The sequence below is a fragment of the Cupressus sempervirens genome, chromosome 7 (genome assembly GCF_028749045.1).
Source record: "Cupressus sempervirens isolate cs-2001-9-10 chromosome 7, ASM2874904v1, whole genome shotgun sequence".
NCBI lineage: Eukaryota > Viridiplantae > Streptophyta > Pinopsida > Cupressales > Cupressaceae > Cupressus > Cupressus sempervirens.
The window spans coordinates 262,532,885-262,604,973 of record NC_143124.1 but is presented as its reverse complement, the minus strand read 5'-3'; positions in this window follow the sequence as shown (position 1 = coordinate 262,604,973).

Sequence of the window (72,089 nt, the reverse complement as noted above, 5' to 3'; positions counted from 1 at the left end):
TCCTTAGGTACATGATGGTCATCATTCTTGAATAATCATCAACAAAAAGAATAAAATATTTTTCACCAGTATAGCTTTCAGTTTCAATAGGTCCACATAAGTTAGTATGCACAATTTCTAATAAATCTTCAGACTGATAATTTTTGCTTTTGAAACTAGACTTACCTATCTTTCCAATTTGACAATTCTTGCATAAACCGACCTCTGGTTTCTTTAAATCAGGAATGCCTCTCACTTTCTTGAATTTTCTTATCTTTACCAGATTGTCAAAATTCACATGACATAATCTTTTATGCCATAACCAACTCTCTTCTATTTGAACAATAAAATATGAATGTTCATCAAGTTCAAGATAGAACAAGTTACCTTTAGTTTGAATGCCAGATCCAATCAGCTTTCCTTTACCGTTTAGCAGTCTTGCTTTGCCTTGGATGAATTCTACTTTGAGTCCATTGTTGAGTAACTGTGCCACACTCAATAAATTGTGCTTTAGTCCTTCTACCCAATAAGCATTATCACATACAAGTTCCTGGGTTAGAGTGATTCTTCCTTTTCCTTTGATGCAACAAGGTTCATTGTTTCCAAATCTTACACTGCCACCATCATACTCTTCAAATTGATCAAACTTTGTTTTATCTCCAATCATATGATGTGAGCAGCCACTATCAATGATCCATGTATCATTCTTACTTATGTGAGAGATGAATGCCATTTCTTCATTGTCAGATTCATCTTTTACAGCAATGTAAACAATCTCATCCTCTTCTTCATCATTAGAATCATTAGAATCTTTAGCCATAAAACATGATTTCTTACTTTTATCCTTAAATAATTTGAAATCTTTCTTACTGTTTTATTTATTATCTTTCTTTTCATCTTTATATTTCTTGTTTGGACACCTTGCAGCAATATGACCAACTTCTTCACATGAAAAGCAGATTAGGGGTACTTTACCTCTGTATTTACCTCTTCCTCTTGAATATTTCTTTGCAAGTAGGGCTTCAATTACTTCAAGGTCACTGTTAGAGCTCTGATCTGATTGATCTCCACTCTCTGACTGAGATTCCTTCTTCTTTTTTCCTTTGTCCTTGAGTGAAAGCTTGGCTTCAAATGCAGACTCAATGTTCTTTGCAGCTGGAACATAATTATCAAAATTATCTAATTCAAATGCTGTCAATCTTCCAACTATGGCCTCTAGGTTTATCTTGTGATTGGCCTCACACCTTCTTTCTTGAATGGCTGATACCCTGATGGCATAAACTAGAAGTAGAGTTCTAAGAACTTTACTTATGACTTTCTCTTCACTGATACTTCCTCCAGAAGCTTTGATAGCACTGACACATGCTTTAATTCTTTCAACATATTTGGCAATATTTTCATCTTCTTTCATTTTCATCTGATCGAACTGTCCTCTCAGACTTTTAGCTTTGGCTCTTCTGACATTGTCATCTCCACCATAGATCTCTTTCAGTCTTTCCCACATTTCATAGGCAGTAGTGCAGTCCTTGACATCATCAAACTCTTCATAACTCAAGGCAGATGCATTATCAATCATCATAATGTTATGAGTCTTCTTTATAGCAATGTCATTGACTGTTAATGTACCTGATGGTTCTACATATTTCTCATCAAGATATTTCAGACCAGTGTCACCAATGGAAGCTAGATGAAGTCTCATTAATCCCTGCCATGCTGAGAAGTTGTTTCGGTTAAGCCTTGGGATTTCCCTCTTATAAGACATCTTGATCTTTGGCTTAGATCTTTGAAATCTTCTCCTGCAAGCACCAAAAGCTCTGATACCAATTGTTGGAAAATGAAGATGGGGTAACTGAGAGGGGAGGGGTGAATCAGTTACCAAAAAAACATTTTCAAAAGTCCCAAAGATGCCTTAAACTTAGTTGCTGCTGCTACTCAATAAACACAAAAATTACTGCTTAAAATTTGATAGATGTTTAGTTAATTTATGAAGCATTTACTGAAATAAGCGACTATGCAAAAGAAAGTAATCATTAACACAGTAGACACCAGATTTACGTGGAAACCCAATATGGGAAAAACTACCAGCAACTAGTCACCAATTTTCACTCTTCTGAAGTGAGCCCTGTTAGGAGCCAACCCTGTTAAAGGTTACAAAACACACTGTTAGGTGTGACCCTGTTAGAGGATTTAATCACCCTGTTAGGAGTGGCCTTGTAAGAGGTCTTTTGAAAAATTCAACTGAATTGCCACCCTGTTAAAGGATTTATGAAATGGCTGTTAAACCAACTCTGTTAGGAGATTTTGGAATCACTGTTACAATGGTTAGAGAGAAACAATGAATGATCTGAAAATACATGCAACTTATCTTGCTGAATACAGATCTCAGTTTAGTTCCACAAGATCCTTACTGATCAAATATATCTCTGCAACTCCAAGATTTCCCTCTGCTCAATTCTTCTTAAGCACACGCAAGTCTCTTCCTTGCACTTCCTTGCACTATCCGTACATACTTTCTATCCTCTCTTTTTTTTTCGCATCTTGAGCACCTCTTTATATATTATTCATAATACCAGGTCGGCCCAACCAACTTGTCAAAACAATTCCAAAGTCGGCTTGAACTAAAAAACAAAATTCTTCACTAGCCAACGCTGCTCGGTCAATACAGAACAAAAACTTCCTTCCTGTGTTAACCGGCAGAACTCAGTAAAAACTACAATTACCGGGAAATTCGGTAAACCTGCCACTTCCTTTGGAAACCGACTGGACTCGGTAAAAGCTGTCTTCGACTACCGAGTGAGCTCGGTGAAAACTCAGCTTTCCTTAGCTTACCATGCGAACTCGGTTAACACTAACTGTTCGCTACAAAATCCTTTGATACCCGAGTGATCTCGATAAGAACTAAACTTTCCTTAGCTTACCGAGTGAACTCGGTTAACACTAACTCACCGTGTGACATACAGGAACACTCGGTATACACTGCAAAAGGCTTTTACTGACCGACTGAGCTCGGTAGACTCTGTAAACTATTTTCCTGGTTGATAGAACTCGGTAGACTCTGTCTGATAACTGATATGACATTTGTGTAACATCAAAGACAATACACAATTATTTAATTGTATCCAACAAAACTTAAATAATTTCAACCAAATCAGAGTTGACATGAGAGATTGCTAAAGTAGGGTAGACATACAATAATTTGAAGGTGGAAGGAAGAATTATGTTTCTTTTTCTAAGGAAGGAGTTGCTATTCTTAAAGACTTGATTAGCTTGGTTAGACATAATGATCTGGCACTAAAACAAACAGAATCCAAAAAGTATACTAGAACAAGAAGAAATAGGTGAATGAATCATATGTTTCATTTTTTTGGGATTCTACTTCATTGTGTGTATTATTTTTTCATTATCTTATATTTTATCACTTTTGATAATTTGTCTTTTCTTTTAGTGTAAGTAATATAACCTTGGTAGTTTTCTAGTATTATAATTTTATTTTAGATATATAATAGTTTAAAATATTATAAGATCTATTTTTTATTTATATTTCTACATATATATTTCTACATATATGTTTCTACATGATTCCCTTCCATTTTTTTCTTGATTTTATTCATTTTTTGTTGAAGTTATCCTCTTACCTCACCTCTCTTATCATTACCTTGCATCTCTTACTACCTCTTTAAGTGCATCATGGTCTTGCACAATTCCAAATTTGTGTTGGCTCTCTATTATCATAATAGAAAAAGGCACATGATCTAATTTAAAGAACTATCCAACATTATGAATTAATATTTTACTTTTGAATGTTTAAAATTATAATATTATTTATATTATCATATTTATACTAATAAGTAAGAGATATTTCCCATAGCAAGTTAAATCATGGTATTTCTATCAAGATTCAACTGTGTAGTTTTTTAGTCAAACTCATTTATCCATGTTTCATGAGTAGTTGTTCATTTGGATCTAATGAATGTTAAGCATTCTATTTATTATTATGAGAGATGGGTTCATGTGAACAACTATTCATGAAATATGGTTCAATGAGTGTCACTCAAAAGCTACACAAAACTATCTCCTACATAAGGGACAACAGGTGAAATTTTTGTAAATAAGGTTGCAAGAAGAGTGGGTTTAACCATAGAAAAAACTTCATAGTTAAGTGCACTCAAGATGGAGTAGTAGGTGAATGGATAACCTCATGGAAAGTATGATTCTTTGATAACAATATCAAAATATTTATATTAATATATTCTTCAGTTATGGTACATTATTAAAATTTCATCTAAAATATTTTTAAAAATCATTTAAATTTATTTTCCAATAAATTTAACTAAAAATAATAATTAATATTACTTATATTTTGTATTACTATACCTTAAGTACTTTTTAAATTTATTGCTAATAAATATTAGATAATAAGTTTCTTTCCATGTTAAATTTGTTTTCTTTTATATAATATGATTCCTTTATTAGGGTCCTACATATCCTTTTAATAATATTTTTTAATATTCTCAAATCATCCAAGAAGACCATTCTAGCTTATAGGGTTATAAAGAAACTATGACCAACCAATTTAGCAGATCAACGTTGAAAGAAAATATGCTCAACAAACTCAAGAGTGAGACACATGGGGTAGGATTGATACAACCAAGCATGCAATTGACTCCTATTTGGAGAGGTTTGATATTAATAAGGCCAAGGGTAGTAACAATATCATTTGGTCATGGGATACATGATGACCTAAGATATTCTAGTTTAAAATTTGTACTTACCATATTTCTATTTTGATTGTACTTCTACAATTGCTACTAGTAGGGTTTAGTAGATTTCATTTTTTAGCACAATTGATTTACAATTATTAGCCCCTTCTCCCTATAGGTGGGGACTAAGGTTTTCACCATATTTCTCTAATTAAACATGCTTTGGGAGTTGGGAAATAGGAAAACTAATCTCACATGTACAATCCCATCCAATACATGTTGTTTATCATTTTTTATTCAACTTTAATTTTGCCCTCAAATTTGCAGTATCCTTATTGGTTGAATACATTTTTAGTGTAGTCTTTTATTTCATTTACCATAAAATTCTACCAAAAAATAGTCCTCAATGTAGCAACAAGTAGTGGCTAGGATTTGATGCATTCTCTACACAACTTCTTGGCCTCTAACATTCTTTATTTCCCTAGATCTAATGTTTTCTGAATTTGTCTATGTCTCCATTTCCATTTAGATGTCAAAATATTGTCTATACACTAAGGTGGAGAATTTATCACCAATTAATCTAGAATATCTACATCAATTTCTCATTTTTCTCATTGGTTGCTTCTTATTTTCCGCATGATATTTTTAATTTACTTTTTATAAAATTTGGGACAAAACGTGTTTATGGAAACAAAACTCATTTACGAAATTACAACAACCCTGGCACTCGTAGAAAATGGTCAAAGATCTATGCATAAAAGTGGAAAAATGTAATTCTCACATCAGGATGTTGACATGTTGAGTTTATTACTACAAAGTCCCATTCTAGTAAACCAACAAATCACTAGATGTATTCTTATTTAAGTTCTTGGCTAGTACCATCTTTGCATTATGATTCATGTAATGCTGATTTCTCTTTGTGTCATGTCCCAAAATTTTAATGTAATTTTTTAATTTAATTAATTAATTAACTAGTCCCATAATTTAAATAATATAATGACCTTTAATGAGTTACTTAAATTAATTAATATGTGGCCCAAGTTAATATATATATCTTTGGTTATGCTTGATTTAATATATCTTGGACCTATTTTTTATTTTAGTTTCTATTAGTAGGTATTGCCATCGGCTATATTTGTACACCCTCAGAAAGGTTTTTCCCCATGGGTACTTAAGCACGACTTGTAGGTAGTCATAGATAAGAATTCTAATTATTTATTTTGTAGTATGAATTCTATTGGGATTCTTTATTGTTTTTCATTTCTAAAGTGAAAGATCTTCCCTACTTGCCTTATTCAGTTTTGGTGGTATTCAACCCTCACCCTATTTTATTGCATGTAATACTTTTCTTGGGTATGGAAAGTTAGAGCACCATCTTTTGGCAATTATTAATTGAAGGTTGTTTATGTTTGAATCTCTATTCTTGTTTGGCATTGTCTAATGAATTTAGAATTAATAGTTTAAAGTGCAAATTTGAATTTTTTTTTTTTTGTACCTCCTCTATTTCTCACAACACTACACAATTATCATATGACCTCTAAGCTAAGTCATATCTTCTTCCAACCAACCATATGGCCTCCATATACCCAACTGTACAATCTCCACCTTCTCACCATATGTACCCCATAGTCCCTAATGTATAACAACACTACTAAGCATTAACCTAAAGCACTAGCAACCCATAGCACTGACCCAATGCACTAACCTAAAGCACTGATAAAAGTGCTAACATAAAGAACTAATTGAAAGAACTAGACACCTCAAGTACTAACCTGAAGCACTAACCTAAAGCACTAGCCTAAATCACTGACCTGAAGCACTAACCTGAAGCATTGGCCAAAATAATGACTTGAATCATTGACCCAAAGCACTGGCCTAAAGCACTAGATACCCAAAGAACTAAGGAAAACTATTTCAAGTGCTAACTTGAAGCACTAGCCACCTTAAGCATTGAGGGATACTACTTGGAGCACACAACCAAACTACCTGAAGCACATGACAAGACTACCTAGAGAATGCCATGGGACTACATAAGGAAACTCTAGAAAAGAGTCTTATAGTGGTATTAGAGAATAAAATTTTTGGGAACATCTCCAAAACTTTTACGAACATTACCAAACCATTTGGAAGAACCTTTGAAACTTTTAGGAACATTACCAAAACCATTCAGGAGCATCTCTAAAACTTTTGGGAACGTTACTAGAACCATTCAGAACATTAAAGTGGTATCAGAGTAGAAACCTTTTGAGAACATCTCTGAAACTTTTGGAAACATTACTGAAACTATTTAAGACAATCTCCAAAAATTTTGAGAATATTACCAAAACTATTCAGGAGCATCTCCAAATCTTTTATGAACATTACTAAAACCATTTCGAATGTTATAGTGGTATCAGAGCTGGTGATCTTGCTAGCCTCCTAGGATGATTGAAAGATTTTGGTACTTGGATCACACTATGGCCCCAAATAATGATGGAGAGTGGTGGTTGAAGACACTACAAAGGATTCGCAAAGAGTTGAGTGAGGGTGTGGATCTTCCATTAGATATATATTGCAAGTTTTATATATTGCAAGTTTTATTGTGTTAGGTGAACCAATTAACTTCAAAGTTTATACAAAGAATCCTCTCATCAATTAAGGATGCCTTATGTCAACTCGGGTTTTTGAGACACCATGACAAGGATAAAAGGTTGGCATCTGTAGCATGTCTCAATGAGGTCTTGAGAATTTTGGCTCCTAAAGCATAGTATGATGATAACATCATGATAGAGATATTGTAGCTAATAGTTGACAGCTTTCAGAGTCTTAATGACTTTAGTAGTGACCCTTTTGGTTCCTGATCTATAATATTGGAGAATCATGCAAATGTAAAATTAAGTGACATTATCTTAGATCTCAAATTGAAAAATTTGGTCCATGATATGTTTCATCACTTCTTGGTCACCATCGAGGAAGATCATGATACTAATATTTTAGTTGCTATGAAGAGTCTTCTAATTTTGTACATTGAAGAGATGGATGAAATATCCCAACTCATCACATCTATGTTATGGGTTATCTAGAATGTATTCCTTCTATAGTAGTATATAGGTTGGTTAGTAATATTTTCAAGCATTGTGAAGAAAAACTAATATCTCATTTGCACAAGTGGGAGAGAATCAATGACAATGATAAGGGTGATTCTTTACATGAGGAGAATGAATGAATGATTATAGGGTCACTCTAAGAGGATTTTCTAAATCCTTCTACTACACCAACATGGGGAGAACACCAAAAAAATGAAGAGGTTTCTTGCATGGATCTTGTGAAGGGATGGACAAATCAAGTTGTGCCCCTCACCAAAGTTGTGCCTGAGGTTGTGTCTATCACCAAGGCACACTAATACATTTGGTACCAAATGTATTAGTGGCACTATCCATTGAGGAAGTTCCATTAGTTTTCAAAGTTGTGTACATCATAGAAGTTGTGTCTATTGTTGAGGCTCTATGGATGTCACCAAAGCTATGTGCATCATCATGGTCTTGTCCATCATTGAGGGTGTATATCCATCACCATCATTGTATCTATCACCATAGTGTCCATCATTGTCATGTCCATCATCGACACCAACTCTATGTCTATCATCGAGGTTGTGCCTATCACCATTATTGTATCTATCACTTTCATGTTCATCACTAACATTGAGTTTGTGTCCATCATCAAGTTTGTATCTATCACCATCATGTCTATCACCATCATGTTCATCATTGACATGAAGTTCATGTCTTTCATCATGTTTGTTACTATCACCATTATCATATCTATTACTATCATATTTGTCACCAATGTTGAGTCCATGCTCATTGTTGAGTTTATGTTCATCAGTATTGTGTCCATCACTAGTGTCAAGTCTATGTCCATCATCAAGTTCATGTCTATCATCATCATTGTATTTTTCATGATTGTGTCCATCACCATCATGTCTATTACCAACATCAATTTCATGTACATTTTCATGTTTGTGTCTGTCATTGACACCAACTCCATCTTTGATTTAATGTCAGTCATCATCATATCGGTCACTAATGTTGAGTTCATGTTCATTGTCAAGTCTGTGTCTATTACTATCATGTCCATCACTGACACCAAGTTTGTATACCTCATCGAGTTTATATCCATCACTGACACTAAGTCCTTTTTTTTTCATCAAGTTTGTGTCCTTCATAGTCACTATGTCCATTGTTGTCACCATTTCCATATCCATCATTGTCATTGTGTTTGTTGTCATCACCACCACCTCATCTATTGCCATGTCTGAAACCATCATTGTTGTCATGTATGTCATCCTCACCGTGTCCATTGTCACCACTATTGTCATGTCTACTACCAAGTCCATCATTATGTTCATCACCATCATTACATCTATCAATTTTTTGTGTCTATCATTGATTTCAAGTTTGTATTTGTCATCAAGGGTGTATCCACCATTGTAGTTACATCCATCAATGATGTCATAGCTATCTTTGTCATCATTATGTGTCTGTCATTATGCCTACATTAGTCATAATAGCTATGTTTGTCACAATTGAGACATTTCTTGTTGTTGAGGATCTATCCATCATTGAGGATTCAATGAAGGCTTTGCATGTCATTGACATTCTATCTACAACTAAAATTTTGTTTGTCACTGAGGTACTCTTTGTTGAGTTTTTTTTGCCAAGGTTCCCTTTACTGAGGTAATCTTTGTTGAGAATCCCATCATTGTGGCACCCTTCACCAAAGCTCATGTCACTAAGGTTCTCATAGTCAGGCCCCCCTTTGTTTAAATTCTTAGTATTAAAGCTCTCTTCATCAAGGCTTCATCCATCAGGAATATAATAGTAATCATTGTGGTTGTGTCAGTGGGTAAGTTTGTACCAGCATTAGTGTCTATGTGCATGATCATACCCAAAGAGATTTTTGAACATAACGACATGAAATATTTCATAAATTTGTATTATTGTGATCTTGGTGAAGGATATGAAAATGTTTATATTAGAGTGGCACAATGTATACTTAATGACAGTGGGGTGCAAGGGAGGTTTTATAACAATTCACTCATTTCACCTACATGTTTGTTTTGGGATCTTGGAGACTTGAGATATAATAATATTTATATAAGAGTGGCATAGAAAAAGTTTCATTAGCAATGTGGTGTTGTAGAGGATTGATGTCATTTCACTTGTCTTGCTTGCATGTTTGATTAAGGACCCTGGAGTTGTTGGTGTTTCGTCAGATGACAAATTGCTTGAGGGTAAGCAATCTTTGGGTAGCGAGGATTTTTCATGTCCCAAAATTTTAATATAATTTTAAATTTAATTAATTAATTAACTGGTCCTAGAATTTAAATAATATAAGGACCATTAATTAGTTACTTTAATTAAATAATATGTGGCCCAAGTTAATATCAATATTTGTGGTTCTAAGTGGTTTAATATATCTTAGACCTATTTTCACTTTAGTTTCCATTGGTAAGTGTTGTCATCAACTATCTTTGTACACCCTTAGAAAGGATTTCTCCAATGGATAATTAAGCACGGCTTGTAGGTAGTCATAGATAAGCATTTTTATTATTTATTTTTTACTACAAATTCATGTTGGGATTCTCTATTGTTTGCCATTTTAGAAGTGAAAGATCTTCCCTAATTGGCTTATTTGGTTTTGGTGGGATTCAACCCTCACTCTATTCCATTGCATGTAATACTTCACTTGAGTTTGGCAAGTTGGAGCACCATCTTTTGGAAATTATTAATTGAAGGTTGTTTGTGTTCAAATCTCTATTCTTGTTTGGCATTGTCTGATAAATTTTGAATTAATAATTTAAAGTGCAAATTTGAAATCATTCTTTCCTATACCTCCTCCACTTCTTACAACACTCTAAGCAATTACCATGTGACCTCCAAGCTAAGTCATACCTCCTCCCAACCAACTGTAAGGCCCCCATATACCCAACCACACAACCTCCAACTTCTCACTGTATGGACCCCATAGTTCCTACCATATGGCTACACTACTAAGTACTAATCTAAAGCACTAACCACAAAAAGCACTGAATGAGCACTACTTGAAACACTAGCCACCTAGAGCACTAACCTTAAGCACTGACCTAAAGCATTGATAAAAGCACTAACCTAATAAAAGCACTAACTTGAAGCACTAAGTTGAAGAAATGACGTTAAGCACTAACCCAAAGCACTAACCTAAAGTACTGGCCATCCAAAGCACTGACCCATAGAACTAACCTAGAATACTAGCCTAAAGTACTGACCTGAAGCATTGAACTGAAGTACTAACCCAAAGCACTAACCTAAAGCACTGGCCACCCAGAGCATGAAGGTAGAACTATCTAAATCATTGACCTAAAGCATTGGACACCCAAAGTACTGAGGGATACTACTTAGAGCACAAAATTAGACTACCTGAAGCACTGGACAACACTACCTAGAGAATACTATTGGACTTCATAAGGAAACTCTAGAATACAACATTGCAATGGTATTAGAGAAGAAAACTTTCAAGAACATCTCAAAAACTTTCTGTAACATTACTAAAACTATTCAGGAGCATCTTCAAAAAAATTAGAAATATTACCAAAATTGTTTGGAACATTGCAGTGGTATCAGAGCATAAACCTTTTGTCAACATCTCTCAAACTTTTAGGAACATTACTGAAGCTATTTGGGAGTGTCTCTAAAACCTTCAAGAATATTACCAAAACATTTTAGGAGAATCTCTAAAACTTTTAGGAACATTATCAAAACCATTCAAAACATTACATTTTGCCTACTTTATTGTCCCACATAACATCTTTTAAAGCCTAAGTATTATAAGTTTAATGTTTTCCATATTTCTTGGCTATGTTATATATCTTTCCATGTTTTTGGTGGTGTTATTGTCCTTTATCTTTTTCATTGTATTTTCAAAGGCTACAGGAACACTATGCTTGTCATCAAAACAAAGCAAGGCATTTCCCTTGTCATTTGGCTACCAAGACATTAATTATGTGTTATTGCAAGATAGGTTTCTTGATGTCTATTTATTATACAATGTTTAACTTTACTTGATGATTACTGCCTCTATTGGGGTTGTAGATCAATGATTCAAAATAATATGCCAATTTATATTTTGTAGCAAGTGACACCTACTAAAAAGAGGTAGCAATAGACAATGAAATCAAGTGATAAGGGGAAACAATTGTAATTATCAACACTCAGTGGTACAACACCCAAATCTTAGATTTTTATGATGAATTGGATGATGAGTTAGTTAGTCTAGATGAGCTAATTACCTTTCTCATGTATGACTTGAACAAGTTGACACTTGAGAAGATGTAGGAATTAGAAAACTTATTAAGCCACAAGGAAAAGAAAGAACAACTTAGAAGATAGCATATAAGAAGAAACAGGTACTACACACTCTTAGAGATATTTTTGTGGATGCATTTGGCATAACTGACTTAGATGGTCAGCATCCAATTTTGGACCAGCTTGTTTATATAGTTGATAAATTATAGGCAAAGGATATAGAGACCAATGATAAGCTAATGCAGTGGTCTAAAAGAAGATTTGAACACAAAGTTTTGGTGAAAGTTTCTCATGAACTTGTAAATAGATAGGTAGACCTTTCCAAATTAGACATAGAGTTAGAAACAATTTTGAAGACCATTTGTTCATTATACAAGAAGCTGAGTGACGATGTGATTTTTACATTGGAAAATCAGCATTCCATTTATTTATTATATTATAAATGAGGGAAAGTGTTATTTCATTGTTCAAGAATTAAAGTTCAAGCTCACTCTCATATAATAAGTTAACAACTAGTCAAAAAAGGTTGGCCGAGCTCATGGCTAGGGATAGTGAGATGAAGAATAAGTTGATCTTAACTCAATTTTAATTACTACCCCATTTGGAACAATATAGAAAGAAGTGTGTTGCACAGAATATTTTATAGAAGGACACACATTTTACACATATTGAAAGACTAATTGATCTAACTTCTAAGCTAGAAATTTAGTTTCAAGTTTTGGAGAATAGAATGAAACAATGGAGTAAAAGTTATGTAGATATTTTGGCAAGCCATAAACAATTTTTTGATAAGCACCACCTAACCCCAGTAGTGTCAAGCCATCAGTGATAAAAACAAGGGGAAAATCAAAAGAAAAAGGGGGAAATGTATTGGAGAGATGAAAATAAGGGGAAAATAGAAATGGGAATAGAAGAAATAAAAGTAGAAGTCAAAGACATAAGATGTTATAGCATCTAGATTTTATAGATTTAGATTATAATCTCACGGGGAGTTTTTTTTAAGGCAATGATTATGCATGACAAAGCCTTATTGCCACTAATCTTAAAAGGAGATATAGTTGATCTCTAAATATATGTTTTCAATTAGTATTCAAAAACATAATCATTTACTTGGGAAGAATGAATAATAGTCACTGTGACCGAGTCATTTATTAAAAGCTAAGCATAATAAATAACTTGTTTATTTTGCATTACATGCTGAACAAGTTAGTGATTCTTGAGCACCCCAATTGAGATCGAGCATATATATAAGTTAAGTTATTTAGTGGAGACCAAGTAAATTGAAAACAAAGAAAATAGAGAAGCTTAGGTAGATAGAAGCCAAGTGTCAATATGAATGATAATAATGATCGAGTGTGAGTACAATAAAATGTTGAGAAGTTTAGTTTTGACATATGAGTTTGTGATTACACAAACAACTATGTAAATAATTTTGTTTGACTTCCATATATGATTCAATGTTTGTAGAGACATTTAAGATGAAGATTACACTTATGAAAATTTCAACTATTCCATCAATTTCCCTATGGTTTGAATGGATGTTTGCACCACACAATGTCACAACATATAGATGACAAATAAGAGATGAATTTTATTAGGGTACTTAGATGAAAGATGATAGATGAATTTTCTGTAATATTGTTCCTCCCTTGATTTCATACTCCTTCTTCCTACCCCATTATAGGTGGGGATATGAGCTAGCTCTAGCCAACAATCTAAAATATTCTTAGCAAACAATTTCATGTAAGAAAACATGATTCACACTAATTTTTTCAAAATAGTTCACTCCTTATATTTATAACATCAATTATGTATTGTTGGAAACAAATATCTATGTATCCAAATTTTGACAAATGATACCACCTTTTTTCAATTCTTAATGTATACCTGAGCTATTTCATGTTGTTGAGATTGTTGTAACTAGTAGGTAAGTCTCTAGAGAAATTTGAGCTCCTATTCTTATCTTGTATCATTTTCAAAATATGTGATCCTATGAATTTGAGCATATTTTTCATTTAACTATGTTGTATAATGTGTGGCCTTCACTTTGGATGCACTTTTATTCACATCTTTGACTCATTTCAACTTGATCCCTAAGTTTTCCTTGATCCAAATTCCTTTCTTAGATCATCCTTAAATCATTTGTATACGTGGAATCTTTCATTACTTTTGTTGTTGTAGAAGTGACCTCTTTGTGCATTTTTTCTAAATTTTAAATCAATATCCTCCTATACAAAATTCAGCATTGAGCATGTTGCCCTTTAATCTTAGGTGAATGAACATAGTTTTCTCTGAAGTGAAGAACTTACATACAAAAATCCATGACTTATTAGATACTTTATTATCTCAAAAACTGTAGTCTAAGGACTTATATTTAGGAAGTTATAGGCTAATTGTAGCAGGGATTTCAACCCTTGTAACATTTTAATTCTAAGTCAAGTAATTGAAATTTGATCAATACTTGAATAGCTCTTAGATCTGTAGATTTGGAATATTTCAATGCATTCCTCTAGTTATGAAATGCATAGATCATTAAACATCTTCATATCCTTTTTTAATGCATCAATATCAAACTTTGTTTGGCTTTGATGCATTGAAAAACACACATTATGCTCACAAGCTACACTGGCATTGACAAGGGCTACAACTAGTAGATCCAACAATAGTAGATGTAGAGCTCTATCTAGTAGATCTAGTTAGTGAATAGTTACATCAAAAGCATAACCAAATGCTCCAATCTATTAACTCTAATTTTCTTTCAACCATTCATGTTTCTTTCAACCATTCACACTATCTGACTAACCTACATCTCTAGCTGCCAATCCCACCAAAAAGGCATGAATCCCTTGTTTTTAAAATGAACTTGTGAACTATATTTAATAGAAGAAATATATAGTTCCTTCAAGTGGGCTTAGGTTCTTGTTTAAAGAGTGCAAGGTAGCTTATTTCTGAATATAAAATTGAATCAATACAGTAACAATGTACACTTTATGCACTGAAAAGATCTTGTAAACTAAAAATTAAGATGTATACCATTCATCTTAGATAAAGTTAGACTAGTAAAAATTAGTTTAGAAGAATGAACAATCATTAATTGGAAAGAACATTGCATTCAAACATTACATACTATTACTTAGCACGTTCATTAATGATTTGAAAAACATAGAATAAAATTATTATAAATAGACATCCACTAACTGATGAACATCCCATAAAAAAATATATATATCAAATCCATAGATCAACAATCACATTTTTCTATTTGGATAGTTGTGTCCTATACAAGGACTATGAACTTCATGATAGCTCATCCTAGGTGGTGCTACAAGACTATCATCCTCATTTGTTTGGTAACCTATATACCCTTTTACTCTCAAATCTACATATTCAATAGAATTTATTGGAGCAAGAGCTAACAATGGTGTTAGGACTTCTAGATTTAGTACATTTATTGGCCAAGCTTCACAAAGTAGAACAACACAAGAAAGGAGGGAGACAGAAACCATAAAAGCAATACTATGTTTCATCTTGAAAGATGAAATCTTAGAAACTAAAAGTAATCTTTATTAGCAACAATAGCAAGGTATCTCAAGTATTTTCATTCCTCTATACTTCTCTATACACTAGTGTAGTATTTATAGACTTACTAACCCCAATTTAGTGTAATGTTAAAAAGCTTTCAGCTGAGATACCATTCCCAATACTATTTTGAGATTTTATATTTAATTATAAGTGCTTAGATAAGAAAGAATACATACAATACTACATTATTCTTCGTGTTAATTTGTTTATTCTATGACTATAGATTCTGTGATACTTAGGACCTTCAAATTCCAACGGTTGAAGCTTTAGGCTCCTTAAATATATATTTCGAATCCCATATTCTTAACATATTAATTGAGACCTCACAATAGCCAAGAATGGAATATTCAACTGACAACACATCCATCCCACACTCAATTATTAGTATTTTAATTTTTAATTTTTGAAAAGTGAATACACCCTCCTTACTATTTGGTATTATATTTATTAAGCTAAATTATTAAATCCAAGCTTTCTCTAACAATTCCAAAAAGTAGAATAGTTGCTCTATACTTCGATACTGTGCTACCATATTTGCACAACAACATATCAAAACTATGCCAACTTCTTTTATTTTGAGTTATAAAAGTGCATCAATAGTTTTGTTTAATGTTGGAATGCAGATTCTTAGTTTCACTTTTTCTTTATGAAATTAATGCAATGAGTAAATTCTAGTTTAATATGTCCTCCTTATTATGTTCTTTTTTTGAGCAATTAGTTAGGTTAATATGTTCCAAATTCTATTTCATGTTGACATATAACTTGAGATTAATTTGATACTAATTGATTTACAAATTTAAAAATGTATTTGATTTATTTTAATAAGTTCCAATGTACCTTTTTCTTTCTTATGTCTATTTTTATTGAATTTTTTGGTTCTTTGTTATCTTTAAATTAATTTTCTTAAGATAAAGAATCTTTAAAAAAAAAATTCGCAAATGTGTCTATGGTGTGCCTTTGTTTGACTCACACCATGATCGAAACTTCAATAAAGATAATGTTGTAGACTGGCATAGGGATTATAGCTAGGAGGGTGTTGTTCCAACAACTATGGGATTTGTGTGCTACTCTTCCCAAAGAGTGTAGACCCAAAATAAAGAGGTATATTGTCATTCTACTCTAAGATAGAGCTTTCCATTCCCTAGCATGAGGTCTTATTAATCAAATTGGTGGATGGTACATGATACTTGCATCATTATTTTGGACCCATATTTTGGCCCTTACCTATCCAAAATGCAAAATGCTTTGGTTGGTAAGTTTGGAGGTTGCAAACTTGATATTGTCCTTGCTAGAAAGTGATTTTTTACCTCTTGGGCATTGAAAGGTTTAGTAGTTGTCTCTACTTTGTCACACCAATTCACCAATCCTATCATTTTGAGAGTTTTGTCATCCACCTTCTCATAATTTATTGTGCACCTATCCTTATGTTACTTGGTTTATAGTGTTTCATTGTACAACTATTATTCTGAGCCTCTTGCACTTGAAACTTGTTCTTAGTTGCTTAGGGAAGCCTATTCTTGGTCTTTGGTTTGTACCAATAAGTTAGAGGTTGTATTTAGCTAAAAAGAGCACTTGAATTCGTTGATTATACAATTGGTTAGTGGTTTTTTCACTTATTTATCTATCTTATCGTCTATGATCGAACTATGAATTTTTTTTTTGATGAATAGTCCACTCCCATGGTGCTGAGGACATAGTCTCAAGTCCTAGATAGGATGTCAATCCCAAAATCAAAACTAGTATCTATGTCTAGCAATTCCTAAAAGTAATCTAACTCAAAGGTTCTAAGATAAATCAACATCTAGACACAGAGGCGCAAAATGACACATAGGAAATCTACTATGTAAGCAGGAAAGTGTCATTGCACAAATCAATGCTAGAATTACCCTAATAGTCTAACTTGACCCCAGCCCCTAGTGACTCTATGTCACACTAGTATCCTTCCATACTGACAAGGCATACTAATGATGGATGCTTGCAACCAAGCATTCTCTTTGCTACCATCCTAGTTTATACTAGAACTCAAGGCATGGGTGAGAACATATAATGACCCTTATTAGGTTCATTTTACTTTCATTTAGTGTAGTATTTTCACTTATTAGACAACTTACAATGGGTTACCCTAGCATCCACTTTGTACCCTAGCCTCCATTGCAAGCCAATTCCCAACATTACATATAGATAACCTATACTGAGAAAATATAATCACAAATCAAAGAATCATAGTATTTCCCTCAGTCCTATACAAGTGACTGCAAAGCATCAAAAGATAAATCATCAATAACCCATCAATTCTTTACAACCAACAAGAAAGTGTCTCCAAAATACTGATCAAAGATTCAAAAAGGTTAAGTCAAGTAATTCATAACATTCATCTTGTTATCCCACAATATACTAACAACAATAACGAACAATATAACCAAACTCATTAGCGAGCATTCCAAACACATTACCATGGTTGAGTTTAAAAGATCAAGTTCAAATTACCATAAAACCAATAACACATAACTTCCAAGCTTTTGGTAGACATCCTATAACTGGTCAACACTCTAGTCAACCCAAAACCAAACCATAGACAACATACAAATAATAGTGTAGGTTTCATAGTTTGGTTTAATTTTAAAAATGCAGACTTGAGTTAATAGTATGGTTTTAGTTTCCATTTTAATGTATGTTTCAACTAGATAAAACACATAGTTTACCCTTACAAATTAACCCATTCTTACATTTGAATAAAATGCACAGTTGTACCTATTTGATTATATGTCAATTATTCCAAAATAATTTAAGGGTAATTATTTAATTAATTGATTAAAATAATAATCATTAATTTCTAAATAAAATAATTACAATTTTATTAAAATTAATATCATTAATTAAGAATAAAATAAATCAACAAGTTCATTAGATAACTTTCATTGTTAATTAAACTTAATTAAATTAATTAATAATTATATAAATTAACTATATTAATCATTTGTTAAATATTTATCAAAATTGTAAATGTTAATAAAATTTATTAATAAAATTATTAATAATGAATAATTTAAAATTTAATATTATTAATTATTAATGAAAAAACTTTACAAGACTTCAATTTTTTTTATAAAAAAATCGCACGCAAAAGACAGCATTTATTTTAAAAAGGTCTGTCGGCCTTTGACCTGAGGTGACAACTCTTACTACTATTGTAGGCAATAGTATTTACTACTGTTGCAACCAACAATATAGCATGTTGCCATAGCTTAGAGTTATGACAGAGGTCGGTGGGGCTTTGGCAGCCCTGCCTCCTCCCAATAATATTTTTTTATTTATAAATATAGACTTTTAAAACTTGGTTTTAGTAATACCCCCCTCCCACGTATACAAAAGAATCCCAAATGCATACCAAAAATTCCAAAGTACAATAATTAAGAATTCATCACAACGAATCTCAGGTAAACAATTCATAGTCATGAAGAAGATAGAAACATTTAAAAACATAGTTAACTAGGGGAACAAAACTCAAGATTCTACTTGGTTCTAATACTACATTTTGAAAACACCCAGAATATTGTGATAGAAATCTTTTCTCTCAAACCTTCTCTTTGAACAATTCCTAGATTCCCAAAAATGAACCTTCAATTGGTGATAAGGAGTTCTCTCCTAAATTCAGGGCACTAATTGTGCGATCACCTAAGAGGACTCCTTGCTCACAACTTTTTAACTCTCTATTATCTTTTTGAAACTTCATGCACTCTTATTGCAATATAAAATATCTTTATTTAAATTTACTTTCCTTCTCTTTTTAATTAATTTATTATATTTTAATCTCATGCATACTTTATGCAATTTTAAATATCTTTAAAAAATTATTTCTTTTCCACTCTTTAATTTATTTTCAAAGCATTAATTGATAAAATATTTATCAACTCAAGTAGTAATAATATTAAGCATTTATTTAAAAATGATCTTCTAAATATATTATTATTAAATTAAATTAATATTATTACACTCTAAAATAAAACTATAATTTCCTCTTTAAATTTAATTTTTTTATTCAATTAATTTCCTAATTAATTAAATATAATTAAATATTGAAAATTCCATAATAATTTCAATTAAATTAAATCATTAATTTAATCTTTTAATTTGACTTAATTAATAGAAAAGATCACCAAAGACCTATAAGACGAAATACAAAAACCCATCATAAAATATCACATACAAGATCAAACTAAATGGTTATAATCATGAACCTATGTCATACAATGAATTCAAAAGGTAAACATCTTAGATACTTGTGTCAATTTTTTTGGACAAATGGGTTTAAAGGTTTAGAATTTGGACTAAAGAATTTATCTCCCCTCTCTTACCATTGAGATAATGAGATAGAGTATGCTCATCCTGACAATTTAGAGAAGTCAATACCCAATCCCTAGAATCTACATAAAATCCATGTATTTACAAACACATATATACTAAACTAAATAGGCAATGACAAGAAGTAGTGCATCGTGTAGATACTGACTAGCAAATGACTATGACTCCCTTCCTTAACCACATCATAAATGTCAAACATAAAGAAAATATACACACACACCATACATATGCAGTATAGGGTAAGTATCCATAAGAAAACACATAAAATTCATCTAACAACTAAAATCACTATAATAATCATCATCATGAATTCATGAAGTAAATAGTACCAAGTAGTCTCATCATAAAATCTATTGAATATGAAGCATTATCTAATAATCTAAAAGATAATTCTACTAATCATCAAGCATAAAACTTTTTCTAAAAGAGTTCGACAATGATAACAAAATGTAAACTAGGGGCAGGCACTACATGAACCCCCCTAGACTTAGGCATACTCCTGGAAGCCTATAAACAATTAGGGATATAAATCTCATAAGCCAAATGCATTCTCCCATGTAGCTGATGACTCATTAGTAGGGTCCCATTGGACCCTTACCTACTCTATGGTTCAATCCCTAAGGGCCAACTCCTGCTACTCCAGAATGTGAACCAAATCCAAAGCCAGCTACCCATCCTCTACCTACAATACATTCCAATCATGAACATGTGCCACATTAGGAAAATATTGCCTAAGTATAGAAAAATGTAAAACATCATGAATGCAAGCTACGCTAGGAAAAAAAGCAAGATGGTAGGTAACTAGACCTATCCTCTCAAGAATATCAAACAGTCCCACAAAGTGAGGTACTAGCTTCGAACCCTTTCTATAATGGATCAGACTCTTTCGTAGATGCACTCTCAAGAAAGTTTTCTCTCCCATAGAAAATTGTTTATCTATCCTATGAGCACTGGCATACTTTTTCTACCTATCCTATGTCATAGATACATGCTCATGGATGTGCACTACCTATTGCTTTATATCTCAAAGAAACTTAGGAACAACAAGATGTGATCCTCAAGACGGTCCCAACTCAAAGGTGTACAACAAGGATGACAATACAAGGCCTAAAAAGGTGCCATACCAATAGAACTGTGATATCTATTGTTATAAGAAAAATCCACTAGGTAAAGATAATCCTCCCAAAGAGTCTATATATCCATCACATACATCATCAAATATCCTCCAGAACTTGATTCACTTTCTTAGTCTGCCCATCTATCTCTAGGTGATACACTGAGCTGAAGTTCAACAGCACTCCATGATCATGTTGCAATGATGTCCAAAATGTGAAACTGAATATAGGATCCCTATCTAAAATGATCTTTCACAAGATTCCATGTAGTCTCATGATGTCATGGATGAAGACATTAGCTATAGAAGTTGTAGTGTAGGATGACCTTGTCGATGAAAAATGTGTCACTCACCAATCAATAGTAACCATGATAGCATCATGTTGATGAGTGGTCATAGGTAATCCTACTATGAAGTCCATAGAGATAATGTCCCACTTCCATGAAGGAATGAGATTTGGCTATAAAAGCCTTGCTAGATGCTGGTGCTCTACTTTGACTCTCTAACACTCAAGACACCTAGCCACAAAATTTTCAATATCACACTTCATCCCTATCTAATATAATAGAGATCACAAGTTTTCATGCATCTTCTTGACACCTAGATGTTTCAAGTAAGATGCACAATGATCCTTTGATAACATTCTTTTATGAATCTCATCCAACAGTCTCCCTAAATCAATCTCTCTACTCACCTTCTAATACCAAATATCTATAGGAAGTGTCTAAAGTATCCAGGTCCTCAAATCCACTCTAAGAGCCATAGGTATTGTCACATGTCTCCTATGACTCAAAGAATCAGCTACCATGCTCTCTTTCCCCTAAATATACTTCACCTCAAAGTCCTACTTGCAAAGAAACTCCATCCAATGCCTTTTCCTAGCATTCATATTAGGTTGCATGAATATGTACTATATAGTATGGTGGTAACTATGAAGTTCAAATCTATGTTCCAACAAGAAGTGTCTCCATCTCACTAGGGAATGAACTACCATAGCTAACTAAAGTTCATTCATAGGATAATTTAGCTCATGATCCTTGAGTTTTCATAATTGATATGCAATCATCCATCCATCCTATATGAATACTACTCCAATCCCCTCAAGGAAAGCATTTGTACACACCATGAAGTCACCTGCTAGATCAAGTATTGATAAGATAGGTGCACTAGTCAAAATCTCCTTGAACTTCTAGAATGCTTCCTCACATTTCTTTGTCCACAAAAACTTCTTTCCTTTCCTTTGAAGGGAAGTGATAGGATGTGCTATTCTAGAGAAGTTTTGGATGAATCTATGATAATAACTAGCTAGACCCATGAAACAACAATTTTTCAACATGGTATTGGGTGTGGGCCAATCTACCATTGCCTAAATCTTCACAAGATCTATAGAGATACCCTCATTTGCTATAATATGCCCTAAGTATTGTATCTCTAATTGAAAGAAATCACTATTTGCCGAGTTGGCATAAAGTTGATTATCTCTCAAGGACTGCAAAACCAAATATAGATGTACCTCATGCTCCTTTTGGGATCTAGAATATATTAGTATACCATCTAGGAACATGAGTACAAATCTATCAAGATATGAATGGAACACTCAATTCATCAGACACATAAAAATTGATGGAGCATTTGTTAGTCGAAAAGGAACTACTATAAACTTGTAGTGCCCATAGTGAGTTCAAAAGGTGGTCTTATGAATATCAACATCCTTAATGCAAAGCTAATGGTATCCTTACTTAAGATTGATCTTGGAGAATACTATAGATCCCTTAATCTAATCAAATAAATCATTGATCCTTGGTAAAGGATACCTATTCTTTATTGTCACCTTGTTCAACTATCTATAATTAATACAAAGGTGCACTGAACTATCCTTCTTCTTTACAAAGAGAATTGGAGCTCCCCATAGTGATACACTCAATTAGATACTACCATTGGCTAGAATGTCCTGAACCTGTAGGCACAACTCACTCAATTTTTTAGTGGTCATATGATAAGGAGCTCTAGAAATAGGCTCTGCTCCTGGAATGAGATCAATGCTAAAATCAATATCTCTCTTTGACGGCATGCCTAGAATCTCACTTGGAAAGACATCCACATATTCATGTAAAATAGAGTGGTCTATAGTCTTTCCCGTAGGGTCTTCTTCTTCTAGTTCACTTACCATAATAGAAAATACCTAACATCCCTTACAAAATCTTTGTTTCAATTACATAATAGATATCATTAATAGAGATATAGGTCTTTGTATCCCCACAATCTCCACATTCTTCCCTTGGTCATCCTAACACACAATGGTCTTCTTCCTACAATCTATACTAGATGTATGAGAGCCAAGCCAATGCATACCTAAGACCACATTGTACAAGAAAAGAGGAATAACTTAAAGGTCAACTAATGTCACAAAGCCTCCTAAGTTTAGTTCAAACTTCTAAACTATGAAATCTATGGAAACTCTAGTGCCTAAGGCTAGTTTCACTTGCCATCCCAAATCCTGCTTAACCACTTCCAGCTTACACTTAGCAACTAATGATGGTGAAATAAAAGAGACTATGGTACCTAAATCAAACAATGTAGAGAGATGTGTACCTCGGATAGCTCTTATTGTCTCAACTCCCCTGATGGTCTTCCTAATAGTGGTCTATTACCACAAACACCTTATAAGCTCTACCTGCATCTCTGACTATGGGCTCAAATGTTGCTAGCCTAGAACCTAAATACTAAGATGCACGATATGGATAGTGGGTTGCAATATTTCCAAGCTACTCCTAACAACAAAATTTAGTGCCTCTACCAAATTCCCTCCTTATTGGAGGTGCACTCGACTATTGGTGGCTATCCTTGCTAGCAAAAGACTTGTTACTCATCGCAAGCTAAGTGTTTTGATTTGCCTATTGCAATGTGCATTGCGATAGTTCTTAGAGTTAGAACCACTACCACCACTCTATTATTGAGGGTATGATCCCTTCTATTATTGTTGTTGTTGAGGTTGCTATTGGTTTTTATTCCCCTTAGGAAAAGGATGTTTCCTATTCCCACCTGAGTTGTTCTTAACCTCCAATCCTGATGTTGTAGGTGGTCCCACAAAATCCCCATGTTCTAGGTTGACACTTTGATCTATAAGAATGGTTTGATGTACTGCATCTTTGAGGGTTTTAAGTTAAACTGCCTTAACACCGCCAACTAGATTGTTGTTCATGTGTCTAATGAAATGTTATTCCAACTATGTTGGGTTATCACTAATTCTTAAATAGGGTATGAGCTCATAGAACTTGTGCTCATACTCCACTATGGTCATGGTAAAATGTCTCAAGTTGTGGAATTCATCTACTCTATGTTGGTTCAATTCTTTTGGTAGAAATCCCTCATGAAAGTTTTCTAGAAATAACTTCCATTGTGACATTTTTCATGTTTATGCCCAACTCCTTCTCTTTGAAAGCCCACCAAGTGGCTCCAAAGAGTTTTAGGTTGGTAATAGAAAACCTCTCTTTGACATTAGTGTCAAAGTCCTAAATAGCAAAAACCCTATCAAGAGTAATAAGCCATTGCTCAGCTACATAATCTAAACCGTGCCCATTAAAGGGCTTAATCTTGGACCTCTAAAGGTCTTTCATTTGAGTAGCTACAATCAATCTTCATTTATCCCTCTAATGGCTCCTAGACCTAGTTCTATGCTCATGTCCTACCTATTGTACCCTATTCTAACCAATACCCTGAAGAGGAGATAGGTGATCAATGATGTTCTTCATCATTTCCCTTAGGTCAACTTCCTCAGAGTTAGCTTGTGGCTTATTGCTCTCTATGGTTCTCTTATTGATCCTCACTGACATGTTCTTCCCTATCCTCTTCCTAATTAGGGCCTTCGTGGATGATAGACTCATGTAGCCTAATGTTTCTGCCTCATCCATGATGATCTAGTGGATATTTTAAGTAAAAATTGAAGTGTCTCATTTCTCTATAGAATTTGCACCATTAGAATGATCTTGATGTCCTGATTCCAACACAACTTGAATAGACAAAAATAGAGTTTGAATGCAAAAGTTACGCTTGGTCAAAGTTTTGGTCAATAGGTAGACCAGAGGGCTAGATAAGAGGTGAAATTAGACCATCTCAAAAGTGGTCAACAATGGATTTCAAATCAAAAATCTCGTTGAGAGATTTTTGATGATGTTCGCTTTTTCAAAAATGGACTTCATATGTGGAAGTTATGGGAATTTGAATTTTGGAGGTAAAAATGTCATTTGAATCCTGATGACATCATCATGATGTCATGGTGGCAATTTAAAACAACAAAAAAAGAAGGTATTGAAAGCATTTTGAACCGATAAACTGCACCAACAAATCCAACCTACTTTGCTGCTAGACCACATGTTCCATTTACTATTGTTGGGTGTGTAGTTTAATTTAAATGTTATTCAGGCGCCAATGGTAGAAAGGAGGGTTGGTGGGAGTTGAACTCCCAATCACTGACATCCTAAAATGGTATTTGGCCATTGCAATATTAATAGCACTTGAAATTTATTCAGCCCATACTTTATTTAACCCTTAACTAAATTCTGCCTACTTTAGCAAATAGGGGTTATTTGCTAATTTTTAACCCCACAAATTGATATAGCTGAATCTTGTAAAAAGGATAAGGGGGTATTTTTAAAATCAATTTGTTAAAGGCCCTAAATTTTTCATATTTATTTTTAGCCTAATTTTGGCTAATTTCATGTATAAAAAGAGGGGGTAGGAGGCCTGAAAAAAAGCAGTCTTGGTGAAGTTTTTTTTAAAAAGGAATAGGGAGATTTTTCTAGGAGATTATTTGAGCTATTTTCATACTTCAAAGAATTGTCATGCCATCAAAGTGCTAGAAGAAATGGTCTTGGTGCATAATTGTAATTGATTTCTGGAGATTAATCAGATCAGTCGTACTCTATTGGAGTTGACCTAGATATGTAGTCACATTTGTGGCGAACTTCAAAATCAAACTTTGTTTTCACTTTCTATTTTCTTCTCTTTCAATTATATTTTCTCACTTGAAATTTTTAATGCTTAAATTCATTAATGTATAAATATAATAAGTCTTCCACTAGGTTGTGCTTTTACTTAAGCATTCAATACTATAATTAGTCTACACCCATTCATCAGATCACACGACCTCTACCACAGTCTAGACTATGACCTCTAATGGAAGATCTCATCCTAGATACCATCCTGAAATAACATCTAAGAAAAAGATGCTATAATAACCATAAACCATACTACTATAAATCATATATAGAAACACATATTTTGAAATAGTATAAGTTCAATTTTCAGTTTTGCCTTTAGGTTTAAGAAGATTTCAGTTTTGAAGTATAAATATTCACGTTTTAGTTTTGAAATAGATATATATAAGAGTTTAAATTTCATTTTAGTTCAACTACTTAACAACTAGTGGCATTCCAATATGCTCAGAGCTCCCAATGTAGAACTCAGGTTCTAATACTAGATCTAATGCCTTGCCAAGGGATCTAAAAGAATTAACCTAAAGTCTTACTATGTTTTTCAACCATTTTTTTTTAAAGAACAATATACAAATCAATCATAAAATAGTGGAATCAATAACATATAATGTATACATAAGAAAACATAGCAGATTACATTCCTTAAGGATCCCAAGATGTTGAATCATTTTTAAATAATACTAAGTCAAATAAATAACACATCCATATGAATGTACATCTACAAGTCCACTCCATGTAAATAATATACATTTATTTTGAATGCCACTTGGCAATAAAATTTGGAATGCACAATCATCCACTATACATGTCACAGGGTATGAAAAGCTAATAGAATATACATTTATAAAAATAGATTATATCATCCCTTTTAGATCCATGAAAAAAAGTATAATACAATAAGTGAAATCATCCATCATAAATATATAATCATCCATCATAAAGATATAACCATCCATCATAATACACAAAGATAGAATGAAATGAACTACATACAAGAAAACTCCAGCCACGACATCAATGGAGGGATCTCAAAAGTAAGCTCGTAAAAACCACTACCACATGACCATGTGTTAACCCAGAAAGGCCCACTCCCACTATGCTGAGGAGATAGTCTCAAGTCCCAAACATGATATCAATCTAAAAATCAAAAGTAATATCTATGCCCAAGAAATCCTAAAAGTAATCTAACTCAAAGGTTCTAAGATAAATCAACATCTAGACCCAGAGGCATACAAAGATAGGTGAGGAATCTACTATGTAAGAAAGTAAAAGTTATTGCATGAATCAACACTAGAGTTACCCTAATAGTCTAACTTGACCCCAGTCCCCTAGTGACTGTATGTGGCACTAGTATCCTTTTGTATTGACAAGGCATACTAACGATACATGATCACAACCAAGAATTCTCTCTACTCCCATCCTAGTCTATACTAGCACTCAAGGCATGGGTGAGAACACATAAAGACTATTATTAGGTTCATTTTACTCTCATTTAGTGTATTGTTTTCACTTATTAAAAAACTTACAATGGGTTATCCTAGCAACCACTTTGGGCCCTAGCCTCCATTGCAAGCCACCTCCTGATGTTAGATATAGATAACCTACCCTAAGTGAATAAAATCACAAATCAAAGAATCATAGTATTTTTCTTAGTCCTATACAAGTGATTGAAAAGCATCAATAGATAAATCATCAATAACAGATTAGTTCTTTACAAGCAACTAGAAAGTATCCCAAAAATATTGATAGAAGACTCAAAAGGGTTAAGTCAAGTATGTCATAACATTCATCTCATTATCTCACAATAATACTGATAGCAATAATGAACAATATGACCAAACTCATCATAGAGCATACCAAACACATTATCATGGTTAAGTTTAAAAGATCAAATTCAAATCATCATAAAATCACAAACAAATAACTCCTAAGCCTCTTGTAGATATAATTGGTCAACACTCCAATCAACCCAAACCAAAAGCATAGACAACATCTAGATAATAGTGTAGGTTTCATAGTTTGGTTTAATTTTGAAAACACATGGTTGAATTAACAATAAGGTTTCAGTTTCCATTTTAATGTATGTTTGAAGTAGATAAAACTCACAGTTTACTCCCACAGACCAACCCATTCTTATATTCGAATAAAATGCATAGTTAACCCTTTTTTATTATAAGTCAATTATTCCAAAATAATTTAAGGGTAATTATTTATTTAAATTATTAAAATAATTATTATTGATTTTTAAATAAAATAATTACAATTTTATTAAAATCAATATCATTAATTAATAATAAAATAAATCAACAACTTAATTAAATAACTTTCATTGTTAATTAAACTTAATTAAATTAAACTAAATTAATTAAAAATTATATAAATTAACTATATTAATCATTCATTAAATATTTATTAATTAAAATTATAAATATTAATAAAATTAATAATAATTAGTAATTTAAAATTTAATAGCATTAATTATTAATAAAACTACTTAAAAAAAATTCAACTTAAAAAATTGCATGCAAAAGAAAGAATTTATTTTAAGAAGGTCTATCGGCCTTTGACCTGCAGTAAGAAGTATTACTACTATTTGAGGCAATAGTATTTACTATTACTATAGCCATTAGTACAGCCTACTATCATAGCCTAAGCTACAACATAAGTCGGGGGGGTTAAGGAAGAAAGGGGAAGGTGGAGATTTGGTGGCCCCGCCTACTCCCAATTTTATATATATATATATAACTTGTTTTAAGTTACACCCCCCTGCCACATAATATTTTTATATAAATAATATTTTATTTTTATAAAAGCTCTAGCAATACTCTGATAGGGAAAATACGGCCAACCAATCAAATTTTCAATTTTTAATTTCCTTTTCAATTCAAAACACTTCCAAATTTAAATTCCAATTTTTAAATTTATTGAGCAAGGATGCTATGATATTTTAATCTTCATGTATACAAAAGAATCCCACATGCATACCAGAAATTCTAGAATACAATAATTAAGAATTCATCACAATGAATCTTCGGTAGACAATTTATAGTCACGAAGAAGACAAAAAAAATTAAATAACGTAATTAACTGGGTGAGCAAAACACAAGAATCTACCTAGTTCTGATGCTACAATTCACAAACACCCAAAATATTGTGAGAGAAATATTTTCTCTCAAAACCTTCTCTCTAAAAAGTTCCTTCTCCAAAATTCTTGATTTCTCAAAAAGTCAGCCATTAATTAGTGACAAGGAGTTCTCTCCTAAATCGAGGGCACTAATTGTGCAATCACCTAAGATGACTCCTTGATCATAACTTTTTAACTCTCTATTATCTTTTTGAAACTTCATGCACCCTTATTGCAACATAAAATGTTTTTATTTAAATTTACTTGCCTTCTCTTTTTAATTAATTTATTATATTTTAATCTCATGTATATTTTATGCAATTTTAAATATCTTTAATAACTTAATTTCTTTTCCACTCTTTAATTTATTTTCTAAGTGTTAATTGATATATATATATAGATTGATTGGTAAACAGTCAAATCCTTTGAGTATATTTTTAAATGAATAAAGATACATCATAAATATCTCCGTTCAAATATACACTACTAGGAAAGAACGAAGAAGAAAGCCTCCAGTCTTGCCTAGGGCTATAGTCCTTTATTATTACAATATAAAAGCAATATACCCCATTTTTAAAATCACCTTAGTCCTTTATTATTACAATATGAAAGGGGCATACCCTAGTATCAAATTTGAATTTATTATAATGGTCAAGAGTCCTAATTTGTATTTTTTCTATTCTGAATAGACCAATCCAATTATATTCCTATTCTGAGAGAACCAGTCTAGCCAGAGTTTTGGATGCTTATAGGCATCCCTTTTTTCTTGTTATATCTGAAGCTTACATGCCTTATTCTTCTGTTAAATAGTAGATTCCTAAGAAGAAGTTGTTAGTCTTATTTCTTAAGAAATATTTGAGAGGCTTTTGTGATTAGATGTTAGCACACTTTGCTACCCCATCATAAGTGAAAAATTGATTGTTTCAAAAATTGAATAAAAGTTCTCTTAGCCCTAACATTCTTTAATAAATTCAAATATCATCTTAATGTTAGAATCCTATTAAAGGCCAAGTTTTAGTTTAACATGCAGAATTCCACATAATGCCATGGGGGATACAGACTAGAGTGCCTTAAAAGAGATCATGTTATTGGACTAATCTGACTTGATTTATTTTGGTTATATTATAGAGTAACCTAATTACTTGTTTAAAATGATTTAGTTTATCAGTCCTTATTTGTATGGTCCTATTCTAAAATATTTACTAACCCTATTATAATCAAAGTCTTGATTTTTGACTCAAACATGGCCTTCCCTAGCTTGTTAAAACTAGCAAAAATGCACCATTTATAATAGTAGATCTACTTAAAGTGTCTATTTCTACTATAGATTTGATTTGGACTTCTCTACAATCTATAATACAACACTTTCAAGAAAATATTAACTAACAATGAGTAAGGGACTCCAAGTATGCTATGTATTAGTTTTTATAGTTATTGAAAAACATAGCTCATTACCTTTGTAGATGGTGGGAGACTTACACAGCCAAATAAAGATTGGAGGAAAAATAAAGAGCCGTACAAACAACAAAGTTTGCAAGTGTCAGATGAATAGAAGAGTTAATTCATAAAATATTTATTAACTTAAGTAATAATAATATTTAGCATTTATTTAAAAATGATCTTGTAAATATCTTATTATTAAATTAAATAGATATCATTATGCTCTAAAATTAAACTATAATTTCCTCTTTAAATTTAATTCTTTTTATTTAATTAATTTCCTAATTAATTAAATATTGAAAATACCATAATAATTTCCATTTAATTAATTCATTAATTTAATCCTTTAATTTGACTTAATTAATAGAAAAAATACCAAAGACCTATAAGACGAAATGCAAAAACCCATCATAAAATACCTTATACAAGATCAAACTAAAGGGTTATTATCATGAGTTTACATCTTACAACACATTTGAAAGGTAAACATCTCAGATAGTTGTCCTAATTTTTTGGGACAAATGGGTTTAAAAGTTTAGGGTTTGGACTCAAGAATTTATCTCCCCTCTCTTACCATTGAGATAATGTGATAGAGTACACTCATCTTGGCAATTCAAGGAATTCAATACCTAGTACCTACAATCTGCATAAAATCCACCCATGTAAATATATATATAGTAAACTAAATAGGCAATGGTAGGAAGTGATGCATCGTGTAGATCCTGACTAGTAGGTGACTATGACTCCCTTCCTTAACCATATCAGAAATGTCATACATAAAGAAAATATACATGCACACCATACACATGTAGTCTGGGGTAAGTATTAATAAGAAAATATTTATAATAATCTATCCAACTAATCATCATCAAATAATTGAAATCATTGTAATAATCATTATCATTCATACATGAAGTAAATATTACCAAGTAGTCTCAACATAAAATCAATTGAATATGAAACAATATCTGATAATTTGAAAGATAATGCTACTAATCATCATGCATAAAACAGGGCTAAAAGACTTTGGCAATGATAAAAAAATGTAAACTAGGGGTTGGCACTACATCAATTCACAAAAAAGGGGTTGGGGATACAAGATCACCCCACAAGAGTTCACAACCAAAGTTGGAATCGAAAACTATTCATAAGAAAGAAAAAAATATAAGAAACAACCCCTCAAGAAACATTCTCCATTGATGTCATTGATGTTGAGACTCACAATATGATCTCTCTAGGCACTCCATCTTATTTATCACCTTATACTACAACTATTCATTACTAAAGCCTTATAGACTAGCATAGTGCTTCTAATAGAAGTTAACTATCTATTTATAATAGATATTATAAGAAATTCACAAGATTCAATCTCCCCCTTTATTCTTTAGCATAAAGAAGACTCATGATATTTCCAGTGCATATTGATCCACTACTATATTTTTTGACATACTAAATCTACATCTAAACCTTGATTTGGTGCTCCTAACATGCTAAAATTTCAGCCCTATAATTATTGGTAGCGATCAATTTGTAAATTCACTTCCAATCACCATATTTCCCTTACTATGTAGCAATCATGGGAGGTATTTATCTTCATCCCCATTACTTCCAAGACCACTAATATTTGCAAGATTACAAAATATCCCTCTTTTTTGCCCTGTACATTGTGGAGATTCAAACAACAAATAGGGGACATGCCCATTTTGTGATATCATTATGGGAAGAACAGAGAATAGCCCACGAATTTTTCTAAGCTTTTTGATAGATATGAGCCTGAACTGATCATCATACATGAATGTCTAGTTCAAAAGTAGGACTTTCCCAATTTGAAGCCAATGATTAAACTTGACCTAATTCCATATTTCATATTCAATAAAAATCTTACTATATCCTAAGAAATAACTTTCACTAAAATATATATAATTGTTATAAAGCCTTTTAATTTTTTGTTTCCTCTCATTTCAAAAACATTTTAACTATGTTAGGAATAAAATTTATTTATTTTTTAAAAAGAAATAAGTAAATTTCAAAATGTTTTTTCTTGTGAGGTATTGTGTGTCTTATATCTGTAATTTCTAGTACTTATTTGATTGAAGTGAGGAACCATAAGAGTTGTGGAATGTTTCAAAATGTGTGAGTAAATTATGATAATCTCTAGTTAGTTCTCAATCATGAGCACATTAATAATATTCTATTGTGAATATAGTAAATTTTGAAAGAGTGCATATGGAATAATTATATGAATTTAAAAAAATAAGATAATGTATAAACAATAGTGAAATAACACAATTGATATGTAGGTACTTTAGTGTGAGAAATTATGGCTTAAAAATGCTTGCATAGGATTTTCCAAGTTCGCACATATATACCAGATGGTGAGAAAATGATGAGGAAGAATTATATATGAAAATTTGTCTTTCTAGAATGGTATTTGGAACTTCAAATTTTAGGGTTCCAATAGACCGATTTAGCTAGTGTCTTGGAAGTGATGATGTTTTAGATTTGGTCTTCAAATATTTGTTATTCTTCTTCAACCAATATTATGATTCTAGGATCCCTTCTTATTCATGAGTTGAGCTATGTTATGGGAAAGCTCTTATCCTACTACATGATATTTGTTATTCAAACATTGGTCATTTTGGGTGTCATATTAAAATCATAGAAGTTTCTGATCTTTATGTTTGGTTGTAATGTTTTTGACTGTCATATAGAAGATACATTTTTCTTGTTATGGGATCTATGTAAAACCCATATTTTAGTTTATAGGAGTCTGTAAAATCCTTTGCAAGTTTGAAGAGGCTTTTAAAAATAATGTAGTGTGAAAAGTTTAGGCCGTTATTTGAGAAAATAACTTTTTTCTTGTAATATATTTAAGATCTTGATGGTTTATTTTGGATAGAGATGTGATATTAATTTTTCTAAATCTTTCTAGCTATTTATATTTGGCCCTTATATCCTCTCAAAATATGCTTTTTATGGATCGTGTGTCTATATAAAACCTTCTTTTTATATACAATTTTAAGGGCTTCCTACACTAGGTTAAATGTTCTTGAAATATATGCATCAACATAGATAACTATTTGAATTTTACTCAAATATTTTATAGCAACCTTAAAATTTAAATATGATCAAAAGATGCCAAGAAATAAAAACATGAGAGTAACATACATTTAGCTAGATTTTAAAAATATTGAACATAGATTGAATTGAAAATTTTGAATTTAGATTGAATTGGAAATTTTTAAAAAAGTACTTCTACGGTTGAATTTTGGTCCATCTTATATAAAAATTTAATACACATGTACATGGCACTGAGATTCAATAATCAATATAATATTTTCAAGTCAATCCCTCAGTGTGATACGTATAAGAATAATAAATACTAACACCAATTATTGTTTAAGTTAGCTCTATTTTTTCTAAAATTTTGTGTTATATTTTTTTCTTCTTACTATTGTTTTTTTTTTTTTTTTTTTTCTTAAATCATACTTTTATGTGCATATATTTTTTGTAACTATAGTTTTACTTATTCTTGTATATTTTATGAAATTATTTGATTGAAACCTCTTAAGACTCCACATTTAATTTTACTTTTTAAAAATATCAGTACTATAATAAAATGACTTTTACTCTTTAAGATCTTTTAGCCCTCCTTTTAGCTATCTCCTAGGTCTATTGATGCATTTATGTATGAGCTATTGTTTTTCCTCAAGATTTTGCCTATTTATAGAACTTCATTTTTCATTTGTGGGATCTCAATGTCCATATCCTAAGAGCCCAAAATCCTTAGGAAAGGTATAATATCTTTCCTTACCATTAATTTAGGGCCCTTAACCCCAAGTAAAGGATGAGGTCATCCCATTCTCAATGTTCTTTCCCTTATATCTTAAGAAATTTTGGGTTCTTTTATTTATTTTTCTTCTTGCCTAGTGAAGCTGGACCTTTCCATTTTGATTTTGAAATCAATATAAAAGTGGGATTACAGACATCACTTGCCCATATATTTTTATCTAAGGTAATCTATTGCTATTTTATATATCTATGCTATGTTTGTTCTATCAATTTTAGGAGCATGATCTATTTGTTTCATTCAAGAAATTTTTAAAGGTTCACACAATGAGTTCAAGCCAAGAAAAAAAAATTAAATAATGCCCTCATTTCCATTTCATCAATCATGCATTTCCTTCTAAATACAAATATATTTTACTTATTGGAGATAGTGAAGTTACCATCAAGGAAGGGGATCTATATTCAAGCACAATGCACATACACTCAAGTATTCAACACTTCAAGAGTTCAAGGACATACCTACATTAACAAATGTATGATTTGTAAGTTTTAGATCTATTTCATTTATGGACATATCCTAAATTATCATTATACATATTACATCTAAGATATCAAAAAATAATATTATGTGAACCCAAACATCTAAGAAGACATTTCAACACCAAAAAGAGAACCTACAAATCATAAGCATGTAGCATGTCCTTTCATAAACACCTCTAATTTCAATGACTAGCACCTACTATTTCCTTCAAATCCCTACATAAAAGCCACAAAAAAATCCAAAACTATTCAACCCTGGGATATCAAATATAGCATGATATCAAAAATCTACATCGATATAAACCTTTCAAAAAAGATCAAACTACTAGATTTTGCATTTTTTGATGAATGGTCCTTTTCTATTGATAAAAAGATACTAAGATTACAATACAAAACAAAGAGCTTGGGGGATACAAGATCACCCCACAAGAGTTCACAGGGTTGAAGTTAGAATTAAAAACTATTCATAAAAAGAAATAAAATAAGAAGCAACCCCTCGGGTAGCTAAAGCAGTGCTAGCTTATGGGTTGGTTCATCCCGATCATGAAATCCCCAGTCATCCTTGGGGTTGGCAGGTAGGCTAGTAATAGTCCAGCCATCAGCAACTTCATCAAGGGCCTACTTAGCATCCTTTGTATTAGGCCATGGAGGAGAGATGGCCATTTCCAAGTGAAAAGGCCACTTTCTAGAAACCACCCACCAAGGACCAAGAGGAGGGATTAGGGACCAACTAGTGCAACTAATGTAGCAAGCTAATCACAACTCACAAAGAAATTAATAGATTCATAACAAAACATAACACAGATTAAAACTCTCAATTCTTCATTCCTCCAAAACTACTTCTACATGGATCTCTAACTCCATTGAATAACAACTACCACAAAAAATAAAAAATTTCCAAATTTGGTAGATTTTGACAATAGGAAAAACATGCCATCTTTGGAAACTTCTAAAAAACCTCCAAAGGAAATTTCAAAGTTTCCTAAATCTATCCTTTAAACCAAAGAGTTGAATTTCCAACTAATCTTTGAAATTTAGAAAGAAATTTCAAAGTTATTACAAAGCAAAAAAAAAACCTAAGATATTTTAAAAGTGAAATTCGAAGGTAAAGATGAAATTTCTAGCTCTCAAAAAAATAGTCAAAATGGCCCCAACAAAGTTGACTTAGTTCGAATCCACCTCAACTATAGATTTTGAAGAAAACCCATAAAAATCTAAGAAAACCTAGATTCGAGTCAAAAGTTATGACTCTCTGAACTCCCTACATCAGCAACCACCCTCGAGTTATTATAGAAGGAGAAGGTGGAGGTTGATAATTTGTAGAATCTCTAGAGGTTCCTCACAAATGATTGGATAGATGTGAAAGGGGAGGGGGGAGGAGAATGAGAAATGAGAGTTCATTAATAAGGATATTTATACTACTAGACGATATAGTTGGTTACTAAACTCTCTTAATATTTTATTTTATTATTAAATAAACATTGGTGGCTAGTGTCTTGTTTGTTGGTATGTGGGTTACTCCTTAACTAATAGTCATTATATTAGTTTGTTAACTCTTTAGACTAGTAATCCAATTTTGATTGCTTTCAATTACTATTAATCCAAGGTAAGTATTTGATAAACATCATTGTGATAATTGTATCCATAACATTTATGGATCATAGGAAATATGAATCTCAATTTGAAAATACCGTAATAAAATTTATAAACATCGTGTAAAAACACTAAAATTTGAAAAGGAAATATATCTGTATAGAGGAAAGCATCATAAGACTCAAAGATTTTTTTTATATAAACCAAAAGAAGAAGAAGACTATCATATCTCTATTTTAAGATATAATGTTAATAATAATTAGATAATACAATGTTATTAAATAAATAATGATAATAAAGTTATATTAAAACTAATACTAAAATATAAAAATAGGAAATAGTAATTATTTAATCTATTTTATCAATGAAATAATATTTAGCATGATATTTTCAATAATTATAAAATTATAAAATTAAAATAAATAAATAAAAATAAAACAATTAGATAAGAGAGAAAATATTGAAGAAAGTATGTTAACTTACTAAATAGACTTTAATAATAAATAATAGTAAACACAAATAAGAGTAAATGAATAATATAACATAGAATAATATAAATTAATTAAATCTAATGACAATTGAAGAGATCTTTTATAAATAGACATCATTTCTTAAAATCAAGATATAAAAGTGAGGAGAGTTTACTTTAAAGAGAGGGGAAAAAGAGAGGAGGAGATACTAGTTTGAAAAGGAAAAATGGAAGATGAAAGTAATATGAGGAAAAGAAGGAAGTGACTTTCTTAAAAGCTATCAATGATATTGAAAGGATGTGAACCTTTGAAAGGTTAATAATTATGAATAGTTGAGACTCTTTGTAGTGCCTGCCCCTAAGTTACTTTTTTTTGCTATAATTGCCAAACTCTTTTATGCCAATTTTATGTTTGATGATTAGTAGTATTGTTTTAAGATTATTAGATATTGTTTTACATTTAGTTTATTATATAGTGAGATTACTTCGTACTCTATATTTCACATATGTATGATGATTATCTAGTGTTTTTAGTTATCAATGATGATTAGTTAGATGGTTTATTATCACATGTGTTTTCTTATGGATACTTACCCCATACTGCATGTGTATAGTGTGAGTGTTTGTTTTATTTATGTATGGTGTTTCTGATGTGGTTAAGGAAGGGAGTGGTAGTCACTTGGTAGTCGAGATCTACACAATGCACCACTTCCTATAATTTCTTGTTTAGCTTAGAACATTGTGTCTGTATATGCATGGATTTTATGTAGGTTGCAGGTTCTGGGTATCGACTTCCCTGAATTGCTAGGATGAGCATACCCTATCACATTATATCAATGATAAGAGAGGGGAGATAAATTCTTAACTCCAAATCCCAACCCTCTAAGCCATTTGTCCTAATTGAAAATTAAGACAAGTATCTAAGTAAAGTACCCTCTGAGTGTGTCGGATGACATTAATTCATAATTATAACCCTTTTGTTTGATTTAGTATGTGTTCTTCTATGATGGGTTTTCATACGTTGTTTATGAGTCCTTAATGATTTTCTATTAATCAAGTCTAATTAAAAGATTAAATTAATGATTTAATTTAATGAAAAACTATTATGAGATTTTAATGTTTAATTATATTTAATTAATTGAGAAATTAATTAAATAAAAAGAATTAAAATTGGAGATTAAAGTTATAAGTATAAATTTAGAACGTGATAATATTTATTTAATTTAATAATGATATATTTAGAGTTTATTTTTAAATAAATGTCAAATACTATTGCTATTTAAGTTAATAAATATTTTATCAATTAAGTTTCTAAAATTAAATTAAATGTGGAAAACATATTAAATTATTAAAAGATCCTAGATTGCATGATGCGAGCATGAGTTAAAAATTAAAAAAATTAATTAAAAAGATAAAATAAGTGAAAATAATAATGTTGTTTTAATTTCATAAAGTGCACATGGGATTAAAAGTAATAAATTAATTAAAAATAGAAGTCAAGTGGAAAATTAAATAAAGTTATTTAATAATTCAATTTAATGTGCATGAAAAGATTAATGCAAGATAAAGAAAGATTATGAAAAGGTAATTCTGAGTTTGAGTCTTGTGAGCAAGGAGTCCTCTCGGGTGAACACACAATTAGTGCCCCGATTTGAGGAGAAAACTCCTTATCACAACTTTGGGGTTCATTTTTTAGGGACCACAAATTTTGGAACACAAATTTTGGAGACAAATTTTGGAAGTGAATATCAAAAGGAGAATTCTAGGAAAAAATTTCAGAGAAAGGTTCTTGAAGAGAAGCAAATTCTCTCACAGTTTTTGGGGATTGTGTATTACCATCAAGCTCAGGTAGGGTCTTGTGTTTTTTATCACTAATTAATTATGCAATTTACCATTCCTATCTTTTTCATGCCTATGGATTGTGAATTCGAATTTCTCTATGGTGGATACTTGAACATTTCAATATTGTAATCATTAAATGTATGTCAACCCCATCTGTATGCGTGAAGATTAGAGAAGAAATAAAGATCCTTGTTTTGTAGAGTAAAGAATTTATTATTTAAAATGGGTTTTTGAGTATTAAAAGAAAATTTTAAAATTGGAAATCTGAATGGTTAAATGTAATTTTCCTATCTGGCTAATATTTCAAATATTATATATATATATATATATGTGTGTGTGTGTGTGTGTGTGTGTGTGTGTGTGTGTGTGTGTGTGTGTGTATGTATGTATGTATGCATACATGTGTGTGTGTGTGTGTGTGTCTGTATGTATGTAAAATTTAAATAAAATATGATTTTACAATTTGAAAATAGAATTGTTTATGAACCATAATTAAAATTATTTAAACTAGTCTTAATTTTTAATAAGCAAAATTATATATATGTGTGTGTGTGGGGGGGGGGGGGTGGTCTGACTTGCCCCCTACTTACCTATTGGCCTGCTACGTATCCTAGTAAGTACTATTGCAGTAGTAGTACTGCTACGACAGTAGGTACTAGTGATGCAATAGTACCTTGCTACGACAGTAGCTATAGCAATTTGAAATCGCTTTTCATGTTATTATTTTTATTAGTTTTATGTTAATAAAGTTTGGTGATATATTAAATTAATTTTATTTATATATTAATTAATGTATTATTATATGTTATTAAATATTTTTAAAAAGGAGAGTTTTAATATAAGATTTTAAATATATTAAAAATATTAAATGTTGAATAAGATTATTATTTATTTTTATTAAGTGTTAAATAAATTAATATGCTAGTTAATAATAATAATGTTATGTAATCATTAGTTGTTTATCGATAGAATAATTAATTAAAGAAATTAATTAATTAAAAGTTTTATTAATTATTATTATGTATTTGGAGAATGAAAGAACGATTATTAAATTATTATTATTGTTTTGAATTAAAGGATAAATTATTTTTATTTTGATAATCAATGATTAATATTCTAATAAATTTTAATACATTAATGACCCTTTGAGTATTTTAGGGAATTGATTTAAAATCACAATAGGCAGTAATTGTGTAATTATCTAAATATTGAAATGAGTTAATTAGTGGGGAAAACTAGAATTTTTCATCTACTTGATATATATTGAAATGAAAATTGAAACTTTACTTTTAACCCTAATGTGTATTTTTGAAATCAAATCCAAACTATGAAATTGTGTTGTTCTATTGTACTGTCTATGCTTTGTGGGTTTTGGGGTTGTTTAGATGTTGACCAATTTAGGTTGTTACCAAAGGCTCGGGGGTTGTGTGATTGTGGTGATATGATGTTTTGATCTCGATCTTTCTAAACCCAACCATGGTGATGTGTTGATATGCTCTATGATGGATGTTTTTACTGTTTATTATTGCTTTCCAATTTCCTTGTGTGGAGCTAAGGTGTATGTTATGGGATACCTGACTTAACCATTTTTGAGTCATCGATCAATTATATATATGATTTTAATTCCAGTCACTTTGAGAGGACTAAGATGTTTTGGATGGTTTTCTCTTGATGATGTCATGTTGTGACATGTTTGACTTGACCATTTTGGAGTCTTCGATCAGTATTGTGATCTATTATTGGGATACTTGTTAGTTGCTCATTGGAGAACCATTGGATATTGTGATTTATCATTGATGCCTTCACTTGCTTATAGAGAACTGTTGTGATCAATATGATTATCATTGGATGCTTTTTAGTTGCTAATTGAGAACTAATGTGATTATTGTGGATTATATTTATGATGTTTATAGTCGCTTGTATAGGACTGAGGTGATTTTATTATGATTCTTTGATTTTCGATTTAATGAGCCTAGGGTAGGTTATCTATGTATAGTGTCAGGAAGTGGCTTGCAATGGGGGTCAGGGCCTTAAGAGGCTGCCTGGAGTAACCCATTGTAAGTTGTTTTAATAACTAAAAACATCTCACCTAAATACTGACTTAAATGAACCTAATAAGATAACTATATGTTCTCTCCCATGCCTTGAGTACTAGTAGAGACAAGGATGGGGTAGAGAGAACACTTGGTTGCATCCTTGCATTCTGTAGTATGCCTCATTAGTACGAGAGGATACTAGTGGCCGCAAGATCACAAGGGACCCAAGATTCCTAAGGGATTGCTCTAGTAACTTCCAACGTGACTTTTGTGATGACACTTTCTTGCTTACATAGTAGGTTTCCTACGTGTCTTTGTGTGCCTCTAGGTTTAGATGTCAATCTATGTTGGAACCTTTGAGTTAGTGTACTTTTAGGATTTCTTAGATTTAGAGAGTACTTGTGTTTTGTGTTTTGAGATCTTGTTTGGGACTTGAGACTATCTCCTTAGCATAGTGGGAGTGGGCCATTTAGGTTCCACGCGGTTGGGTGGTAATGCTTTTTACTCTTACCATTGAGATCCATCTGTGGTCACTGTGGTTGGAGCTTTCTTTGTTGGCATTTACTTTCATTCTATTCATGGATTATTATGATGGATGGTTAGATTTTATTATAAATATTTTATCATTATGGATGTATGGATGTATCATGTATGGGGAATTATTTCATTTATTTTACTATACTTTGTATCATGGATTTGAGGATGATGTATCTTTATTTCTACATATGTATATTCTTTTAAGCCTTTCATACCCTGTGACATGTACAGTGGATGAATGAGCATTCCGAATTAATTTTCCAAGAGGCATTCAGAACAAATGTATATGAAATGGACATTGGACTTTATAATTATTCTTTCATATGGATGTGGCATTTGATGGACTTAGTTTTAGACTAGATTTAAATGTGACTCAACATCTTGGGATCCTTAAGGAATGTAACCTATTATGTATGTTTGTTGATTACATGTTATTGCTTCCACTACTATGTGTTTGATGTGTATTTTATACTTTCTTACTTCAAAAAAAAAAAAGTTTAGTAAACTTAGTAGAACTTTAGGTTAATTCTTTTGGATCCCTTGGCAGGGCGTTACATCTAGTATCATAGCCTAAGTTTCTACATTGGGAGATCTGGGTATATTGGAATGCCACTAGTGTTAACTAGTTGAACAAGAACGAAAAAAAACTTTAAACTATTATGTGTATCTCTTTCAAACTAAAACTTGAAACTAGTAGGACTCTAACATAACTTAAACTATTAGTTGCATATTTTTCATACTTCAATAGTTAGACTTCAAAACTAAAATTATACTTAAACCAAAATTATAGGCATTACTAAAAATTGAAACTATTTTGTTTGAAAAACATGTGTCTTTTATCTATTTTCTCAGTATTATGTTTTATGGTTATTATAGTATCTTGTATCTTGTTGTAGGATGGTATCTAGAATGAGGTCTTCCATTAGAGGTCATGGTAGGGGCTGTGGACGAGGTAGAGCTATCAGTTTCCATGAGTCTATCCACGATGACCTTAATCAGGAAGAGAATAGGGAAGAGCATCTCAGTGAGCATCATGAATAGAACCATAGAGAGGAGGATGCTGACTTGGAGGAGGTTGATATGAGGAAAATGATTCGAACCATCATTGATCACCTACCTCTTGTTCATGATCAGGATAGAGCACATCAGGCAGGACATGAGCATAGACCTAGGTCTACAAGCCCTCCAAGGGATCAACATAGATCCATTGTATCTTCACAGATGAAGGACCTTCAAAGGTCCAAGGTCAAGCCCTTTATTCACAAGGTTCTGGATATGTAGCTGACCAATGGCTTATTGCCCTTGATAGGATTTTTTCTATGCAAGACTTTGATAGTAATGTCAAAGCAAGGTTTTCTTTCACCAACCTGGAGTTCTTTGGGGCCACTTGGTGGACAATTGAGGAAAAGAAGTTGGGCTTAACCATGAATAGTGTCACATGGGAGTTATTCTTAGAGATCTTCTATGAACAATTCCTACTAGAGGAATCGAAGCAACATAGAGAAAATGAGTTCCATAACCTGAGATAGTCCACTATGACCGTTATAGAGTATGAGCACATGTTCTTTGAGCTCATGCCCTTTTTAGGATTCGATGGCAACCCAGCACAGTTGGCACAACATTTCATCAGAAGTTTGAACAACTATTTAATTGGGGGTGTTAAGGTGTTTGAACCTGAAACCCTCAAGGATGTGATACATCAAGCTGCCCTTGTAGAGTAGAGTGTGAACCTAGGACATGGGGGTTTTGTAGGAGCACCTTCAGCATCAAGGTTAAAGGGTGGTCAAGGAGTAGGTGGCAATAGGAAACCTCCTTCTAGGGCTAATTAGCAGTAGAGGGGAACTTATCCTCCAGCATAACGTGGTGTCAGTGGTTCCAATGCTAGGAACTATCACGATGCTCAGTGCAACAAGCACAACCAGTATGATCAACCATCTTAGACTATTCAGTCTTATCCTAGTGGGGATAGTTTCTAGTAGTCTAGTGCGCCTAGAGTTCAGAGGAGCTTTGATGAAGATTTTTTCTCATGTGGACAACATAGACACAAGTTGTCTTGTTGCCCTCAAGGGAAACCATAATTCTGAAGCCAGAGACCCACAACTTCTAAACCTATAGTTGGTGACATCAATAGAGCTCAAAGAGTGTACTCAGTGGAGTCATATCCTCCTACAGGGGGAAAGGGTCCAAGGGGACCCACATAGTGAGTCCTTAGCTTTATTTTTTTTCTTGTAGGATTCTAGGAGTAAGCCTAAGTCTAGAGGTGGTGGATGTAGTGCTTGCCCCCAAGTTACTTTTTTTTGCTATCATTGCCAAACTATTTTAGGCCAGTTTTATGTTTGATGATTAGTAGTATTTTTTTAAGATTATTAGATATTGTTTTACATTTATTTTATTATATAGTGAGATTACTTGGTACTCTATATTTCACGTATGTATGATGGTTATTCAATGTTTTCAGTTATCGATGATGATTAGTTAGATAGTTTATTATCACATGTTTTTTCTTATGGATACTTACCCCATATTGCATGTGTATGATGTGCATGTTTTTTTCTTTATGTATGGTGTTTCTGATGTGGTGAAGCAAGGGAGTCGTAGTCACCTGCTAGTCGAGATCTACACGATGCACCACTTCCTATCATTTCTTGTTTAGCTTAGAATATTGTGTTTGTACATGCATGGATTTTATGCAGGTTGCAGGTACCAGGTATCAACTTCCCTGAAGGATGGGCGTACCCTATCACATTATATCAATGGTAAGAGAGGGGAGATAAATTCTTAAGTCCAAATCCCAACCCTTTAAGCCATTTATCCTAATTGAAAATTAGGACAAGTATCTAAGTCAAGTACCCTCTAAATGTGTTGAATGACATTAAATCATGATTATAACCCTTTTGTTTGATTTAGTATGTGTTCTTCTATGATGGGTTTTCGTACGTTGTTTATTAGTCTTTAATGATTTTCTATTGATTAAGTCTAATTAAAAGATTAAATTAATGATTTAATTTAATGGAAAATTATTATAAGATTTTAATTTTTAATTATATTTAATTAATTGAGAAATTAATTAAATTAAAAGAATTAAAATTGGAGATTAAAGTTATAAGTAAAAATTTAGAACGTGATAATATTTATTTAATTTAATAATAATATATTTAGAGTTTATTTTTAAATAAATGCTAAATACTATTGTTATTTAAGTTAATAAATAATTTATCAATTAATTTTCTAAAATAAAATTAAATGTGAAAAAGATATTAAATTATTAAAAGATCCCAGCTCGCACGATGCGAGCATGAGCTAAAAATAAAATAAATTAATTAAAAAGATAAAATAAGTGAAAATAATAATGTCATTTTAATTTCATAAAGTGCACATGGGATTAAAAGTAATAAATTAATTAAAAATAGAAGTCAAGTGGAAAATGAAATAAAGTTATCTAATAATTCAATTTAATGTGCATGAAAAGATTAATGCAAGATAAAGAAAGATTAAGGAAAGTTAATTTTGAGTTTGAGTCTTGTGAGCAAGGAGTCCTCTTAGGTGAACACACAATTAGTGCCCCGATTCAAAGAGAAAACTCCTTATCACAACTTTGGGGTTCATTTTTTAGGGACCGCGAATTTTGGAACACAAATTTTGGAGACAAATTTTGCGAGCGAATTTCAAAAGGAGAATTCTAGGAAAAAATTTTAGAGAAAGGTTCTTGAAGAAGAGCGAATTCTCTCACACTTTTCGGGGATTGTGTATTAGCATCAAGCTCAAGTAGGGTCTTGTGTTTTTTATCACTAATTAATCATGCCATTTACCATTCCTATCTTCTTCGTGCCTATGGATTGTGAATTTGAATTTCCCTGTGCCGGATACTTGAATATTTCAATATTGTAATCATTAAATGTATGTCAACCATGTCTATATGCTTGAAGATTAGAGAAGAAATCAAGATCCTTGTTTCATAGAGTAAAGAATTTATTATTTAAAATAGGAAGGGTTTTTGAGTATTAAAAGAAAATTTTAAAATTGGAAATCTGGATGGTTAAATGTAATTTTCCTATCTAGCTAATATTGTAAATATTATTAAAATATATATATATATATATTTAAATGGTTAGAAGGAGATTGGTTAGGTTAGATACTATATATATATATATATATATATATATATATATATATATATATTGCGGAAAAGAATTAAATGCCCAATATTAAATGTGGGGTCAGTGGGTTAGGTAGCACATGGTTTATGTAATACCACTTGGTGGTTTTGTGGGACTTGCTACTATATAAGCAGCCACAAGGGTAGTTGTTGTAGAGAGAGAGGGACAAGGAGAAGACAAAAGGCAAGAGTCAAGCGGGACAAGGCTTGACAGGTTAGCCAAGGGAGCATTTGTGAAGGTTGAAAGCATGGCATGGGATGTGTGGATTCATGCTTGTTCACATAGTTTTCTCGGTTGTGGCTATGGCCATGAAGGCTTCCATGGTTGTATGGCAATGGTATTTTTGCTGAATAATACATGATGATGGATGCTTTTGGAGGCTGGGTTTTTTCCCTCAATGAGGGTTTCCCATGGTATATCTTGTGTCACATTTTGTGGGTATGTTGTCTTTTCTCTTGCATGTGGATTTTAATTCTGTGTTTATTTCAGATCTATTATGGGTTATGCGGAAACGGTTATATTCTTTGTTGCTAAGTTTCCTTACAAGTGGTATCAGAGCTATGGTTTTATTATTGTAACCCTAGATTGAATCCATGGGGATGGGTCTACTTGAAAAAGGTGTTAAATGTTCCACAATCTAACTCACTCACTTGGTCTTTGAACGTTTGCTTTAACTTTATTAAAATTCTTAAATGGCCAAAACTCTAGATTAAATCGATCACACTTCAAGTTTGGGCACTAAAATTGAACAAACAACTGACGTGGAGAGCCTCCGGGTGCACACTTAAAATCGAATCTCACACACTTTTGTTTTGGGCTTAAAACAAACTCACACTCAATCTTGAATGCCTTAAAGAAAATTAATCGATACTTGACGTGGAGGGCCTCCGGGCGCGCAAGTTTGCTTTTGTTGACCCTAACTCTTCTTATTGTTTGCATTCTTCGATCAATTTACTTTTGTTGGTGCTTCAAGTTGGAATTGAACATTGTCTCTTAAACATGAGTGCTTGCAAAGTCTAGATTAGCACACATAAGAGTCAGTTGGTAAAAGAACAAGCGTGTTTTTTAGCCCAAGGTCATCCGAGTCTTCTCTCCCCTTGTTGTCTTTCGAGGCCATCTTGGGTGCATAAGATTAGGATCCAAAACCTTGTTTCTTTTTAGGAGGCCTGCTTGGGGATTTCATCACCCCTTGGATGACCTCAACTCCAGCGCTCCGGCGGAGTATAAGAATTGGGAGGTGAATCAAAAGACACCTCTCTTGGGATCAAGATTTTGTCATTCGGGCTAAGCCTCAAGGAACTTTATACCCTTGAGAAGTGAAAGAGGAGAAGTGGGTTACCGCTCCTCTCGGCTGTGTGACATCCTTTTGGTCTCATCTACGGATTTGGGCCTCACGTACCTTGCGTATATCGAGAACTCCCTACCTAAACCAATTGTCAGCCTTGCAGAAAACCATCTAGGATGTTAATGTGTTTGGAGTGACTGATCGAAACATTTGTAGAACATACACACTCCTTGGCGCAAGTATCACATTCTGAGAACCACAAACTTCTATCTGGGTGTTCCTATCTATTGCTTATTTTTATTTTACTTGTTGAATGAATGTTTTCCAAACTTGGTCAATCCTAGCTTAGGGCACACTTAGCGTAGTCACTACCTATTTTGGAAGTTGAACAAGTTGAAGCAAAACAACTGAGATTTTTCCCAAAGCCAAGCAAATTCAGGAATTTATGTCAGAACAACCCAAACCCAAACAGAAGTTTCACAAGGTCAAACTCAAGCCATCTCTAGCATACCAAGAACTTTTAGCCAAGAGAAAAGAAATAACACCAAGCCCATGAATTTTCAAACTCCACAAAGTAGAGGACAAAGCTACCGATGAAGCACTTCAAGAGGCCTGGTTAGAGCGCACCATCAAATTTAGCCAACATCTAGGAGTTAATCCTGCTTATGCCTTACCAACTAGGCATGCTTTCTATGATTAGACACCCTTGTTTCTCCGCATCTTCTTGGATAAGCTTCACTCTAGAGTCATCTTTGTAGAAAAGCCAGCCATCTTAGCTTATCCCCTTAAGCATTATTAGCTCATCCATGTCATTTAGAATCATACCATCTAGCTAGTAATCAAAAATCTGCACATCTAAGCTTTCAAAATTGTTGTCACCTTGCTAAAATTTTACCATTCCTAAAATCTTCCAAATCCGCCAATCTCACCAAGGTTATCCCTTTGACAAAGCTTTGTCTAGGGTAATCTAGCTTTGTCACTTGTTATCCCTCATCACCTTGAGCTAAAGGTTGGGATTCGCAAGTGGTCAATCTCATGTTCTTCCTAAAGGATCATCAGTCTATCCTTAAGTTGACACAATCACCACCAAGCTTGCACATAGGAAAGCAGACCTTTTGTGCTTTGACAACATATCTTTGAAGTTAGAATCCCCAACCCGATCCTCCTTAGGTTTTGTCATATAGCTTTTCCTCAACCTAGGAAATCATTTGCATAGAAAAGCCTTCCCCCTTTTGCATCCATCAGCATTATTGCATCTCATCCCTAGGAGCATTTTTCATGTCACTCGTCACTCGCTTAGCCAAGAAGAAAGAAACAATGGAGCCCTATCATTTGGATCGAACAGCCTCACCCCCCTTGAGCACTCAGCCATCCTTCAGCCCAGAGCAAGCTATGCCATCACCTACTGACATTGAAGCTTTCATGAACCAACTAGGAAATGCAGTATTAGTAAATGTCGTTATAGACAAAAACAAAGAGACAATCATGGCTAATTTTCGAAGGGACAATGTAGGAACCTTTGACTTTGGAAGACGCCCTCCATTATCAGATCCATCTCACCCATTGTTTGGGCAGCTGCCACCACCCATAGGCTCTTATGATCCAAATTATCCTCAATATATTCCAAAAGAAGAGCCTCCAGCCAATCCATATGACCCAACAGACCCAAACATACCATCATCCACCCAAGTTGAAATCTCCATGCCGCAAGCCAACCCAGCCACCACCACTCCATCTTTGGTTCATAACTCTCTGCTCCAAACCCCCTTTAGTCAAAACACCTCACTGTTCACCCCCTTCACTATTGCTACTGCTCCCCAACCCAGCCTTCCAAATCCACCCATCTCCCAAATCAGTGCTAGCATCTTTGGCCAACCTCAGCAATATACAACAGGGCTGCCACCCATAGGGCCAAGTAATCAACCTTTCATCACCCCTAGCTTGTTCACCATAGCCCAAAGTACAATCCCATCATTTCCATTAAGTCTTGGGAGCTCAATACCACCAGCCACAAATCCACAAGCTACTACCTTCACTCCACAAAGCTATCAAAACCCACAAGCTACTGCCAATCTTCTACCAAGCTCCCAAGTGACCCCAGCTCCCACCACCACTCTACCAAGCTTCCAAATCCAACCACAAAGCTATCAAACCCCATCAGTTCCATTCCCAAGCTTTCAATTCCCACCACCTCCACCACCAACTAATCCATTACCTCCAATTACCAACTACTTTTCAATGCCACTTCTAGGAGGTAATCCACCACCCCAGCCAACCACCAATTATTTGTAGATACCATCCCAAATGGGGGCACAACCCACATATATTGGTCAAACCCCACAAGCCCTTCGATCCTTTCCCCAAGCCTCACAACCATCTTATACCTTACCTCCACAAAGCAATCCATTTATCCCACAGCCAGCTTATGTTCCTCAATCCCAACCTCAAATCCCATATCAACAGCAAGCCTCGCAGCACATGCAGCAATATGCGCCACCTCCCCCTCAACAACCCGTCATCCACCATGCAGCGACCCAAAAAATGTACAATCCCTATCAGCAAATCCCTCACAGCCATCCATATTCAGTGGCCCCATCCAGCACATACCTACCTCAAGGCACTCCTACATTGGGGGCACCCCAACCATCACCTATCAATTCAGAGTGGGAGCAAATGAAGACAGCTCTGAAAGCCATCCAAGAAGGGAATGATCCAAAGACATTCAAGTTTGAGAATGTGTGTCCTTACCCATTTGACAGAGCCATTACCAGGACACCATTTCCCAAACACTTTGAGGTACCTAAATTTGACAAATTCAGAGGAAAAGGAGACCCTGTCACACATATCAAATAATTTTACATGCATTGCCAGGACGTGGCATACAATGATGTCTTCCTCTTGCGCCTTTTTCCCAAAAGCTTGGCTGGACCAGCTCTTGAATGGTTTTATAGAATCCCCTATGGCACAATTAAAAACTTTGCTGAATTATCTGAGGCATTTGTAGCCCAATATCCCCATCTTGTTGAAACATAGCTATCAATAGTTGATCTTGTCCACACCAAGCAAAAAGGTGGAGAAAGCCTTGTCGAATACCTGCAAAGATGGCAAACCCTTACCACCCGCATATCCTACACCTTGCCAGAATGCCATGTGGTGAAAATGTTTATTGATAATGCACATCCCAGCTTGGCTCACCACATGACCATGAACTGTTTATAGACCTATAAGGATATCAAAGATAAAGGAATGATCCTTGAGAAAGGACTCATAAAAGATGGTGTGGTAAATATTTACAAAGATGCCAACCAAAATCAATCACATTCCAATGACAAGTCTAGGTATTGGAACAAAAACAAGCATGTTGCAATAGATGGGGTTACTAACACCAGACATGTGAATATCGTTAGTCCTTCTCAAAACCAGTCTAACCCATCATATCAAACAAACAACCAACAAGCTATCAATTACCAACAATGAAATAACCAAAGCTATCAAAACCACAATACAAGACCCAACTTTCAAGGGTCTAACAATCAAGCTAATGCCATCAATGTAGCTGCAGGGCAAAAGCCCAGATTCCAACCTGCACCTAGAAACTATACACCCCTTGGTGAGCCATTGGATGTTATTTTTGAGAAATTGGCTAAAGAAAACCTAATCAAATTTCCTCCTACCCAGAAAATTGATCCAAGCCAATCCAAAGCTGCATGGTACAAGGACAATGAGTATTGCAAGTTCCATAGGGTAAGCAGTCACACCACCCTCAGATGCATGAAACTAAAAGACTCTGTGCAAGACCTCATTGATCGGAAGGAAACCACTGTTGGTGCCCAAACCTCTCCCAATGCAGGCTTATAGATTTATCAAAATGCTTTTCCTCCACACAACAACCAAAATCCTGGAAAAGCACCTATCCAAAACAACACCAACAACCGCCAGCCAAACCAACAGCATGGGAAGAACAATGACCACACTTCATCCTATATAGACTACGGTAGCCTTATAGGTTGTATATCTGAGAAAGAGCCTTCTGTCAATGTTATCAATATTCGAGGACCAGACAATGAGTGTGCGGTCACCACTCGAAGAGCGCAATTTAACATCGCAGGCTCACCAGTTTCATCAACACCATCAGCTCCATCAAAAAGCTGGTACAATATCTTGGAACACCTTGGGAACATGCCATCCCAAATATCCATTTTAGACCTTCTCCGCACTAGTCCTGTGTACAAAGACATCCTTGATAGTGCTCTCATAGAATCCCGTGTCCCTTCTGATATCAATGCTACTGATTTTCGTAATCTTGTTGGACACCTTTCATCCTCATGTGCCCTATCTTTCAAACCCATCGACATACCCGCGGTTGAGCCAGATCACACCCTTCCGCTTCGCATAGCCATCATGGTATCCAATTTTGCTATGAAAAGAGTAATGATAGATAATGGATCAGCCTTGAACATTTGCACCCTAAAATTTATAAAACAAGCTGGGTATACTGAGGCAGATATGATCAGTGAGGTTATCACCATCAAAGCTTATGACAACTTGGAAAGGACCACAGAAGGGACTATTTTGCTACCAATCAAGGTTGGGCTGATCATCCAAGAGATAGTTTGCCATGTTGTTGATCTAAACCTACCATTTAACATCCTCCTCGGTCGCCCATGGATTCATGCTATGAAGGTCGTTCCATCCACCTACCATCAGTGCATCAAATTTCCACATCAGGGCACTGAGGTAACCATCCATGCCGATCCAGAACCCTTTGCTTACTACAATGCGATTGAAGCTTCATATACAAACCATTACCCTAGAATAGACATTGGCACAGCCATTGCCAGCTCATCCCACACTTGTAATGACACGGAAACCATCCTTGCCTCCACCCTATCTACTGTAAAGATCAACAACAAAGGTTGTGGAGAATATAGTCTATCAGATGCATTTGCTGTCGGAACAATCCCACTTGATCCACATACCCATGGACGGCCAACATATCACAAAGCTAAGGAGATTCAACCTCCTCAATACAAAAAATTTGGCCCAACCACCTTTGTGTCCTCAAAAACCCCTCTTCATCAGGAGCTCACTTCAGATATCAACAATTGGCTACATAAGGATGTACCTCCAAGAAATCAAGCACGCCTTGATCACTTTAGCCAGAAGTATCCCCAACAACATAAGCTCATCACTGAAAAATGGAACTATCAAGGAGGTGGACTAGGACCAGAAGAAAGGGGCATGCAATGTCCCATCGAAGCACATAATTGGGAAATAAAGTCAGGTCTTGGCTTTGGCATACCCACAACTGGGGGCACCAATGAGAACGGTCACACTTTTTCGAACATCCACCGCAACCTTGTCAAAATTGAAGACATTCCTAAGGAAGTTGAAAAGAGAGCCTACGATGATATCCCAGACCAAATCTTCCTAGGAGACTCTGTTCTCCGAGAACTATCCATCCATCTCATTGACCTACCACTTGCTCATCCACAACTCATAGATTGGGACCAACCAAGTGTCATACATATTGATGAGTTTGCATTAGAGGAAGCACTTCTAAGATTCATGGGAGCCAAAACTCCTCATAAGAAGACAAAGCCAGATTCTGCCTACATCTACAAGCTAGATCCCAAGGGGTATTTTGGAGAAAATCCCCAACCTAGTTTCGATACACCCAAAATTGGAACTAAGGTAAATCTGGGACTAGCTAAGGCAGCGAAGAGAACTCCTCAGCAAGAAAATCTAGAGCCACAAGAAAAACATGAGGAGTTAGTATTGCCTCCTCAAGATAATCAACCAGAGGTGTCTTCTATTCTAATAGAGGATACTAGAGAAGTCAACATTGGTTCTTCAGAGATCCCTAGAATTGTTCACATTGCTGCATCCCTATCACAAGACCAAGCTGACCTCCTCTTTGAGGTTTTATGAGAGAACATTGGCCGATTTGCATGGTCATATCAGGACATGCCAGGACTTGATCCAAAACTTGTAGTTCATCATCTTGCAGTCGATCCAAAGATCAAGCCCGTCAGACAAAAGCTTAGAAAAATGCACCCCAAGGTGGCATTACTAGTCAAAGATGAACTAGAAAGAATGTTAGCTGCTAAGGTTATCCGACCTATCGACTACTCAGAACAGATCTCCAACATGGTCCCTGTCACTAAGCCTTCCAGTGACATTAGAATCTGCATTGATTTTAGAGATCTTAACAAAGCTTTTCCAAAGGATGATTTTCCCTTGCCCAACATAGATATGATTGTAGATCTTACAGCTTGACATGAAATTATGTCCCTTATGGATGGATTTTCTGGGTATAATCAGATCAAGATTGCAGAAGAGGACCAGCATAAGATAGCATTCACTACCCCTTGGGGAACCTTTTGCTACACCATGATGCCTTTTGGCCTAAAGAATGCTAGGGCTACCTATCAAAGAGCTATGACAGCCATTTTCCATGATCTTATCCATAGCATTTTGGAGGATTATGTGGACGATATCCTAGTCAAATTTCACACCTTCATGGATCATCTTGCTGACCTGGAGAAAGTCTTTGATAGGTTGGCCCAATATCATCTCATGCTAAATCCCAAGAAGTGTGTCTTTGGGGTCACATCTAGCAAGCTTCTAGGCTTCATAGTTTCTAAATGAGGTATAGAGATCGACCCCAAAAAGGTCAAGGCTATCTTAAACATGCCTCCTCCCCAGACACTGCGACAGCTTTGCTCTCTTCATGGAAAACTTCAATCTGTATGGCGCTTCATCTCCCAACTTGCAGATAAGTGTACACCGTTTTCACACTTGCTAAAGAAAAATGAGAACTTCAAGTGGGATCTTTTATGTCAGTGTAGCTTCGATCAGCTCAAGCAGTATCTCACCAATCACCCTATCTTGGTTCCACCAGTTCTTGGTCATCCCTTGATCTTGTATATATCAGCAACACCTACTACTCTAGGGGCACTTCTAGCACAACATGATGATTATAGTAGAGAGAGAGCCATCTACTATATCAGTAGAACCCTAGTTGGTTATGAACTCAATTACACTCCTATGGAAAAAGGTTGTTTGGCAGTTGTTTTCTCAACTCAAAAGCTTCGCCACTACATGCTAAGTCATACCATCCAACTAGTCTCCAAGATTGACCCTCTCCAGTATATGCTCTCTAGAACAGCACTTACAGGCTGTTTGGCCAAATGGGTTATGCTACTAAGTGAGTTTAACATCCAGTATGTGGACAGAAAGGCAATCAAAGGGCAAGCTATAGCAGATCACCTAGCTGATGCACCTCTAGTAGATGCATATCCTTTGCTCACAGAATTTCTAGATGAGCATATCTGCCTAATTGAAGAACAACCCCCATGGAACCTTTATTTTGATGGCTCATACACCTCTCATGGATCAGGGGCAGGAATATTATTAGTTACACCTCAAGGAGATTACATTCCAAAAGCCTTCAAGCTACAATTCCCTAGCACCAACAATATAGCAGAATATGAAGCTCTTGTAGCAGGATTAAAGATAGCTGCAGAATGGAATATCACTAAGTTAGAAATCTTTGGCGATTCCCAGCTCATCATCAAACAAGTCTTAAATGAATATCAAACCAAAGATGAAAAGCTATTACCCTACAAAGAGCTAGTTGATCAGCTGACCCAGCATTTTACAAAGCTTCAGTTTACACAAGTACCTCGAATGCAGAATAAGGCAACAGATGCCATGGCCACTATCGGCTCGCTCTTGGAAATTCCCCAAGATGCTACGCAGTATGAATTTTTAGTTGAGCAGCTCCTCACACCCGCTTATGCGAATGAGGATTCAAACCATGTTTGTATCTTGGTTGGTCCCCAATCCCCTTGGTACCATGAAATTCATGCTTACCTTAATGATGGTATCATATCCCCTCACCTCACACACACCCAACACCAGAACCTCATCCAAAAATCATCCCGCTATGTTATCATAGCCAATACCCTATATCGTCGAGGTTATCACGATACTCTCTCTCGATGTTTAGATGAAAATGAGGCTGCGATGGCATTAAAAGAAGTACATTCTAGACTTTGTGGTGCCCACACGAGTGGTATTGTCCTAGCATGAAAAATCCTTAGAGCAGGCTACTATTGGCCTACCATTGAAGAAGACTCTTGTGACTTTGTTAGAAAGTGTCTCCCATGTCAGCAGCATGCAAATCTTGTGCACGCTCCAGCACAGGATCTACAGCCTATTGCACCACCTTGGCCTTTTGCTTATTGGGGCCTTGATCTAGTTGGAACTATCACACCTCTCTCATCTGATGGACATAAATGGATAATAATAGCTATAGACTATTTCACTAAGTGGGTGGAAGCAGTCCCCCTAGTCTCAGCTACAGGAGTTCAGGTCTCCAAGTTCATCTTGTACCACATTGTTTGCCACTTCGGCATCCCATCCACCATCTTCACTGACCACGGAGGTAACTTTGAAAATCTCAACATGGAAGAATTATGCACTTCCCTCCGCATCCATCACCACTTTTCTAGCCCATATTTCCCACAAGGTAACGGCTAGGCAGAGGCAACTAATAAAACCCTCCTCAAAATCCTAAAGAAAGTTGTCAATGATTCTGGCCGTGATTGGCACCTTCAAATAAATCCAGCTCTATGGGCCTATCGAACTTCCTTTCGTACATCCATAGGCACAACTCCATACTCCCTAGTCTATGGTGCTGAAGCGGTATTACCTATAGAAGTTGAACTTCCCTCACTACGCATATCTTTGCGAGGGCAAATCTCAGATGAAGAATACAGAGTAGCTCGACTCACCCAGCTAGATCTCTTAGACGAGAAGAGACAACAAGCCTATGACCATCTCACAGTCTATCAAACTCATCTCAAAAGGAATTTCAACAAGAAGGTGCTCCCATGACACTTTCAGCCAGGTGACATGGTCCTCAAAGAAAATATGAAAGTCCAAGCAGATCGAGAAAAGAAAGGCAAGTTTAAACCTACATGGCTTGTTCCCTATGTGGTTACTGCCTCCTTTGGCTCTGGAGCCTATCAATTATCTACACCAGAAGGAGAACTCTTGAATGATCCCACTAACATCATTCATCTCAAGAAGTTCTATGCTTGAAGATCCTTGGTATACCCAGCTTTTGAAAAATACAAAAAAAAATAGTAAAGAGAAATAAGCGTCCAATGGTGAAAACTTGGCAATTCAAGTGCCTTGGATAGGTACCTTGGTGAAAACCTGGTAATTCAGGCACCTTGTGTGCTAAAGACTAATCCATTTTCTATCACTATCCTATCCCTCATCCATCCACCCACCATCCCATAAAACACCTGCTTGTTCCCTTGGTGTTCCAATCAAATATCCAAAATCTGATGGAGCTTGTCAATACCTCCTGTACAACTTGTAAATCTTGTACCAAAGCTTGTATTATACCTTGTAAATCTTGTATCCTAGCCTGTATCCTATCACATGCACACACAGAATCCCATTTTCCTTAAGCTTTTCACAAACCATCTACCTATCCACCTATCAACTATTATAGACATCCCATCCTTCACAAACATTTCCATCTCACAAAAAAAAAAAAACATGAACAAACTTGTACATTTGTAACATATCTTGGTCTGTCAACTTGTATATCCTCTTTAGCTTAGTATCATTGTATCTATCTAGTGTTCATGTCAGTTTTTCCTTGATCAACATCTTGCACACATCGCACACCTTGGTTAGCTATTCCAATGCATCCTTTAGCTAGATCTCATGTCACCAAAGTGTTATCCTTCTTAGTTCAGCTTGCCAGATGCATTACTCATCCCGATCCATCAGCTTAGGTGCTCTTCGATAGGTCCTTGCAGGATATAGCTTTCCTCATGTCTAATCTTGGTCCGTTAGTACCTCGTCCTACCCATCTCGTTGGCAAATAGTTCTCTTTTGGATTTTCGCTTTCTTTTGGTTTGGGATCTTCCCTTTTGGGTCTTGAAATATCTTTTCCAAGCAATCTCCTTGTTCCCTCCTCAAGGTTGCCATGATCTTCCATATCATGGTATGCTGCGAATGGGGCAATTAGAGCGTAAGGTCTTGATCAGGTCTTTTGCTTGTTTTCTTTTTCTGCTTGTGGGTTACCTAGTGTTGTTTCCACGCTGCTTCCTCTGGGATTCATGTGTGATACTGGGGCAATCCTTGCATGTTTGTTTCGAGTCAGTTCGTCAGTCCTCTGGACAGTTGGTGAAAAGGCCTTGATGTTCTTGGTAACCTTGGCAATTAACCAACAGTCCTATAGAAAATCTAGTGCTCAACTACATGGTGGTACTTCTCTTTGAAGTATCCCCCCGCTCAAAAAGCTTTAATGGATTCCCTTCATCTCCATTATCCCCCATCCATATCCTACATCTGTCGCTCCTACCCCAGCTTATGCATCAGTATCTCTTTGAATCACTCCTCATGCTTAGCTTTAGGGATCCACAATCCTAGTCTTAGGGATCCACCAATCAAATCAATCCACCAAGCCTCATCTTTCGAGTTCCACAATCCTAGTCCTAGGGATTCTCGAAACCCATCTTCCGCCAATCTGACTCTTTGAAATCTTGTTGCATCAGCTTTATCATTCTATCATCCATCTCCCTACAATGGATTCCTTTAATAGCCCTCCGCTCCTCCTCCCCCCCCCTCCCCAATCCTGGAAAGTCTTAAGCTTGCTTTACTATTGTGCCTCTGATTTCCCTTTATCATTCTCCCGTAGTGAGAGTTTGAGCTAATTCAGCCCCTTCTCTTCGCCAACCTGCATCTCAGCTCGTCTCAATTTCTTGTACTTTTCAAGAAGTTGTTGAGCCTCATTTCTCTCCCCGTCGCCTTCTTGAGGGGGCATCATCTAAGTCTAGTCTCTCCTCTTCTTATCCAAGACTGGAGCAACCTTGTTGCTAAAACATCTTCCTCATGTCGTCTTCATTCAAACTTCTTTGAAATAGTGTTGTCTTAACACTATGTCAAAGAGGGGCAAAATGTAGACACCTAAATTTGATTACACTATTTTAGTAATCCTATTTAGTTATCTAAAAAGGCATTATTAATTAAATTTCTATTTAATTAATCCTTTGTCATCCCCTAGTTGATTAATTTAATTAATCATCTATAGTCCTAATTGATAAATCAAATAATCTATTATTTATCGATTAAATCCTTTTCTCCTATCTAATTCCAAAAATCCCCATCTATTAAATAAATCTATTTGATAAATGAAATCCTCAAATTCAAAAACCCCTAACCTATCTCTAATCCTCCATTTAGCCTAATCCACCCCATCCACCCATACTAACCAAGCTTAGCCACTAACTCACCCACCCTCATTAATGCCATCCACTTGCACATCTCTAACATCCCTAATCTAATCCTAAACCCAAGCCTAATCCACCCCCTAATGTTGTCACATTCCTTAAACAAGTTTAAGACTTTCCTAATCCAAACCAAAGTCTCCCCTCAAAAAACCCAACCACTAAGTCATGAGTGCTCTTACAAAACATAAAAGACTCTTACAAGCCCACTCATGACTCTTACATCCATCTTACACACTCTTCCCTCTTCCACACTCATTCCTCTTACATCTCTCTTACATACTCAACCCCACTCATCATGCCTTTAACCAACCCTTTACCCTACCCTCTCACACTCATCCTCCTTATGACAAGTGTCACCTTCCCATTGGTGCTAAACAAGCACAATCCATGTGCTCTCCTTGGATTGTATCCTAGCCCTCCTTAAGCCTTCATCCATCCTTGCATCTAAGCCCTCCATCCCTCTACCCCTTAGCCTATAAATTGAATCCCATCCCATGCCATTTTATCAACAATATTTGAGCTAAAGTTACCATGCTATTTTGAGAACCAAAGCCATCAACCATACCCTTATAATGCCGAATTGAGAGCTCACAAAGCTACCAATTTGCCATTACCCATCTCCATTGAAGCAGCTTTTGAGCATCTTGAGCATAAATCCACAGCAAAAGGACACATCTACAAAATCAAGAAAGCATGGAGTGCTTTTTCTTGTGAGGTTTACACTTCTTTTTTTCTTCCTTTTTCTAAGAATATATGTGAATTTAGTTTTTGGTTTGTGAATGTTTACTTTATTTGTTAATGTTCTTTGCATACTGATTCTGGTTCTACAGTTACCAGGTACAGTCATGGTGGAGGATTGTGGTTGACTATTCTATGCTGACAGGTTGGACACTTTGAGAGACAGATGCTCAGTTCATGGATGTGATCATGGTGCCATGGATTTTTGCATGACATGATTGGTTATACAGGTACATCCTTGATGTTCATTAGCTTAGATTTTCTAATTTGGTTATGGTGGTATATCTTCTTGGTTGAGGATCATGGTTATTTGATTTCTTTTGAGGAGCTCATGATATGCACTTTGAGTTATTTTATGGTTTGATGCCTTGGTTGATTCTCATGGTTAGAGGATGGATTTTTTCATCATTATGTCATGGATAGCTTGAATACACGGTTTAGTGAGAGCTTGTGACAGTGATGGGGTGACAGTGCAGGATTAGTTCCTGGTTTGGTTTATATCTTCTTGGTTTGGAGAGGATGGATTTTGTGATGCCATAGGTGACTTGGTACCACGGTTGAGTGAGAGTTTTGTTGGCATTGATATATTTATTGAGTGTTTGCAGATGTTGGAGGTTTGTCTTAGATCCTGTTGTTGTAGAAGCGTCTTTGACATTTGCATGGTGCACTTGTTATCTTCATGGTGTTTAAAGATGGTTAGATCTTGAGGGCTCATGGATTTCTTGGTTATCTTCATGGTATGGAGATGGTTTTCTTCATGGTGTGTGGAGATGGTTGCATCTTGAGGACTCACGGGGTTCTTGGCAAAGGTGTGGTTTATGCTTTTATTTGGCACTTTATCCTTGGTATGAGGATGGTTTCATTATTATGTCATGGTATACTCTTGATACGCATTTAGAGTTGTGACATGTTATGATGTGTTCATATGGAGCATGTTATCTCTTTAGTTGAGATGGTAAGATCATGTTGTCATGTTTATGTTCCTGAGGCCATGGTTGGAACTTTGACATTGATCTTGGTTTAGTTTCTTGATATTGAGTACACTGATCATAAGTTGGATACTTCATGACATTGCTATGTTGCATTTGGAGTTGGCATGGATTGATTGGTTACAGGTGCTCATGGATACTTAGAGACAGTGGTGACGCTGATTTCTCTTGGATTAGAGAAGTATTTGTTGGGACGATTGATGGTTTCAGTAGGAAGTCCAAGGGGCAGTCACCTGATATGGACTTGAGAGGAGATTGTTCTTAGATGAGTCTTGGTTGGAGACTTGGGTATCTTGATGAGCATTCTCATTCCCCACTCTTGGTCTACTCGGCGGTTTGCTACTGGAGAGGTATAGCCCATTGTTTCTCTCAGTTGCATTATATTTATGCTTGTCTTTCATGGATATGGATCTTGAGCTATGGTACATGAGTTAGTTTTGGAGGGTTCATTTGAGAGATGGTTTAGCATTGGTTATCTCCATGTGCATATGTTTTTTATGCTGGTTGAGTTTGGGAGATGGTTTTACATTGGGCATTTTTCCTTGGTTTAGGAATAGTTTTATTGAGTTTGATATTCTTCTGAGAGGCTTACATCCATGATGAATTATATGGTATGGTTTGGGTGTTGTTGAGGCTTCTTGTTGGGGTTTTATAGAGGAGATCATACTTGCACAGTTTACATCTACAGGTGTGTGTAGAAGGACATGATACAGGTTTGATTTGCATCGTTTCTCTGGTCTTGGTTATCTTCCTGGATGTTTAGTTTTGCCTACATTGGATTTGGGAGACTATTGGAGACTTGTTATGAGAGTTGTTCTTGCAAGATATTAGTTTATGTATTGTTGATGTCCTTGATACTACATGGATTCACTTCTTTGAGATGTGTTGAGTGGATTGGTTATAGATTTGACATTATCTTTTGCAGTGGGAGCTTCTTGGTATATATGTGGCAGATATTGCTCTTGAAGCTTGTGATTACAGGTTATATATTGGATATGTCGGTGATATGAGATTCACTTGTTATACCTTTGAGGTATGGATAGTTGGATGGGTTTAGCACTTTGTTGTGGGTGCTATTTCAGCTATGGATATTTTGACAAATACGGATACATGTGATTACCTTTGGATCAGGTTATTTGTGCTTGGAATTTTAGTTGGTACAGGATTTTATGATCTTCTAATGCGACAGGTTGGGTGGCTTTCTCTTTGGATGGCTTCTATGTATGTCCAGTGGGAGTGGCATAATAGGAGGTGAGATCATTCATGTTTGAGATGCTGGATACTTTGATTTTGTCGCGGGTACCAAGATGGAGCACTTGGTGTATTTTGATCCATGATGGTGGATGTGCTGGGAGGGATTGTTCCCTTGTTCATTTATGTGGCTACGGATTGACCCTATGCAATGTATACAACAAGTGGGAGATTGTTGAGATAATATGTGTTGCACATGTTGCATAATATTGTTATTTTATTATTTTATTTTATTATGTAATGTTGTACCTAGATGGACGTGCAACATGTAAATATTCTCATGGAACATTCTTGATGAGTTGTATTGTAACATTGTGATAATATTTCATGTAATTATTTAATATTGGGAAAAAGAATTAAATGCCCAATATTAAATGTGGGGTCAGTGGGTTAGGTAGCACATGGTTTATGTAATACCACTTGGTGGTTTTGTGGGACTTGCTACTATATAAGCAGCCACAAGGGTAGTTGTTGTAGATAGAGAGGGACAAGGAGAAGACAAAAGGCAAGAGTCAAGCGGGACAAGGCTTGACAGGTTAGCCAAGGGAGCATTTGTGAAGGTTGAAAGCATGGCATGGGATGTGTGGATTCATGCTTGTTCACATAGTTTGCTCGGTTGTGGCTATGGCCATGAAGGCTTCCATGGTTGTATGGCAATGGTATTTTTGCCGAATAATACATGATGATGGATGCTTTTGGAGGCTGGGTTTTTTCCCTCAATGAGGGTTTCCCATGGTATATCTTGTGTCACATTTTTTTGGGTATGTTGTCTTTTCTCTTGCATGTGGATTTTAATTCTATGTTTATTTCAGATCTGTTATGGGTTATGTGGAAACAGTTATATTCTTTGCTGCTAAGTTTCCTTACTGGGGGGGTCTGACCCGCCCCCTACCTACCTATTGGCCTGTTGCACGTCATAGTAAGTACTACTGCAGCAGCAGTATTGTTGCAACAGTAGGTACTGCTAATGCAACAATACCTTGCTGCAACAGTAGCCATACCGATTTGAAATTGCTTTTCATATTATCATTTTTTTTATTAGTTGTATGTTAATAAAGTTTGGTTATATATTAAATTAAGTTTATTTATATATTAATTAATGTATTATTATATGTTATTAAATATTTAAGTGTTAAATAATTTTTTTAATTATTAATTATTTTTATTAAGTGTTAAATAAATTAATATGCTAGTTAATAATAATAATGTTATGTAATCATTAATTGTTTATCGATAGAATAATTAATTAAAGAAATTAATTAATTAAAAAATTTATTAATTATTATTATGTATTTGGAGAATGAAAGAAAGATAATTAAATTATTATTATTGTTTTGAATTAAAGGATAAATTATTTTTATTTTGACAATCAATGATTAATATTCTAATAAATTTTAATACATTAGTCACCCTTTGAGTATTTGAGGGAATTGATTTAAAATCACAATAGGGGGTAATTGCGTAATTATCTAAAAATTGAAATGAGTTAATTAGTGGGGAAAAATAGAATTTTTCATCTACTTGATATATAATTAAATGAAAATTGAAACTTTACTTTTACCCCTAATGTGTATTTTTGAAATCAAATCCAAACTATGAAACTATATTGTTCTGTTGTACTATCTATGCTTTGGGGGTTTTGGGGTTGTTTAGATGTTGACCAGTTTAGGTTGTTACCAAAGGCTCGGGGGTTGTGTGATTCTGGTGATATGATGTTTTGATCTCAATCTTTCTAAACCCAACCAGGGTGATGTGTTGATATGCTCTATGATGGATGGTTTTACTATTTATTATTGCTTTCCAATTTCCTTGTGTGAAGCTGAGGTGTGTGTTATGGGATACCTGACTTAACCATAATTGAGTCATCGATCAGTTATATATATGATTTTCTTTCCAGTCACTTTGAGAGGACTGAGATGTTTTGGATGGTTTGCTCTTGATGATGTCATGTTGTGACATGTTTGACTTTACCATTTTATTGTCTTCGATCAGTATTGTGATCTATTATTGGGATACTTGTTGGTTTCTTGTTGCAAAGCCATTGGATATTGTGATTTACCACTAATGCCTTCACTTGCTTATAGAGAACTATCATGATCAATATGATTATCATTGGATGCTTTTCAGTTGCTCATGGAGAACTAATGTGATTATTGTGGATTATATTTATGATGCTTTCAGTCACTTGTATAGGACTAAGGTGATTTTATTATGATTCTTTGATTTGTGATTTAATGAGCCTAGGGTAGGTTATCTATGTGTAGTGTCGGGAAGTGGCTTACAATGGGGGTCAGGGCCCTAAGAGGTTTCCTGGAGTAACCCATTGTAAGTTGTTTTAATAAGTGAAAACATCTCACCTAAATACTGACTTAAAAGAAACTAATAAGATAATTATATGTTCTCTCCCATGCCTTGAGTGCTAGTATAGACTAGGATGGGGTAGAGAGAATTCTTGCTTGCAACCTTGCATTTCGTAGTATGCCTCGTTAGTACGAGAGGATACTAGTGGCCCCAAGATCACAAGGGACCCAGGATTCCTAAGGGATTGCTCGAGTAACTTCCAACGTGACTTTTGTGATGACACTTTCCTGCTTACATAGTAGGTTTCCTACGTGTCTTTGTGTGCCTCTAGGTTTAGATGTTGATCTATGTCAGAACCTTTGAGTTAGTGTACTTTTAGGATTTCCCAAAATTAGAGAGTACTTGTGTTTTGTGTTTTGATATCTTGTTTGGGACTTGAGACTATCTCCTCAATGTGGTGGGAGTAGGCTATTTAGGTTCCATGTGGTCGGGTGATAGTCCTTTTTACTCTTACCATTGAGATCTGTTCATGGTCACCATGGTTGGAGCTTTCTTGGTTGGTATTTACCTTAATTCTGTTCATGGATTATTATGATGGATGTTTTATCATTATGGATGTATGGATGTATCTTGTATGGTGAATTATTTCATTTATTTTACTATACTTTGTATCATGGATTTGAGGATGATTTATCTTTATTTCTACATATGTATATTATTTTAAGCCTTTCATACCCTGTGACATGTACAGTGGATGAATGAGCATTCTAAATTAATTTGCCAAGAGGCATTCAGAACAAATGTATATTAAATGGACATTGGACTTTATAATTATTCTTTCATATGGATGTGACATTTGATGGACTTAGTTTTAGATTAGATTTAAATGTGACTCAACGTCTTGGGATCCTTAAGTAATGTTACCTATTATGTATGTTTGTTGATTACGTGTTGTTGCTTCTGCTACTATGTGTTTGATGTGTATGTTATACTTTCTTACTTTAAAAAAAAAAATGTTTAGTAAACTTAGTAAAACTTTAGGTTAATTCTTTTGGATCCCTTGGTGGGGCGTTACACTCTTCAAAAAAATTATAATTAAATAAAGTATTGGGACTTTTCCAAAGGATTTTAGTTATGAACTATTGTGACTTTTTGAAAGGATTATAACTATGAAGTGTTGTGAATTTTCAAATGATTTGTATTATGAAAGGTTGTGACTCTTGGAAAAGAAGAAATAAAAATATATATTTTATCCATTCCTTGTAATTAGAAAATGAAGAATTTTGAAAAGTAAATATAGAGCTAAGATAATCTAGAAGGAATAATTCATTGAAGGGTCAACTAATGATAGAGTCATATGGACCAATCAAAGAGGAATGTAAGAAAGGTGTATTTATGGATTATATTTATTTAATTATGTTTATGAATTCATTTATATTAATGAATCATACTTGTAGATAATTTATCCGTATATAGATGTATATGTAAAGATGCAATTCAAAATGGATAACACACATGACGTAATGGTTAATGGTTTAAGATCAACAAAGTCCCTTTTAGGGAAGAGAGTAATCTTGATACTGTTAATAGCTTAAGATAGAGACGAACACTTTGGGAAGAGAGTGAGATTAAAATGGTTAATAGCTTAAGATCAAGAGAGTCCCTTTGGGAAGAAAGTGATCTTAATATAGTTATAATGTTAGACTATTCCATAAATGTTAAGATATGCATATCTGTCAAGGGCCTTGGATAGAGAATGTCTCTTATAGGATAGAGCTTAAAGAGAGCACCTCATAGAAGACAAAGAAGTAATTGAGAATCTAAGGATCCTCAAGAGGGTTACTGATCCTAATGTGGAGACACCTTTAAGATTCGGTTAGGATAGAGGATAGAATAGTGAAATGTATTTGACTATTGTATAAATTCTAGCATTGGTTTTTGTAAGTATTGTTGTCCTCACTAGTGGGGACATTATAGTGGTATGAAAGCATGATTTTTCCATCCTATAGTGTTAAACATGATCTAGAAAAATAATTTATTTGAAAAACTAATGTAGAAATTTAGTGACTATTAAAAGGATTCAAACATATCCATGATAGCAACATAAGAATTTGGACTAAAAGAAATATCTATTTCAACTCAATAAAAGAAAGTATCTAATTTCTTGAGGACTAGAAATTTGAGGAGGGTGGACTATCATATCCCCATTTTAAGATAGAATTTTAATAATAATTAGATAATACAATGTTATTAAATAAATAATGATAATAAATTTATATTAAAATTAATACTAAAATATATAAATGGGAAATTATTATTAATTAATCAATATTATCAATGAAATAATATTTAGCATTATAGTTTAAATAATAAATAAATAATTAAATTATAATGAATAAATAAAAAAATTAAATTGAATACAACAAACAATATTGTAGAAAATATGTTAATTTTTTAAATAGAATTTATTAATAAATAATAATAAATATAAATAAGTAAATAAATAAGATAGCATAGAATAATATAAATTAACTAAATATAATGAAAAGTCAGAGATATTTAACAAATAAACATGACTCCTTTAAATGAAGATATAAAATCAAGAAGAGTTTATTTAGAAAAAAGGGAAAAAAAAAGAGGAGGAGAAAGGAGTTCCAAAAAAAAAAATGGAAGAGGAAACTAATATGAGGAAAATAAGGAAGTGAATTTCTAAAAATGTGTAAATGATATTGAAAGAATGTGAACCTTTGAAATGGTCATGATTATGAATAGTTGTGACTCTTCTAAAATGTTGTAAATATAAATTATTGGGACTTTTCAAAAGGATTTTAGTTATGAAGTATCATAACTTTTCGAAAGGATTATAACTATGAAGTGTTATGAATTTTCAAAGGATCTATACTATTAAATGTTGTGACTCTTGGAGAATAAGAATAATATATATATTTTTTATAGTTTTCTTATAATTAGAAAAGGAAAATTTTTAGAAAGTAAACATAGAGTTGAGATAATCTAGAAGGAATAATTCATTAGAGGGCCGACTAATGATAAAGCCACATGGACCAATCATAGAGGAAGGTATGTTTATGGAATATTATTTTTAATTATGTTTATGGATTTATTTACATTAATGAATCATACTCGTGGATAATTTATGAAAATGTAGTTTGAAATGGATAACACACATGACTTAATGGTTAATGGTTTCAGATTAAGAGTATCCCTTTTTAGGGAAGAGAGTGATCTTACTATGGTTAATAGCTTAAGATAAAGAGAGTCAATTTTGGAAGATAATGATCCTATTATGATTATAAGGTTGAATATTCTACAGATGTTAACATATGTATATGTGTTAAGAGCCCTAGATAGAGAATTTCTCTTCTAGGAAGGACATTAAAGGGAGCACTTCATAGAAGATAGAGAAGTAATTGAGGATCTATGGATCCTTAGGAGGGCTATTGATCCCAATGTGGAGATGTCTTTAAGGTTGGATTAGGATAGAGGGTAGAACAGTTCTCTTCTTATGATGGCTTTTGGTTGCCTTCACAATTTCAGCTTAAGTGTGATTTACTTAATCTATCATGGCTACCACAATTTGTTCTGCAACAATGGGATGTTGAAAAAATATAGGAATTTGGTGGTTAAGCTTGGTGAAGAAATAGGTGCCAAGGATCACATTAAACGAATGAAGATTGAGAATTATATTTAAAATAGTGAGGCTACATGGGTTTACCTATACGAAGGAGGATTGTTGTCATTCGTGGAAGGCACAAAAAATCATGATGATCACATCTCCATGAAATTCATCGACTCTTAGATTGACATGAAGGTAAAAATTAATGGGATGATGTTTGAAATAATGGAGGATATTTTTAGTAGGGTTAGATTTTTATCCCTAGAGGGCAAGAATTGGTGCAAATAGGCTAAGGTGTCTAATGAAATGAGTCTAAGAAAGCTTTTATGACCCAAAGTAGAGCTAGTCCACATGTGTGGTGGGTTCTCTAGAGAGGATTCTCCAAAGCCTTGGGATATGATTTTCTAGGCCATGATGAGGTATATTACTCTTGAAGACTAGTTCCAAGTACTATATTACTACCACTTCCCCATTCTCAACCATTTTAGGAAACATAATTTGATTTCCTTTTTGCACCTTATTTTGAATTTTGTAGAAGACTTTGTTCTTAAGGATAAGAAAAGGAGAGAGGAAAGAAAACACTTGTATATCATCCATCAAGGCTTTATGATCAAACTTTACAAATAACACATTACCATAGACCCACTGCTTCTTGTCAACCTGCTAGCTACCATTACTCCCCAAATCTCCATGGACCCTAGCCCTAGCTCAAGCTATAAGAAATCCAAAAAAAATCTTCGTTTTGAGGTGAATGTATGTCTCATAGAGTCTAACACAAACATTAAGAGGAGCAAGAAAACTACTAGCAAAGCTAGTAAATAGCTCCAAATGTAAATATTCAAAACCCCCCCTATATAGGAGTTTAGTTTTGATTCCACTAAGACTGAAAAAATCCCCACCAAAAGGAAGAGGCCACACCCAGATATTAGGAAGAAGGTAGTACCTAGCCCACCTAGCCCCTCACACATCTCTAACACCCTAGAAATTGTCTCATCCCCTAATAGAAGTGGGGGGAAGGATATCACCTCCCCCATAAAAGAAGCTCTCAAAGGTGGGGGGAAGAAAGGGAGACTTATGCATGGATAGAGCCAAAGCAATGCTTGGCTGGAGTGGATGGAGAATTTGATAAAGGAGCTTATAGATAACTATATTAGCATTTGCCAAAAATTCAACACCTTGATGAAATTCATCATGAAGGTCATTTACTCTACTATCACCATACTCTATTTTCTATAGGTTAACAAGGACAAGAAAGATTTGGGCAAAGAGAGGGAAACTACATGCTCCATATATGGTTTTCTAGTGGAGGATTGGTTGAAGATGCTACTTGATAAACCCATCAAAGAGGAGAGGGTGGATTTGAACAAGGAAGAGCCTAGGGAAAAGGAGGAGGAAAAGGGAGAGAAAGCGAGAAATTAGCCCATGGTTCTTTATTTTTTTGGTTTTTATGATTTGAATCCTATCAAACTTGATGCCATATGGGGCTTTTATTATGTATATGAACATGAACTAGATTAATAGTAGCAATAATTTTCCTTTCTACTAGTATAAGTTTTTGTATTATATGCCTTTTAGGGATAAGTTTGTTGATAAGGGTTACTATTTTTTGGAACTTGTCTTTAGTTAATTTTTGAGGTATAAAATTGGTATCGATTAGATAAGTGGGAGGTGACTTCCACCTGTTCTTCATCCTTTTTGTACTTCAGGGTCAGCCCATATTTACTTTGGTTGCTATCTAACACTACAAAACCATTGGTTTTGTAGGTATTATTATCCTTGCTGGTGGGGACATTACAAAGACTCTAAAGGGTTTTTACAAAACTTTTAATTTAAAAATGTCACTCATGTTATATCAATTTGTTTTTAGTCTACTTGAGAGAATTTAACATGAAATATTTAGCTAAGTTCCAATGAAACAAATATGTAACTAAAATATGAATGTTACTTTCCAAATTAGAATATTTCATACAACTAGAGGGAGATAAACAAATGATTATTACATTTTTAAGAAACTTCTTTAATATAAACTTAAGGGAAAAATTATTCTTTTAAATATTAATCTATAAAGAATCTCTTTTATTGAGTATTAGGTTAAGGAAAAGAAAAAAGTTACTTGATACTATTTTTATATTGAATTTTATATAGAATTTAAAGACATATGATCTATTTTGAGTAAATTTCAAAAGAAAAAAATTTAAATAATATGTAGGTGATTTCTAAAGAAGAGAATTATGATTTTATCAAATTAAACTTAAAAAAGGTGTTCATTAATTAAATTCATATATATTTTCATATTACTATCTATTTAGTTTCTTAAATTTCATTACTAAATATTCTATTAAATATTTTAAATAAGAATCTCTTACATCATTTAAGTAGGTGTCTTTGTGAAGAGACATCAAGAAAAATTCTACTATTTATCAACAACATTTATTATATAGATATATTGGGGGAAAAAGTTATTTCTCATATGGGACCTATCAATGGTTTATGGTAGGATTATGGATTGATAATATTAATTATCAAGGATGGAGAAAATAAGACACTTCTTATTCTATATTAAGTCTGACCAATGTTGTATAGCTAAAATAATTTATCTTGAAATATAAAATATTACTGTCTATTAACCCTTTAGTAGAAAATTAGGCATCATAGATGATTTCTAGGACTATGATTTTAGAATGCACAAGATTAACCTATGATGTAACTCAAGATTTTAAATTCATCTTATTTTAGATATTTTCTCATTATAAGCATTGACACCAGCCATCTTTGTTATACTAGGTTACTCAACTAACATAATTTTGTCATCTACTACAATGAGAACCACTCTATTATTGGAAGTCTTATTGGAAACAAGATATTTAAAGAGGAGGGTGAATCATGATCTATAAAACTTTTATACTTTAAAACAACTTGATTGTATTCACCACATTAACCATCTCATATCTAGTTTATGCATAACATAGCATGAAATATCAAATGCTTAAATAAATTTTTCTAAGTATCACATCCATGAAATGTAAACACACAATGCAAGAGTGTGGTAACCTAGAAATTCTCCAAGGTGAAGGTAAAAATGGGGTGGCAATGACACCCACAAATCTTCACTATTGTAGTAAAAAAGTTAGCTTCTTAGGACTACAATTTTGATTACTTCTAATGATCTACCCTATGAGGGGTTTACTCTATTAAAATCTTTACAAGACTATTAGATCTTACCTTGGTTAATGGATTTTACACTTACAATGAAGTTAGTTCTCAATTAAAGATATTTACAAAGGCCTCTTGAAACCACTTTATTAAGAGATTTTCCCTTATTCAATCCATCAAAATTGATTCAGTACTTGATCCTTTGGTCCACACTTATAATGTTGACTATGGATCTCCTCCTTTCAATATTTGATTGGATCTCTTATTTGATATAGCTTTAATTTTTCCTTCACTCCTTTTTTAGGTCACTAAACTCTATTACTTTACAACTCTCACTTGCAACCCTAAAAACCTAACTCCTTTGCATAATACTTTGCATCTCTCATCTCCCCTCATCACATTTATATTCTCTCTATATGAAAATAGGGTTTGGATCTTCCTATTTAAAGACATCTATAGAGTCTTCTAATTATTTTTCTTCTTTCCTCTTCATCTTATTAGTTGTTCTCTCTTTATAGGGATTGATCATCGACGTCAAAACACGTAACAAACTTTGTAACTGTTAATATTTTATAGCTTTAGTTGGATAAACATATGAATAATTATATATGAGATCTAATGTGTTTATTATTATTATATATGTGGAGAGAGATTGTTGTATTTGAAAATAAATAGAAATTAAAAAAAATGTTATTTCATCTGCAACTGTCATTTAAAATTTAACATGGTATTAGAGTAGATTCTAACTTCTAGGAATATTAATTATTTGGTTTTTTGGCTAAAATGAGTGAGCCAAGAATTAACATAGAATTTATAGATATTTTATATAAGATGATAATGAGGTGCAAGTTAATGGAAGAGAAGTGGGTAGACACTTGCATATTACTGAATCAAGCTACCAAAATTGATCAAATGACATATTAGAAGTTTTCAATTGCATACTAGTATTTGGAGTTGTCATATTCATCAAAAGTTTTCTATGATAGCCAAGTAGCTATAGGTGCCATCTTTGGCACAAGTTTTCCATGAAAATCTAGTATTTGTACAAGCATAATCTTCATCACAAGATTTCTATGTACATGTACATTAAGACCTTTTGTAACTACCTAAACTACTAGAAAATGGTGAATATTCATCACCATCATCTGATATAGCCTCACATGCTTACATGTATTAAGTGCAACCAAGGTGAATGTTAACTATGTCTTTTGAGTCTCAATAATCTCACGAATCATTAGAGCCTATCAATATGTCACCACCACTAGATTTTGTAGTGCATGGAAATGAAACAATCATTATTATATGTGGTACACTTAAGTTCATATGTTACAATAATATTTTCACTTCTAAACATGAGTTTGTTTCTGTTATAAGCCATATGTTATAGGCATCATCTTCATCAAAAAATTTCTAAGTACATGTGCACTGAAGATCTTTTGTGACTACTTGAGATACTAGTAGATGGTAGGTGTCAATTGAATCATCATCATCATCTAAAATTAGAAGCCATCTTTGACACAATATGATCACTAGACAGGTTTGTATGCTATGTCTATGGTGGGATTTTTTTTTCATGCTTTATGAAGTTGAGCGGTCCTTGGAATCCATATTGCATATATTACCATAGGTATTAGATATATATCACTACTAGTAGATGGTGAGTATTCATCATCATTATCATCATCATCATCATACATTGGCTCACATGAATATCATGTGTTTTGTACAACCAAGGTGAATGTTAACTAGGTTTGACCAGTCTCAACAATTTCAGAAATCATCATAAGATCCCTTAAAGTAATGTTTCTAAGTACATGTGCACTAAATCTCTTCTCTT